The 71,252-nt window shown below is 50.3% G+C and overlaps 2 pseudogenes; one reads left to right on the top strand and one right to left on the bottom strand.

The window, feature by feature from the left end:
- Window positions 1-26,619: 26,619 nt before the first annotated feature.
- On the bottom strand, window positions 26,620-36,063 carry LOC131560232 (serine/threonine-protein kinase pim-1-like; annotated as a pseudogene).
- An 18,236-nt stretch (window positions 36,064-54,299) lies between these two features.
- LOC131560229 (thrombopoietin receptor-like) lies at window positions 54,300-56,803 on the top strand (annotated as a pseudogene).
- The last annotated feature ends 14,449 nt before the right edge of the window (window positions 56,804-71,252 follow it).

Below are 71,252 nucleotides of genomic sequence, written 5' to 3'. Positions count from 1 at the left end.
GTTTTTCCCTAGCATGTAGGGGTTGGGCCTTCCTCAAGGCCCTGACAGAGATAAGAGTTTTTACTGTTTTTCTTGTTTTCCCTTTTTGCATCTAATCTCTTTTCAACAATGTGTTGTTTCTTTTCCAGAGGAAGCGTTTAAGGTGGTCCAGTCTGGATGGGCAAGTGCTTGGGAGCAGCTGTGGCGTGGATGGGCCGTGCCCTTGGAGAAGGCTGAGGCCATGGTTTGGGAGCAGCTTTTCTTACAGCCGTGGCTGGCGTGAGGTGGTTCCCTGTGTGCTTGGCAGGGTGGGATCAGAGCTTTTGAGAGCTGGCAGCGAGCACAGGAGCATCCTGCTCTGGGCAGCTGCTGAGGGCTGGATGTGCCCTGGCTGGCTGCAGGCTGGGCACATGTCCTGCCCTCCTGCTCTGCTGCCAAAGGCAGCAGGGATGGGCAGCTCTGGGCACAGCTCTGGGCACAGCCAGCATGGCCTGGGCACCGCAGGCCTTGGCACAAGGGCACAGGAGCCCTCAGCTGACGGGCGGTTTCTGCTTTCTCTCCTCGCAGCCGGGCTCTGCGGGTGCTGAGGCTGCTCTGGGCTCTGCCAGGCCTCTGCTGGGCTCAGCCCTGGGCCCAGCTGGGCTGGCTCTGCCCTCACATTGCTCTGACAACTTTGCATCAGACGAGCCTGTTGTGAGCACAGCGCCTGAGCTTTCTGCTTTGGCAGGTGAGTGAGACTCTGCTGCAGGCCCAGAGATTGCAGCTGGGGACACACATGCAACTGGCAAGGACCCAAACTCTCCACAGTCCCGGCTGAACACCCGGATCTGTACAGGGTGTTTTGTGTGTCCCATTCTTCCTTCTTGATTGGCTGGAATTGTGCAGTTGCACTTTCTTCCTCCTCTAGAAGTGCCACGAGTGAGCCAAAGCTGGCGAGTGGGCCGTGCTCCTGAGGCAGTGCAGTCTGGAGCTGGTGGATGGAGAATTGCCCTTCTGCACTTCCAAACCAGAGCAAAAAGCCGTAAGTGAGACTTTGTGTCTCTAAGAAATGCCTGACAGTTTCAAAAGGAATGTGCAGCTCATTTGCAGGGTGAGGAGGAAGGTAATCTTCTAAAGGATTTGGGGTTTGACAGTGTTTCCATTCCCAGTCCTGCTTGGAGCTGGAAGGGCACAAAGCAATTTCCTCTTGCTTTGACCACAAATTCAAATACCAATATTGGAAACAAAGCCCAAAATATTTTAAGACGCTTTTGAGGTCACAAAGATGGATGCATGCCATCAGCTCATTTACAATGTAAATAACTGAGTTGTCTTTTTAAAAAGATCATTTACCTCTTAATGCAAAGAATGTAACTTTGCATTTATGTTTTGTTTTTTTCATTAACTGTATGTTTTTTTTTCACTAACACTTGGATTTTATTCTTATCTTTTACAATTTATCAAATTTTTTTCCTTTTCTTTCCTTTAAATAGAATACCTGTCCTATCAAAGGAATGTCCTTTGCTCCTGGTTTCCATGTGGAGCAGCTCCCTTCCTGCTGGCTGAGCTGCTCAGGCAGAGCCCGGCAGCTCCTGGCCCTGCAGGGCTGAGGCTTTTCCCCATTGCTGGGCACAGACTGATGGAGCAGCACTGCTGAACTCAGGCACACAGAGGGAGCAGCAGCAGCTGCCTTTGGCCACCTGAGGCTCCCAGGCCCAAACTCTGAGCAGCCAGGGCTGGAAGAGACTGGCAGGATCTGATCCCTGACTCTGGGCCAGGGCTGCACAAATGACCCCACAGCAGCAGCAGCAGCAGCAGCACATGGAGCTGACTTTGAGCACAGCCCCTGCCCCTCTTCCCTCCCGTGTGCAGCGGTGTCACAGCAGCCTGAGGCACCTGGGAGCCCCCAGTGCCAGCAGGGACTGGAGATGGCAGCCCTGGGCTCCTGGAGGCTGTGCAAGGAACAGAGCTGGGCACTCCCTGTCTATGGGGAGCTTCCAGATGGAAAAGGCTGCTGTACCCAGGCAGCTCCAAGGGCACAGAAAGGCGGCTCTGGAGCACTGGATCTGTGCCAGTGCCACAGTCCTGGGCAGCAGCCAGCGAGCCCTGGGGGAACAGAGGGCACAGCAAGAGGGACAGAAGCAGGCAAGGGCAGAGACTGGGGAGAGCCAGGCCTGGGAGCAGGAACAGCTGCTCCATTGCACTCTTGGAGAAAGCTCTTGGCTGGTTCAAAGCACTAAAAGGTGTGAAGGGCAGAGGAGGAGGCCACAGCAAACAAGCTCCTGTTTGCACAGCCTCCCCTCTCCGTGTCCCAGAAGGAATTGCATGGACTGTGTTCTTCTCTCCGAGTAATCTCGTTCAGCATGAGCAGCTCAGCACCAGGAGCTGAAGTAGCTGAAGCCTCAGGCCGCGAGAGCTGGGCAAGAGGGAACTTTTGGAGCAAAGTAATGCTGCTAAAATAGACCCAGCTGGATGCAGTGGATATTAGAATGGAATCACAGAATCCTTGCTTTTGGAAAAGCCCTCTGAGCTCACCCAGTACAGCCGCTCATCTAGCAGTGCCAAGCCCAGCACTAAACCACGTCCCTCAAGTGCCAAGGCCTGGACACCAGCCCTGAGTGAGACCTGGAAAGCAGGCCCTTAGCCAAAGGTGGCCTCTGGATGAACCTTCCAAGCAAAGGTTATCTTTGTATCTGCTCCCTAATGAAATGGGCATGGTTTTTAGCACTGAGATAGATGTAGCCACTCATTAGTGAAACATGGATTGACCTTTGTGTATTTAGAAGCCAGACAAGGCCATGAAATCTGACATCTGGCCTTGTTTGGGGCTGAAGGATAAAAGTCAGCTCCCTCGGTTCCTCCTTTAGCCCTGGCCAGGCTTTGGGAGGGACCCAAGAGGAGCATGAAAGCAGATGTTGCCACACTAGCAGTGCTGTCAGTTTGTTCACTCAGCACTGTCAGAGCTGGGTCCTCTCCCAGCGGGGTTGGAGCCTCACCTGGGGCTGGAGGTACCTGCAGGAATTCCCAGTGCCCAGGAGTGGCTCTGCAGCCCTTGGCTGTGACAGCTTCCCCAGCTGCTGTGTGAATCTGGGGGATGGTAAAGGCTGAGGGTAAATGCTGCTGGATCTTTCGTAATCACTGCAGGCAATCTTTGGTGGGGATGATTGGGTGCATTGCTGAGCTGCTCCTTTTGTGATTCTTTGCTGCTCTGAGCTGCAGGAAATGACACTGATTCCTTCAGCTGGAGTCTGTGGCTTTGGTGCTGACTTTGCCCACTGGTAAAACAAAACTGGCACAGTCTGGCCAGATCCCAACAAAATGTCACTTGTTCAGTGTCAATGTGAGGAATCAGTGCCATCAGAAATTGCCAGCTGGGAAGCCCTTCCCTGGAGTTCCCTGGCTCTGGAGTGGGCTGAGGTTGGATCCCCTTGTGAGCAGTGGGGCAGTTGGGTAAAAGAAGCTGCACCCCTGGATGTCTTCAAATGCATTCAAAAATTGCACATGGAAAAGGAAAAGACCTTGTGGGTTTGGGCAGACAAAGATGAATTTGTTGTGAGTACATAGGAAAAAGCACCTTCCCAAGAAACAATTATTGTTGGAATGCTCCCACATGGAGCAAGAGAAGAAGGTTTTAATCTTGAGCTGATATGCATTTGTGCAAATGAAATATCTATATACATAATAATTATATATATGTATTTATAGTATAATAAGACCTCAATATGTCTATTTATATAAATTTATTTATGTCTGTATCTATCTATATTTCTATATCACTATCTATCTATAAAATTATATAATAATGTGAAGTAATGCTGAAAGTAGTAATTTGATATCTTTGGCTGCTCAGGGATGTAACACTAAATACCCTACAGAACAGGACTGGCCAGGACCCTAATGTCAGTGGTCAACTTTTTGAGATTGTATACAATGAAAAAGGGAGAAAGGGAGAAAATTGGCTATTTTTGCAGGGGTTGCTGATACTGTGATGCAGAGTGCTTTGTCTGTTCCTGTGAAAAATAAAGTGATTTCGCCTGCAGGGTTTTTTATGTACCAGACTATGCACAAGCTGCAGGATTAAGTGCACAGGTGAAGGGGTTGTTAAAAGAGCAGTTGGAAAAATGAGGAGATGGAACCTTTGCCCATGGAGAACCCATCTCCCAGATGTGCTCCATGCTCTTCACAATGGCCCACGGGGGAAATGAAAACCCCCTGGCTGTGCACAGCTGCCCCCAATTTGCAAATCCAACCATGGGCAGTGAGACTTGGGCTGCCTGGGAAATTGTTCTGGCTGTGATGGCCCCTGGCAGGGCCAGCCCAGAGGCTGCAGGGCTGGGCCTTCATGCATTGGAATTCATTAGGAGAAATTCAAAGCCAATGAGAGCTATCAGTACTGAAACAGGAATTGAGATTCCTCCAGGACACTTTGCTTTGGTAACTGCTCCCTTGGAGCTTGGCCTTGCAAAGTGTTCCTGTCATGGCAGGAGGAATTGATGCAGAATATCCAGGAGAAATTACAGTAATTCTGTAAACAATAGTGACCAGGATTGGATTAGTCAACCCTGTGACAGGGTAGTACAATTATTGATACTGCATTTTTAGGAATGATTGTGAAAAAAGGAGATCGACCTCCAATCACCACTGTTTGTGCAAATAAAGGGCTTGGGTGCAGCAGTCCTAATAATGGAGCCAGAGTGTGGGTCCAGAGGCCAAAAGGCCTCCCAAGGCAGCTGAAGGAGCAGCTCCTAGGAAAGACAACTCTGAGTCCTGAAACCTGGGCAGGAACAAAGGGAATGTGTCCCTGCAGCCAAGGATTCTGTGTGAGAACAAGTAGATCTGCCAGGATACTGTTTTACACATCCTGCCAGACCAGATCTCCCTGTTTGCCCCAAGGGCCCCTTTGGAAAATGCTCTGATCCACGGGGCTCCATGTGAAGGCTGCTGTGAAACTGAGGGACTTGCACAGGAATTCCATCCAGGAGCCTGGGTGCCCCTCAGGGACTGGGACCCGGCCCCTTCCAGCCAGAGGGGAAAGGGCTCCCCCAGGCCTTGTTAGCCACAGACAGCATGGTAATGCTGAACAGCAAGGGGCCTGGGGGCATTATTCTGGAATTAAAAAGGTGCCTGGTCTATGGACAACAGAATTCTTGTTCCTAACTCAAATGAGATTGAGAAAAAAACAATGAAGAACGGTGTCACTAAAGTACTGCTGATGTCTGTAAGGTATACCTTGATTGTCAGCCAGAATCTTTGTCTGCCACAAACACCTCTGGTGTTTCACCAAGGGATTGGTCATCAAAATGTAATGATGGCTTATGATGGATTGCTGAGCTTACTTTGTAATTCTTTGCTAATGATGATGTGCTTTGCTGAGCTTATCCTTTTGTAAATCTTTGCAGCTGTGCATGATATAAATGAAACAATTCCTTCAGTTGGTGTCTGTGTCTTTGGTAGTGACCCCGGGCCCTGGTGAAACAGGGCCCCCTCTTGCCCAAGTGTTCCCTGGGAAGGCAAAAACCCTCCCTCCAAAATTCCCCCCTTCCTCCCTGTTCCCCCCTTCATACCCTGAGCATGATGTGCTCTGGTCTGGGCTATGCCCGGGATCAGTTGGGGTCCCCTGTCCTGGCTGTGTCCCCTGCCCAGCTCCCCCGCAGCCCCAGCCCCTCCCCTGCGTGGCTGGACGAGGGGCAGGACAGGCCTTGGCTGTGCTGCAGCTCAGCAAGAACAAAACCATCTCTGCGTGCTCAGCCCTGTGCTCAGCACCCGGCCCAGCAGTGTCTCAGTGCCAGGGGCTGTGCCCTCAGTCCCTGCCAGGGGTTTCGTGGCAACTGCCAGGCCAGGTGACCCAACGAGTGTCACTGCAATTGTACCTGGAACGGCCCAGGCACCGCTTTGTCCTGAGCGTTGCCATGGCAGCTGAGGGCAGCAACAGCTGGTGCTCTGCAAGGGCCATGGGGGAGACAGGAAGGAGCAGCAGAGCAGGGGCTGATCCATCCCCAGTGCGCTGGACAGCCCAGGGCAGCGTCCCAGAGCGTCCTCATGGAGCTGCCAACAACATCCCCATGCTGCAGCCCTGGCCTCTCCCCCAGCTCACACAGGTGACCCATCCTTGCAGGCACAGACACGGCAGCACTGGCTCAGGAGCCCCTGTTTGCATTGCACAGAGCAGGGGGACCACCCCCATGCTGTTGCTGTGGGACATGAACGTGAGGGAGCACAAATGCCATCAGCCCCTGGGGCCAGCAGGGGCTGGGGGACACCAGGGAAACCACTCAGCTTTGTCCTGGTCTCTGCACTCAGCCAGAAAGTTTGTTCCCATGAGCTGGGAGTTTCCTGTCCCACTGCAGATGCTGTTGCTCAGAGCCAGGGCTGCCTGGCAGCCACCCCCAAACTGCCCTGAGCATTTCCTTGGCTTCACCTTTGCTTTCTTTACTCTTCCTGATACAAATTTCTTCTAATTCCCTACCCCAGGGGACCCAGAACTAGACAAAGCACTAGAGGTGCTGCCCAAACAGTGCCCAGCACAGGGGAAGAATCCCTGCCCTGGTCCTGCTGGCCACGCAATTCCTGAGCCAGGCCAGGAGCCATTGGCCTTCTTGCCCACCTGGGCACACTGCTGCTTCATGTCCAGCCTGCTGTCCATCAGTCCCTGCAGGTCCCTTTCTGCCTGGCCACTCTCCAGCCACTCTGTCCCCAGCCTGTAGTGCTGCAGGTGTAGTTGTGGCCAAAGTGCAGGACCCGGCACTTGGACTTGTTAAACCTCACCTTCTTGAATCACACATCCTTGTTAAATCACACCTGGATCCAGCCTGTCCGGGGCCCTGTGCAGAGCCCTCCTACCTCCATCCTCCATCAGATCCAAACTCACACCCAGTTTGGTGTCATCTGCAGATTTGCTGATGTTGGACACAATCCCCTCATCCAGACCATTCCATGCAGACATTGAAATCCACCCTGGCTGGCTCTGACCCCTCGGCCATCCTGTGGGTGCCCTGTGATGGCACTCGCACTCAAGGTGATCTGTTCCATAACCTTGCCGGGCACCCAGGTCAGGCAGACAGGCCTGGAGTTCCCCAGCTCCTCCTTCCAGCCCTTCTTGGGGATGGGCTCACATTGGCACCTCCAGTGCTCTGGGACCTCCCTGGTGAGCCAGCACTGATGGTAAATGATGGAGAGCAGCTTGGGGAGCTCATCCACAGCTCCCTCATTGCCCTAGGATGGATCCCATCCAATCCCATACACCTGTGAGCATCTGAGTGGCTAAGCAGGTCATCAACTGCTTCCTCCTGGATTACAGGGACTGTTCTGGTCCCTGTGCCCATCTACCAGCTCAGCAGAGCACTTGTCCTGAGGACAGCCTATCCTAATATTGAAAATTGAGAGAAACAAGATGTTAAGTAGCTCTGCCTTCTCCTTATCTTTAGTTACTATATTCCCCACTGCATCCAATAAAGAGTAGAGGTTCTCCTTATCCCATGTTTTGCTATTAATTTAATTGTGGAAACATTGTCTATTTTTTTTTTCACGGAAGTGGTCAGGTTAAACTCTGATTGAGCTTTCACCTCTAAACTTTTTTTCTGCACGACTTTACAACATCCTTAAACATTTCCTAAGCTGCTTGACCTTCTGTCCAAAGTTGATGCACTTCTTGTTACCCTTGAGTTCCCACAAAATCTCCACGGCCAGCCAGGCCAGTCATTTTCCTCACTAGCTCATCTTTTGCCACACTGGGACAGGCTGCTCCTTCCTCCTTAAGATTACTTCCTTGAACTGTGTCCATCCTTCCTGGACCCCTTTGTTTTTAAGGGATGTTTTCCTTAAAAAAAATCAGTGCCTGCTTCAGTACTCCCCAAATCTGCATCCTAAATAAGCCAAAGTCTGCCCTTCCTAATTCCAGTGTAGAAGTTTTGTTGCTGCCCCTCCTTCTTTCTCAGAACATTGAAAACTTGATTATTTCATGGTCACTGTGCTCCAGGCAACCTCTGAGCCCCACATCTGCCACCAGCCCTTCTCTGTTTGTGAACAGCAGCAGACAGAGCTTTCCTTGGCAGTGGGAGTGTTACCAAAAATTCAGTAAAATAGAAAACTCCTTAACCCCAATGTAGCATTAAGAAGCAACATTCTTTATTCAGCTGGATGCATGGGGGAGAGCTCCTCCCAAAGCTATGCAGGCTGAGTAGAGGAAAGCTTCTGTTTATATTCTGTATTTTGCACACATATTCATTGATTGTCCCGGACTAAACATATGACATAATTTCCCTGAAATCATTAACATATTTCCCCTCCCCTTTTGCATGCATTCTTCTGTCCTGGGGGTCTCTCTGGTGGTCCCTGGTGCTCGTGGACCCCAATGTTCCAGAGGGCCTGGCTGAGCTTGCAGGACACTGAGGCTGCTGAACTTCCAGTTCCCTTTCTCACACAATGGGCATTGTGTGGCTTCCATAGGCCTGGAATTTTGGAGAACAAGCTCCAGGTGTCAGCTCACCTAGTGTAGACAATTTATCATCTGGTTAGATGAGGTCACAGAGTGGGCTATGACATCACAGAGTGCAGTATGTAAGGTTATTGAGCAGGTATGACATCATAGACATCATCACAGAGCAGACTGTGACACCACAGGGCAGAGATCTGACATCACAGAGTAGATGATGACATCACAGAGTTGGCTGTGATATCAGAGACCAGTTATGTGACATCAGAGAATGGGCTGTGACATCACAGAGCAGGCTGTGACATCCCAGAGGGGCTGTGTGACATTCCAGCAGGGCTATGTCAGGTCACTGGGTTGGTCACTCTGCCCCAGCTCCCCCTCACAGTTTCTCCCAACAACTCCAATGCTGTTCATGCCCTGCAGGGTCCCTGTCCCCTGGGATCCCCCCGGCCCACCTGGAGCCACAGCCTCCACCAAAGGATGTTCCACAGGATCCACCCCAGAGCCTGACATGGGGACAAGGGGCCAGGGCTGTGTGACCAGGACATCAAGGATTGGGATTATCCAGGTCACTGTGGCCTGGGTTGGGTTGCCCAGGGCAGGAAAGATGTCTGGCAGCTGGAGCAGGGTCTGGGAAGGGCCTCCAAGGTGGGGCTGGAGCCCCTGGGCTGTGAGCAGAGGCTGAGGGAGCTGGGCTGGTCCAGCCTGGAGCAGGGAAGGCTGAGGGGCTCCTCATGCCAGCCTGGCAGTGCCAGCGAGGAGGGGATGGAGAACAGAGAGCCAGGCTCTTCACCGGGGGGCCTGGGGGGAGACAAAAGCCAAAGAGGGGAGATCAGCCAGGACAGGAGGAGATGAAATGAGTCAGGCTGCTTTCAGCATTTCCTCAACACCAAGAGCAGCCTGACCTCCCTTCTCCATCCACCACTGGCAGCTTTCCAAATCAGGAGTTGTTTGAGCTATTTTGCCCCCACTCCAGGTTAAGCATCCTGATAAAGAACTTAATTATGTTTATATCTATCACAGAACCACGTTGTGAGCCCAGGGCAGGACCTGGCCCTTGGCCTTGGTGAACCTCATCCAGCTGTCCTGGGCCCATGGCTCCAGCCTGTCCAGATCCCTCTGCAGAGCTTCCTGCCCTCCAGCCACACTCCCACCCAGCTTGGGCTCACCTGTGAACTGACTGAGGGTGCCCTCGATGGCCTCATCCAGATCAGCAATAAAGAGATTTCACTGACCTGGCCCCAGTCCTGAGCCCTGGGGACGCCCCTGGATGTGATTCCATTCCTCAGCTGCTCTGAGTGCCAGGGGTTGGGTGAGGGAAATGGGGGGGGAGGGGGTAGTGACAAAGTGTGATTGATTGTCAGCCACAAAGGGTCTTGATTTTCATATCTGTTCAAACTGCATTAGGAGGTGCTGGGGATCAATATCAACTGGGGATTGCTGATATCAATCTATAAAGAAGAAAATAAACCAGGACAAAACAGTTCTCTCTGCATTGTTTTCAATATGGTATATTCACTTTGAATAGACTTCTGAAATCTGTCTAAATAACCACAGAAGAATTGAAAACTTAGATTATTCCCATAGACTTTTCTTGTTTTGGGTCTTTTGAACAAATATTTATGATCTTTTCTCAATTCCTGAAGTGAAGAGCTCAAGGAAGAAGAGGCCCTGGAGTAGGAAAATTCATCATCAGCCTCCAAGCGGCTGAGGATCCGTCCCCATCAGAGCAGCAATGAACAGAAATGGGCACAGTTTTATGGCTGCCCCAGCTTTGGCATGGGCCCTGGGCCTGGAGCAGGAGCAGCTCTTGAGGGCCCCAAGGCTGGGGCTCTTGTGCTACCCTGGGCGGATGGGATGGCAGCAGGGGCTGCAGAGCTCTCAGCGCCTCAGCCCGAGGGGAGCAGGGCAGCCAGGGAGCCTCCTTTGGCCTTGGCCAAGCACCTTCCCCCATGCTGGGGCTGAGTCCTGTGGCAGCTGCAGCTGCTGCTGTGCCCTTGCCAGGGGCTGAGGCCGTGGGGCAGTGCCCAGAGCAGCCTGGCCTGAGCAGAGCTGTGGGGCCAGAGCCGGCTGGGCTGGGCTGGGGAGAGGCCCTTGGTTCTGCCCAGAGCTCAGGGCAGCTGGCAGAGCTTGCAGGGAGCTGGGCTGGGCTCAGAGAGCTTGGCCCAAAAACCATCAGTGTCCATCTCAGCCTGGCTGAGCGTGCAGGGGCAGGACTCAGGCCAGGCCTTGTGGGGCAGGGCCAGCGCCTGTGCAAGGCATTGCAAACAGGCAAGTGGCCCAGAGGGGAGGCTGCTCTATGCCCTTGGTGACACGGACAGAGCAGGGAGGGGGCCCAGGACATTTGTCAGCACCAGCCTCTGTGCCCATGTGTTGGCAGCCCTGGCTGCTGAGTCCAGTTTTGGCCTGGGCTGAGTTTGGCTGTGGCCCAGCTCCATCCTTATGCGGGACACAGGGCCTGTTCCCGGCCATGGCCAGCCCTGGCTGCCTCTCTGCTCACCCAGAGGCCGGCAGAGGCCGGCAGAGCCCGGGGCAGGGCTGTCTGTGCAGCCCCACAGGTGCCACGGGCTCTGCAGGAGCTGGCAGAGGCTGCCCAGCAGGGAGGCCATGGGGCACAGAGCCCCAAGGCTGCTGTGGGCACCACGGCACGGGGGCCGTTCCCAGCCGCAATGCTCCTGTCCTGGGCTGGGCCTGCACAGGGGCTGGGCCACCATGGCTGGGCCAGCACAGGGCCACAAAGGGGCCACGCAGCCGCTGCCGGGGCTGACAGCAAGGCCAGGCACACACAAGCAATTGCTGAACTTGGCCTGCGCTGGCCAGGCCTGACTGTGTCAAAGGCAGAGCTCAGCTGCCCTTGGGAGCTGCAGGAACAGTCCAGAGCCCAAAGAGCCTCCATGGCTGTGCTGGAGACCAGGGCTGCAGGAGGGAAATGCAAGGCTGCTGTAGAATGGGTAGGGCATTGAATTCCAGCACACACCTCAGCTCTCTGATGATCCCGGCACCATGCTGGGCCCTGTTTCAGACTGGAGCAGGGCCAATGTTGATGGGCCAGGAGCCCTGTGGGTCTGTCAGGGACCTGCAGCTTGCAAGGTGCTCTGCTCTCCCTTAGGTGCTCTCTGAGAGATCCAGTCCCAGCTGGGCACCTCAGGGCACAAGTGGCACTGCCTGTTCATGGGCACACAGCTGATGTCTGCCTGGAAAGGGGCACAGGTTTAAATACTTGTTAGTTTCTAATATACAAACAAATCTTTATTATCTGGGTAATCTGAGTACTTTGAAATTATAGCAAAGTTTTCCCATCAAAAACAGGAATTTCCTGGAAGCATACTGATGGCAGAAGGAGAAAAAATACTGATCTTCCCCTCTGCTTGTGGCAGCAATATTTATCCTATGATTTAATCTTTCTTTTCCATCAAGTGTTTCCAGCCCTCCTGGTTAAATGGCCATGTCTAAAGACATCTCTTTTTTTAAAGCAGGTGGGTCTATGTACTTCCTGCTGCCCCCAGATTTACTCCTCTAGGTCCTCTCTGGTCATTGAAGTACCTCTCAACTGACTGATTTCATGCTTTGAGCTGCAAGAATTTGCCCAATATTTCTGTAGTTCAAATTAATGTATAATTAAACTTAATCTCATTTGTGTTTATATTTATCACAGTATTCTGTTTTCTTATGTCCTTTTTTTAGAGCTCTTCCTGTACAGAAATCCCCTGGGGATGGTGGACATGTCAGATGCTTCTGGGACATCCCAGAGAGAAGAGGGAAGAGCTGTGATGGTTCTTAAACTGTTCAAATGTTCAACTTGTGTTTGTTGGCAAGAAACCTTTCTGTGCCTCTGGATGCCACCAGTTCCTGACCACAAAGGACACAAACCTGATGAGTTGTGGTTCCCACTGCAGGGGCTGCACTTGGACCTTGGCTCTGCACAGGAGAGCTCTTCATCCCCTTTCTCTCTTTTCCTCCCTCTGGGCATGGACTTCAGTGTGTAACTCGTGTGTGCAAAGAGCAAATCTGGGCAGAATTGGGGCAGGGAGGGTTTGGTGGGACCTTGGGATCTGTGCTGGGCACAGAAGGTGTGTTCCATTGCTCTGAGACTGCCTGCTGTGGAAAATGGATTGAATATCCAGCAGAGGAATGACTTTTGTATTTGATGGAGCTGTGCCTTCCCTTGGCTTTGTTGGCTGACAAGAAATGAACATCCCTCTTTTTCTTGGGCATCTCCTTCTCCAAGGAAAGCAGGTGGGAGTTGGAGCCAAGGAGCTGAAAGCTGCAGGTGCAGCCTGGGCTGGAGGGAGCTCAGATTTGCACAAGGCTGCTCTGAGTGCCAGGGCTTGGATGGGGGAAATGGTGGGGTGGGGGTATGGACAGAGTCTGATTGATTGTCAGCCATGAAGGGTCTTGATTTTCATCTTTATTCAAATTGCATGAGGAGGTACTTGGATTCAATGTCAATTGGAGACTACACATATTGATTTATGAACAGGAAAAAAACTGAAGAAGGACCTAAAAAAAGTTTTCTCATTATTTTTGTAAATAGAATATATTCTGTTTGAACACACTACTGAAATTGGTCAAGTTAACCACAGATTATTTGAAAACTGAAATCAAATTATTCCCAGAGGCTTGGCTTGTTAAGTTGTTCTGAATGTGAATGAGCCCTGTGACACTGAATTCCTGCACTGAAGAGCTGAAGGCTGAACAAGCCTCTGGAACAGGAAAATTCAGCAGCAGCCTCCAAGTTGCTGAGGATGTCAGCAGCCCCCACTGAGGCCATCCCTGCCCAGAGACCATGGGGGAATGGGCAGACAAGGAGAGCATCCCTGGGGCTGGGGCAGCACAACTCAGAGGCACCAGCGGCTCCAGCTGGGAAATGGAGTGCAGAATGTGTCTGGGAAAGCCCTGCCAGGGCTGTGCCCAGCAGGAGAGACAAGCCCTGACTCCCATCCACTAAAAAACTTTCTCAATGAGAGATTTAAAAGAAATTGCAATTGTTTGTTTCCTCTGACTTGGACACAGTGCAGAAATTCTGACAAGAGATCATCAAGAGCTCAAAAGAACAAGATAGCTTTTACTAGTTATATTAGAAAATTATGGAAACTTGGCAAATGGTTTAATATGACATTTAATGAAAAAAGCCCCCACTTATCAAAGCTTTAAATTGGACCATTCACCTTCACAAACTCTAAGCCTGTGCAGTTTTAAGTTACTCAAGATTTGCAAGAGAAGACAAATGGAAGAAATATACACAGAAAGAGAAAAACAAAAAACATATACAGAAGCACCCACACAGCTACCAAGTCCTGGATTCCAGGAGTGTTCAGATGTAAATTCCAAGTGGAGGTAGGGTCAAGATGTGTGCTTGCCTTGTGGTCAGCTTGGTTTCCCTGGGCCCTTCCCCCAGGTGGGACTTGGGCTCATTTGGTCCCTCAGGAGCTGGGTTGGGGGCTGCAGAGGTGGCTGTGGAGCATTGCCTGTGCTGTGCCAGGGACTGGCAGCCACTGCTGGGCTGGGAGAGAGGCTTTGGGGCGATTGGGGTTTCAAGGGCACAGCAGCATTGGAGTTCCAGGGCAGGGCAAGGCTGGACCTGCCCCTTCCTCCCCTGTGCAAAAATGTTTTGAGCAAACAATCTCCTCCAGTCTCTCACAACAGGGAATGTTGGAGGTGAAATCCAAATTCTGTCCATGGGTGCCTGGAGGAGAAGGACAGTTCTATTCCGCAGGAAGGAAAACACAGGGCTCCAGTGTTTGGAAGGCAGCCGAGAGCCTCACAAGGCCAAGGCCTGGCAGACTTGTCAATAAGGGCAGATTTTGTCTGGGAGCATTTTTGAACTGAAGGAATTTTGTAGGTGGAAGGCCAGTCTTGGCCATGGGCACCTGGAGAAGCAGGACAGTTCTTTCCACAGGAAGGAAAGCATAGAGCCTTCCCCAGTATTTTGGGGACAGATGGAAAGTGACCCTCATGAAACCACTGGCAGCTAGACTTGTCCTGGCAATATTCCTACTGGAACAATCTCTGGATATAGGGAAATTTGGAGGTGAAATCCCAATTCTGGCCATGGGTGCCTGGCAGAAAAGAACAGTTCTTTTCCATTGGGAAGGAAAGCACGGAGTACCAGTGTTTCAGAAGCAGATGACAAGAGAGTCTTAATGTTCCAAGGTCAGCTGGACCAGTCAGGTGGCCCCTGGGAGGCCAAACCAGCAAGACCTGTTCCATCTTCCCTTGGTTTTGTGGGGCCCCATGGTGTCACAATGGTGCCTTGGATCCATGAGGCCCCACAGTGCCATAATGGTGTTACATGGCTTTGCAAGGGTTCCTCAGGGGTGAAGAGATAGACGAGAATCTTGGCTTCATGATCAGAAGTCTGGATTTATTAATTCATTATATATAATACATTATGACTATACTGAAAGGAATTGAGAGAAAAGTTCAGAAGCTGCTAAGCTAAGAAAAGAATAGGAATAGCAATAAACAAGAGAGCTCTCTGTGAACCTGTCCCAGAGAGCTTGGTCCTGATTGGCCCTTAATTGCAAACATGGAACATGGGCCAATCATAGGTGCACCTGCTACATTCCACAGCAGCAGATAACAATTGTTTACATTCTTCTTCTGGGGCCTCAGCTTCCCAGAAGAGGAAAAATCCCAAAGAAAGGATTTTTATGAAAAAATATCAGTGACATATTGGTGTCTTGTTTCCATGGGGCCCAGCAGTGTCACAATGTCCCCTCGGCTCCACAAGGCCCTGAAGTCTCACAATGGTCCCACTGTTTCCACGAGGCCTTGCAGTGTCACAGTGGTCTCCATGGTTCCCCAGGCCCCACAATGTCACGTGACTCCTCTGTTCCATGAGCCCTGCAATGTCACAATGGACCTTAGGACCCTGAGGGTTTGCCGTGTCACAATGGTCTCCTTTGGCTCCACAGTGTCACAATGGACCATTGATGACATGAGGGCCTGCAATGTCACACTGGACCTTTGGTTCCAGGCAGCCCTGCAATGTCACAAAGGCCTCTTGGTTTCACGAGGCCTTAAAGTATCACAATAGTCCTCTTGGTTCTGTGGGGACCTCCAGGGTCCCAGTGGTCTCACTGGTTCCATGAGGCCTCACAGTGACACAATGCTTTGGTTATTCCATGGGGCCTTGTAGTGTCACAATGGTCTCCATGATTCCATGGTGCCCCTCAGTGTCACAATGGTCTCCTTCATTCCATGAGGCTGTGAAGTGTCCTAATGGTCTCTCCACGGTTCCATGAGGCCCTGCAATGTCACAGTTTGGACTCTTGGCTCCATGGAGTCTTGCAGTGTCACAATGGCCCCTTGGTTCCATGACACCCCAAAGTGTCATAATGGTCTCCACAGTTTGAGGACTCCTGGCAGTGTCACAATGGAACCTTGGTTTGATGGCGCCTCTCAGTGTCACAATGAACCCTACATTTCATGGAGTCACACAGTGTCAGGACAGTCCCCTTGGTTCCATGAGGCTCAGCAATGTCACAGTGGTCTCCATGATTGCATGAGGTCCCACAGTGTCACAGTGGTCCCTTGGTCTCACAAGGTCCCACAGTGTCACAGTCGTCCTTTGGTCTCACAGGCCCCCACAGTGTCATAATGATCCCTTGGTCTCACAGGGCCCCACATTGTCACAATTGTCCCTTGGTTCCATGGCCCTGTGCTGCTGCATTCCCCCCTCCCCTTCTCAGGCCACCCTGCCAGCTGAGAAATGCTCCTTGGGGCTCAGCCTTGGTCAACAGCCCCTGGGCTCAGCTCCTCTGCAGCTCATCACAAACACTGTCTGCTCCAGGCACTGCTGCTGCCCAACCAGCTCCTGGTTCCTTTAGGAGCAGCCCTGGGAACTGTTTTTTTCCCTCAGTGGCACAACATCCCTGTTCTCACACTGCCAAAGAAAGCTGTTGGTGCCAAGTGTGGCCAGGATGAACCATTGCTGGGACTGAAGCCCCTCTCTTGGGGCCCTGCAAACAGCGCTCCAAGAGGAGCCCTTGGAGCTCTCCTGGGCCAGTGACTCCCTCTGAGTGGGGCCTCTCCCAGCCGGGAACTCTCCTGTTTGCTGCACTCAGGGATCCCCAACAACCACAGAGCCTGGGCCGATTCCCCCACTCCTCCAGGCTCAACTCTTCACCCGCTGGGGAGATGCCAAAGGATCCACAAGGAGCATTGCCTGCCCTCAGGGGAATTGCTCACAGGTGCCTTGCACTGACACTTTGTGTGCACACAGGACTGCCTGTGCTGGGGAAATGTGGCAGAAATGCTGCTCTCTGAGGGGTTGGAGTGCCTGGGATAACTGAGTCAGTCAGGCCTGTAGGGAAGGTTAAATCACAAGGCCTAAATGAAGTTAAATGCTGCTGAGAGGTTTTCTTTTGCTAAGCGGTTACCTTTAGTATAAGTTATATGTTAAGTTCAGTATTGTTAAGTGTTATTCCTCTGTTAATATGCAAAATCATAGGTTTAAGTTAGGTTACATGCTGTTATACTCTGCTCTTTTGCTAAACTGTGAGGTTTAAAGTATCAGTTAAGGTTAATGTATTAGTAAAGTCCTGTTAAGTTTGAGCTCTGTTAAGCTTTCAGGCCATGTTCCTTTTATCCTTGCCCTTGCTGTCCTTGTGTCACACACACACACACACACACAGGGACAGTTCTCGGGTAATTTCTGGTTTGATTGCCTAAATTCTGTTTGGTTTTGTTGTTCCTTTGTTTCCTTGGTGTGCCTGAAGTGCCCAGTCAGGAGAAGAGTGACTCTTGCCAAGGAACTTTGCGCTGCTGTTCCTTTATATTAAATCTGGTTTTGGCTGATCCCTTACTGGGGATTTTTTCAGTGCTCTCAAGCCCTCATTCATGATGGTGAAGGAGCCCTGGCCCAGGCTCTGGCCCTGGGGGACACGGGGACGCTGCCGGGGGGTCCCTGTCCCCCTGTGCCACCCCCAGGGCCCTGGCACCCCATCCCCATGTCAGGCTCTGGGGTCGATCTCGTGGAACATCCTCTGGGGGAGGCTGCGGGGCCGGGAGCGGGGGGACCCGGGGGACAGGGGACCCCGCTGTGCACGAGCAGGGTTGGACTGCTCTGGGGGGAACTGTGAGGGGGGCCGGGGCAGAGTGACCTCCCCAGTGCCCTCACACAGCCCCCGTGATGTCACACAGCATCCTGTGATGTCACACAGCCCCTGTGATGTCACACTGACCCTGTGATATCACACTGACCCTGTGATGTCACAGAGCCAACTCCATGTCACCCTGTGATTTCATACAGCAGTGCTCTGACGTCGCAGAAGACTGATGTCACAAAGTCACCCTGTGATGTCACAATCTGTTCTGTGATGTCACAGCCTGCTCTATGATGTTACACAGCCACCAGGTGATGTCACAACCCACTCTCTGATGCCTCAGAGCCACCCTCTGTGATGGCTGACACTGCTCTATGGCCTCACACCCTGCTCTGTGATGTCACAGCCAGGTCTGTGATGTCTCAGCCAGCTCTGGGATGTCACAGAACCTTCAAGAACCCTCAAGAACTCAGTTCTATTGAAACACTGAAGTTTCTTGTACTTTGAAGAGATCCCTGTTAGGGACACGACAGAGAAAGTGTCCCCAGGCCCCAGGAAGAGCAGAGAGCTGCAGGCACTGATGGCAGCTGGGGACAATGAGAAGCCAGTTCTTGGTGCCCTGGGGCACAGCAGGGTCTGTGCCACCAAGGGCTGTGAGGAGACACCTTGTCCTGAGGCCCTGGGGCCTCCTGGCACAGCCCCAGCCAGGCTGGGCACTGTCAGCCCCTTGTCCTGCCCTCAGCTTCCCCCCTAGCCCACATCCCAGTGGCCTCAAGGATCTGCTGGAAGGAGTCCCTGGGGAGCCTTGCTCAGGAATGGTCCTGGGGGCTCCTGAATGCTCCCAGGGACTGCAGGTTTTTCAAAGGACTTTGGGTTTTGCTTTTGCCTTGGAGTCTCTGAGAGCTTTGTGCAGTCATGGCCTCCAATTATGTGTTGCAATTAGTCCTTAGAGAGGCTTTGTCAGTAACACCACTCAGTGGGGCTCATAAATGCTTCAAGGTACTTCAGTTCTTTTAAGGTACTTGGTGTTTCCCTTGGGATAGACTCTGGGAGATATTTGTCCAATCATGGCCCCAATTATCTGCGTTAATTAGTCCCTGGAGAGCTTTGTACTGACACGAAATGGGGCTCATTAATGCTTTGAGACACTCAAGGTGTTGAAGGTACTTTAGATTTTTCTTTCCACACTCTCTGAGAGGTTTTTGTGCCATCCTGGCCACAAATTCTCTCCTCCAAGGAGTCCATGAGGAGCCTGTGTTGGAGAGGGACCTCAGAGGGAGCCATGAATGCCTGGAGACACTTGGGGTGTTTCCTCTGCCTTTGATTCCTGGCAAGGTTTGTGCAATCTCCTCCCAGGCCCTGAGGTTCAAGGGCTCACTCCAAATGCACAGTGAGGCTCATGAGGATCAAGCAAGTCCTGACAAACCCTGGCTCTGCCTTGATTTCCCTCTGCTCCAGTGTAGTTCATTAGGAGGTTTTCCTTTGACAGTTATGGAGAAATAGTTCAAAGAGCTTCCAGGAAATATGTAGTCCTATTTTAAAGGGTGTCTTTTTATTGCTGTTCTTATTACACAAGAGGTGATTGCAGCATTCAGTGACTGATATTGATCCAGGGACTCTCCTAAGGAGCCCTGGCCTGCTCAGAGAAGTGGTGCCTTGAGCTCTGAGCCAGTGTGGACAACCTTGCTCCATATTCCCCAAGCCCATCGTCTCTCTCCTCACTCACCTGGAACCTGCTTTGCTTGGAGAAGTGGCTGCACACAGCCAAAGACGGATTTTCCTTCTTTGATTTTTGAAGCAATCTAAAACTCCTGAGTTTCCCCATTGCAAACAGACATCCTCCTCAAGTGTGTGCCAAGCCCAAGCTGCCACCAGGAGCACTCCAGACCTGCCCTGGGCCAGCTGTGAGGGTAGATCATCATCCCAACATGCAGTGGTGCCATTGCAAGGGACTGTTGCCATGGACACTGCAAGGACCCCACTGCTGGGTTTGGGTGCCATGGCAACCCCCATCAGTTCAGGTTTCCTTGGAAACCAGCCCAAGGAGCCATTTCTGCAGCCAGGTTCCATGGCCACTTGCCTGCAGAGCTGTTGCAGCCCTTGGCTGCCATGGCAACCCTCAGGACAAAGCGCTGCCAGGGCTGTTCCAGGTACAATTGCAGTGACACTCCTTGGTGCCACCAGGTGCCATGGCAACGGCCAGGGGGACTGGTCCTTGGTTTGGTGCCATGGCAACCAATGCCCAGAACCGTTGTGATGGTTGGTGGCTATGGAAAGCTGCCCTGGGCCCTTGCTCAGGGCTGGTGTCAGTGCCCAGAGCCAGAGGGGATCCCTTGCTGGGGGCTGTGCCAGGGCCACCTGCCCTGCGCCACGCTGGCCGCTCTGGCACCAGGAACCAGCAGCCACCGGCACTGCCAGGGCCAAAGGCCAGGTCAGCCAGACAGAAAGGGGCAGGGCTGGGCACTGTTTCCATGGCAACCGGCACTGGGGGGGACACCTGGGTCACCTGGCCTGGCAGTTGCCATGGAAACCCCTGTCAGGGACTGAGGGCACAGCCCCTGGCACTGAGACACTGCTGGGCCGGGTGCTGAGCACAGGGCTGAGCACGCAGAGATGGTTTTGCTCTTGCTGAGCTGCAGCACAGCCAAGGCCTGTCCTGCCCCTCGTCCAGCCACGCTGGGGAGGGGCTGGGGCTGCGGGGGAGCTGGGCAGGGGACACAGCCAGGACAGGGGACCCCAACTGATCCCGGGCATACCCCAGACCAGAGCACATCATGCTCAGGGTATGAAGGGGGGAACAGGGAGGAAGGGGGGAATTTTGGAGGGAGGGTTTTTGCCTTCCCAGGGAACACTTGGGCAAGAGGGGGCCCTGTTTCACCAGGGCCCGGGGTCACTACCAAAGACACAGACACCAACTGAAGGAATTGTGTCATTTATATCATGCACAGCTGCAAAGAATTACAAAAGGATAAGCTCAGCAAAGCACATCATCATTAGCAAAGAATTACAAAAGGATAAGCTCAGCAATCCATCATAACTCATCATTACATTTTGATGACCAATCCCTTGGTGAAACACCAGAGGTGTTTGTGGCAGACAAAGATTCTGGCTGACAATCAAGGTATACCTTACAGACATCAGCAGTACTTTAGTGACACTGTTCTTCATTGTTTTTTTCTCAATCTCATTTGAGTTAGGAACAAGAATTCTGTTGTCCATGGAGCTGGCACCTTTTTAATTCCAGAATAATGCCCCCAGGCCCTTTGCTGTTCAGCTTTACCATGCTGTCTGTGGCTAACAAGGCTTTGGGGGGCCCTTTCCCCTCTGGCTGGAAGGGGCCGGGTCCCAGTCCCTGAGGGGCACCCAGGCTCCTGGATGGAATTCCTGTGCAAGTCCCTCAGTTTCACAGCAGCCTTCACATGGAGCCCCGTGGATCAGAGCATTTTCCAAAGGGGCCCTTGGGGCAAACAGGGAGATTTGGTCTGGCAGGATGTGTAAAACAATATCCTGTCAGATCTACTTGTTCTCACACAGAATCCCTGGCTGCAGGGGCACATTCCCATTGTTCCTTCCCAGGGTTCAGGACTCAGAGTTGTCTTTCCTAGCAGCTGCTCCTTCAGCTGCCTCGGGAGGGCCATTTGGCCTCCGGACCCACACTCTGGCTCCATTATCAGGGCTGCTGGATCCAAACCCTTTATCTCCACAAACGGTGGTGACTGGAGGTGGATCTCCTTTTTGCAAAATCGTCCTAAAAATTGCAAGATCAGTAATTGTGCTACCCTGTCATGGGGTTGAATAATCCAATCCTGGTCACTATTGTTTAACAGAATTACTGTAATTTCTCCTTAATATTCTGCATCAATTCCTCCTGCCATGACAGGAACACTTTGCAAGGCCAAGCTCGAAGGGAGCAGTTACCAAAGCAAAGTGTCCTGGAGGAATCCGAATTCCTGTTTTGGTATTGATAGCTCTCATTTGCTTTGAACTTCTCATTAATTCCAATGCATGAAGGCCCAGCCCTGCAGCCTCTGGGCTGGCCCTGCCAGGGGCAATCACAGCCAGAACAATTTCCCAGGCAGCCCAAGTCTCACTGCCCATGGCTGGATTTGCAAATTGGGGGCAGCCGTGCACAGCCAGGGCGTTTCCATTTCCCCCGTGGACCACTGCGAAGGGCATGGAGCACATCTGGGAGATGGGTTCTCCATGGGCAAAGGTTCCATCTCCTCATTTTTCCAACTGCTCTTTTAACAACCTGTTCAACCAGTCCTGCAGCTTGTGCATACTGTGGTACATGAAAAACCCTGCAGGCTTAATCACTGTATTTTTCACAGGAACAGACAAAGCACTCTGCTTCACAGTATCAGCAAACCCTGTAAAAATAGCCAATTTCTTCCCTTCCTCCTTTTTCATTGTATACAATCTCACAAAGTTGGCCACTGACATTAAGGTCCTGGCTAATCCTGTTCTGTAGGGTACTCAGTGTTACATCCCTCAGCACCCAAAGCTACCAAATTAGCATTGTCAGCACTACTTCACATTATGATAATTTTATATGTAGACAGTGATAAAGAAATATAGATATAGATTGATATGGACATATATAAAAGATAAATATATATATTAAGGTCTTATTATCCTATAAATATATATATATATATAGTTATTTATTATATTATTATTTCACTTGCACAAATGCATCTGAGCTCCAGATTAGAACCTTCTTCTGTTGCTCTATGTGGGAGCATTCCAACAATCATTGTTCCTTCTGAAGGTGCTGTTTCCAATGTACTCTTAACAAATTCATCTTTGTCTGCCTAAACCCACAAGGTCTTTTCCTTTTCCATTTGCAATTTTTGGGTGCATTTGAAGCCATCCAGGGGTGCAGCTTCTTTTACCCAACTGCCCCACTGCTCACAAGGGGCTCCGACCTCAGCCCACTCCAGAGCCAGGGAACTCCAGGGAAGGGCTTCCCAGCTGGCAATTTCTGATGGCACTGATTCCTCACATTGACACTGAACAAGTGACATTTTGTTGGGATCTGGCCAGACTGTGCCAGTTTTGTTTTACCAGTGGGCAGGGTCAGCACCAAAGCCACAGACTCCAGCTGAAGGAATCAGTGTCATTTCCTGCAGTTCAGAGCAGCAAAGAATCACAAAAGGAGCAGCTCAGCAATGCACCCAACCATCCCCACCAAAGACTGCCTGCAGTGATTAACAAAGATCCAGCAGCATTTACCCTCAGCCTTTACCATCCCCCAGACCCACACAGCAGCTGGGGAAGCTGTCACAGCCAAGGGCTGTAAAGCCACTCCTGGGCACTGGGAATTCCTGCAGGTGCCTCCAGCCCCAGGTGAGGCTCCAACCCCGCTGGGAGAGGGCCCAGCTCTGACAGTGCTGAATGAACAAACTGACAGCACTGCTCGTATGGCAACATCTGCTTTCATACTCCTCTTAGGTGCCTCCCAAAGCCCGGCCAGGGCTCAAGGAGGAACCAAGGGAGCTGACTTTGACCATACAGCCCCAAACAAGGCCAGATGTCAGATTTCATGGCCTTGTCTGGCTTCTAAATAAACAAAGGTCAATACATGTTTCACTGAGGAGTGGCTACATCTATCACAGTGCTAATGACCATGCATATTTCATCAGGGAGCAGATACAAAGATAACCTTTGCTTGGAAGTTTCATCCAGAGGCCACCTTTGGCTCAGGGCCTGCTGTCCAGGCCTCACTCAGGGCTGGTGTCCAGGCCTTGGCACTTCAGGGACGTGGTTTAGTGCTGGGCTTGGCACTGCTGGGTGACCGGCTGCACTTGGTGAGCTCAGAGGGCTTTTCCAACAGAAAGGATTCTGTGATTCCATGATTCTATCCACTGCGTTCAGCTGGGGCTATTTTAGCAGCATTCCTTTGCTCCAAAAGTTCCCTCTTGCCCAGCTCCTGTGGCCTGAGGCTTCAGCTCCTTCAGCTCCTGGTGCTGAGCTGCTCATGCTGAACGAGACGGCTCGGAGAGAAGAACACAGTCCGTGCAATTCCTTCTGGGACACGGAGAGGGGAGGCTGTGCAAACAGGAGCATTGTTTGCTGTGGCCTCCTCCTCTGCCCTTCACACCTTTCACTGCTTTGAACCAGCCAAGAGCTTTCTCCAAGAGTGCAATGGAGCAGCTGTTCCTGCTCCCAGAGACTCTCTCCAGTCTCTGCCCTTGCCTGGTTCTGTCCCTCTTGCTGTGCCCTCTGTTCCCCCAGGGCTTGCTGGCTGCTGCCCAGGACTGTGGCACTGGCACAGATCCAGTGCTCCAGAGCCTCCTTTCTGTGCCCTTGGAGCTGCCTGGGCACAGCAGCCTTTTCCATCTGGAAGCTCCCCATGGACAGGGAGTGCCCAGCTCCGTTCCTTGCACAGCCTCCAGGAGCCCAGGGCTGCCATGTCCAGTCCCTGCTGGCCCTGGGGGCTCCCAGGTGCCTCAGGCTGCTGTGACACCGCTGCACACGGGAGGGAAGAGGGGCAGGGGCTGTGCTCAAAGTCAGCTCCATCTGCTGCTGCTGCTGCTGTGGGGTCATTTGTGCAGCCCTGTCTGCCCAGAGTCAGGGATCAGATCCTGCCAGTCTCTTCCAGCCCTGGCTGCTCAGAGTTTGGGCCTTGGAGCCTCAGGTGGCCAAAGGCAGCTGCTGCTGGTCCCTCTGTGTGCCCATGTTCATCAGTGCTGCTCTATCAGTCTGTGCCCAGCAACGGGGAAAAGCCTCAGCCCTGCAGGGCCAGGAGCTGCCGGGCTCTGCCTGAGCAGCTCAGCCAGCAGGAAGGGAGCTGCTCCACACGGGAATCAGGAGCAAAGGACATTCCTTTGATAGGACAGGTTTTCTATTTAAAGGAAAGGAAAGGAAAAAGGAAAAAAAATTGATAAATCATAAAAGATAAGAATAAAATCCAAGTGTTAGTGAAAAAAACCCCATAGAATTAATGAAAAAAAACAAAACATAAATGCCAAGTTACATTCTTTGCATTAAGAGGTAAATGATCATTTTAAAAAGACAACTCAGTTATTTACATTGTAAATGCGCTGATGGCATGCATCCATCTTTGTGACCTCAAAAGCCTCTTAAAATATGTTGGGCTTTGTTTCCAATATTGGTATTTGAATTTGTGGTCAAAGCAAGAGGAAATTGCTTTGTGCCCTCCCAGCTCCAAGCAGGACTGGGAATGGAAACACTGTCAAACCCCAAATCCTTTAGAAGATTACCTTCCTTCTCACCCTGCAAATGAGCTGCACATTCCTTTTGAAACTGTCAGGGATTTCTTAGACACACAAAGTCTCACTTACGGCTTTTTGCTCTTGTTTGGCAGTGCAGAAGGGCAATTCTCCATCCATTAGCTCCAGACTGCACTGCCTCAGGAGCATGGCCCACTCGCCAGCTTTGGCCCACTCGTGGCACTTCTAGAGGAGGAAGAAAGTGCAATTGCACAATTCCAGCCAATCAAAAAGGAAGAATGGGACGCACAAAACACCCTGTACAGATCCGGGTGTTCAGCTGGGACTGTGGAGAGTTTGGGTCCTTGCCAGTTGGATGTGTGTCCCCAGCTGCAATCTCTGGGCCTGCAGCAGAGTCTCACTCACCTGCCAAAGCAGAAAGCTCAGGCGCTGTGCTCGCAACAGGCTCGTCTGATGCAAAGCTGTCGGAGCAATGTGAGGGCAGAGCCAGCCCAGCTGGGCCCAGGGCTGAGCCCAGCAGAGCCCTGGCAGAGCCCAGAGCAGCCTCAGCACCCACAGAGCCCAGCTGCAAGGAGAGGAAGCAGAGAGTGCCCGTCAGCTGAGGGCTCCTGTGCCCTTGTGCCAAGGCCTGCGGTGCCCAGGCCATGCTGGCTGTGCCCAGAGCTGTGCCCAGAGCTGCCCATCCCTGCTGCCTTTGGCACAGAGCAGGAGGGCAGCACATGTGCCCACCCTGCAGCCAGCCAGGGCACATCCAGCCCTCAGCAGCTGCCCAGAGCAGGATGCTCCTTTGCCCGCTGCCAGCTCCCAAAAGCTCTGATCCCACCCTGCCAAGCACACAGGGACCCACCTCACACCAGCCACGGCTGGAAGAAAAGCTGCTCCCAAACCATGGCCTCAGCCTTCTCCAAGGGCACAGCCCATCCACGCCACAGCTGCTCCCCAGCACTTCCCCATCCACACTGGACCACCTGGAATGATTCCTCTGGAAAAACAAACAACACATTATTGAAAAGAGATTAGAGACAAAAAGAGAAAACAAGAAAAACAGTAAAAACTCTTATCTCTGTCAGGGCCTTGAGGAAGGCCAAACCCCCACATGCTAGGGAAAAACCCAGCAATGGGTGAGGGAAGCCCACACTTTCTCTCTTCCCCCCTGCACTGCCCTCCAAAATCACGGTGACCCCAAAGCAAACAAGGGCAGTGGAGAAGCCCAAGTCCTTCCTTTCCTGTACAGCAAAGCAGCTGTGCACAGGTTCTGGAGTCCCATCTCTGCTCCCACCATGGGGGTTGGTTTGTGTCAGGCTGGCTGCCCCAGCCCCAGCCACAGCTAGGGGCATGGTGGGTGCTGGGGGCTGTTGGCAGGGCCAGGAGCCCACTCCCATTTCATACCCACCCCAGCCCATCCTCCCAGCCCTGCCAAAAGCAGCTGGGTAGCCACTGAAGAATGAGTTGCATCTGCCCCAGCAAAGGGGAAGCCTTTGGTTCCCAGCCAGGCTGGGCAATGCCCAAACCGGAGAGCATCCCCCTGCATGTGGACTCATCTGCAAATTCACTGTGGAGCCTGGCTTTGAAGAAGGTGCCAGAATCAAACTCCATCATCTTCAGCTGGCCAGGCTGAGGAAGAGCTTGTCATCCTTGGTGTCATCCTCACTCTCTCCAGCAGCAGCATCCCCACCCGGTACAGCTTCTCCAGGGGCTCCTTCTCCTTCCCTGGGGGCAGACCAGGCTCTCAGGGCTCTGCCCAGGGCCCCAGCTGTCAGGGAACCAGGACAAGAAAACCAGCTTGGATGGAAGCCACCAGGGCTGGGCAGAGCAGCTCAGCTCCAGCACAAGGGCTGTGTGTTCCCATCCCATGACCCCGGTGCAGTGACACAGGCAGCACAAAAAGGGCTGGGTTCCTTTGCTTCTGATTGCCAAGGCATGTGTGGAGCTGGAACTTACCAGGGTCCTGGATCAAAGTGTGCCTGTGGCTCTCTCCCTTCTTCTAGGGCAGATGAATATCCTGCATCCAAGGATGACAGAACAGGTCTTCTAATGAGGGCCTTTCCAAGTCCAGCATGGATAAACACCGCCTGATCAGATCTTGGCACTCTGGGCAGAGAAACCAGAAACCACCAGTTAGTTAGAGAAGGCTCCTATCGGCTTTGCCCCACCATTCCAATGCCCAGGCCATGCTGGATGTGCTCAAAGCTCGGCCTGAACTTTCCCATCAACTCTCTGTTTTGGAGGAGAGCAGGACATGTGCCACCTCCTCAGCAGCTGCCAGTGCAGGATGCTCACAAGTCCACTGCTGTCTCCCAGCACTGGGATTCCCCCCATGCCCAGAGATGAGGATCCACCTTGAGAGAGCCGTTGTGGCAGTGAGAGCTGATGGTCCCAGCTGATGTTCTGGCAACTCCTGAAAGGGTGCTCCCCGCAGACCATCTGGTGCAGCAGGATGCCCAGGGACCAGATGGTAGCTGGCTTGCCATAGTACCAGCCAAAGTGGGTCCATTCCGGGGGGCTGTATGACTGTGTTCCTATGGAATACAGATGGAGTTCATCAGGGGGATGCTGCTGCTCCCAGAGCCTGGCCCCAGCATCCCTGGGCATGTGGGGGCTGCCTCAGAGGCACACAGGGTGAGCATTGCCCTCTCATCAGCACCTGGGACTTGTGTACAGACTTGGGGTTGGAAAAGAAACCTCTAGTATTTCAAGGGGGCAGTGGAAGCCCTGGCAAGGCCTGACCATAACAAGGAAGAACCCACCCAGTGCTGGGAAAAACCATGCTCTCATCCTCCCTGCCTGCATTGCCCCAAAAAACATTAGGAACCCCAACAGACCAGGTGAGTGGAGCAGTCCAAGCCCTTTCTCACCTGCACACCAAACCGGCTGGGCACAGGTTCCGGTCCCCCCTCTCTGCTACCCCCACCCACGGGTGTTTTTGTTGGGCTGGCTGCCCCAGCACCAGTTCTGGGCAGAGTGGGGGGCAAAGGCTGCCTGCAGGGCTGGAAGATGGCTACCCACTCAGCCCTGAGTTTCAAAAGAAACTCAGCTGAAGACTCAGTGCCATGAAGGGCCGCAAAAGAGAGAATCCCTGCTGCCACAGCCAGCTTGGGCTGGGAGATGTTGGGCCATGAGATGCTGGGCCCAGGAGCCCTGCGTGGGCTCACCTGCAAAGTGAGTGTAGACTGTGTCTAGCAGGTAGGTGCCACAGCCAAAGTCAATTAGTTTGGCCTGCCCAGTGTCCAGGTCAACCAGGATGTTCTCTGGCTTGATGTCCCTGTGCAGGACCCCGCAGCTGGTGCAGTGCCGCACGGCCTCCAGCACCTGGCGGAACAGCTCCCGCGCCTCCTCCTCGGGCAGGAACCGCCGTGCCCCAATGAAACGATTCAGGTCCTGACACCGCTTTGGCCGCTCCAGCACCATCAAGATGTCCTTGGGGAGCTCGAGCCACTCCAGCAGCTGGACCACACCAGGGAAGCCAGTGGACACCTTGGCCAGCAGCACAATCTCCAGGGGTGCGCTGGTGCCGTCGGGCTGCGGGAGGAGCACGATGCCGTCAGTGGGGCTGATGCCATGCCGGGGCTCGTGAAGCCCTCAGCCAGCCCGGGATGCTCTGCGCCCTGCGCTGGCCCCACGCCCGCTCTCCCTCGGGGCGTCCTGGCAGCTCCCACCCTGCCAGGCCTCGGCTCATCCCCGGCCGGCAGCCCCGGCTGCTGGCCCGCTCACTCACCAGCTCACCCCAGTGCAGGACGCGGTTCCGTGGAACCCTTTTGATGGCCACCTGCAAGTCAAGGGGAGCAGCGGGCTCAGCTCGCCGCCTGCCCTGCCCAGCCCCATCCTCTGCCCTTCTCCTCTTCCTCCGCCGGGGCGCCGTCCGAGAGCCGCGTGGCCGCGAATACGCTGCCGAAGCCGCCGCGCCCCAGCAGCGAACCCAGCCTGTACTGCTCCTTCAGGCCCTGCTGCGTTTTCCCTGCGGGCGGGACGCGGCTGTCAGCGCTCGGCCCGGGGCCAGCAACGGCCCCCGAGCGCCCCTCACCCGCCCCGGGTCGGCCATGCCCCGGCGTTCGCTCTTCGGAACGCGGCACAGGAGGCTCGGGGCCGGCGGCCGCGCTGCCGAGAGGCGGAGCTCGGGCCGGGGAAACCGCAGCGGAGGCGGCGGGAGCGGCCGCGCCGCGTGTGTCCTCCGCAAGCCCCGGGAGAAGCCGGGGCCGAGGCCGGGGCCGGGGTCGGGACGGGACCCTGCGTCACGTCCGGGGCCGGGCTCGGGCCAGGCGGAGCCGAAGGGCGGCGATGCCGCCCCCGCACCAGGCACTGATGCCCGCCCAGCAGCGCCACCGCCAGTACGGCCAGAGCCGGGCGGAGGCGAGACCGCGGCGGGACGGCCGGGGCCGGGCTCGGGTCAGCCCCGCCCGGGGCCGGGGGCGGGCCGGGGGCATGGCCCAGCCAGGCAGGGTAAATAGAGGCTGGGAGAGGAGAGGAGAGGGACGCCGGGCAAGGGACCCCGAGAGAAAGGTGCCCGACCGCGGGAAAGGGAGAGAGAGAGAAAGAAAGAGAAAGAGTGTTGGAGAATATCTGCTTTTGCTGCCGCCGCTGCTGCTGCCGCCGCTGCCGCCGCTGCAACTGAAGCACCGGGGCCGTTCGTCCCCATGTCCGTTCCCCGCTCGCCCCACGAGCCCCACGTTCGAGCCCCGCGCGCCCCGGGGAAAGCCCCTCCGTCTGCCCAAACACGGGAACTTTGCAGCCTTGAGCCCGGATGCAGAGCCCTGACTCCTGCGCACTGGCACAGCGATCCCCTCGCTCGCTGCTGTGCATTGTCCTTGCTGAGGGTCAAACACTGTTGGGCCACCTTCCCTTGGGGTAGGATTCCTACCTGACCCAAGCACCACACTTACATCTCCAGTGTTGCTTTCCAGTAAAAACAGGAGAAGGAAAACTGTGTGTGGCTCATGGTATTTTAAAGTGTCTAAAAATCCCTAAGTCACCAATCTTAGAGGTGAGGTGCATCTGGAATTACTGGATGGAGAGGTAGTGCAACATGGAAAAGGGGAGCATAGAAATTAACAGAGGAAAACATCTTGGATTGTTTCCTTCATTTTCATTTCCCTTCTGGAATGCTGTTTCAGTTTTCCAGGAATTTTCTCCTGTCTGCTCTTCCCAAGAATCTCTCATGGAGAACAAGGTCAAGCTTCTGTCACAAGATTTGCCACCAGGAAATTATGTCACTGGTGAAATTTTCATGATGACTGTTTGTGCTGGTTTAGGGCAAATTTTGGGAGGAAATCTCCAAAAGGGGTCCATCTAGAAAGCAAGTTCAAGCAGTCCCTCCCCCTACTAGTTCAGGAAAAGACTTTCCTGGAGAAAAGTGAAAAAAAGCCCAGTTTATTTAACAAGTAAAGTATTCGCAAGCATGAAAAATGAACAACATTAAATAAAACCTCTGACAGTGCTGAAGAGATGGCAAATTCAGAAAGTCCTTTTTGTGGGTTGTAGTTGGCTCACTCGGTCTCTTCTAAGTCCCTCTGGTGCTGGAATGCAGCGTCCCAGAGCTCGGGGGGCCACAGGTGTGAGCTGCCAGTGTTTGTCTGGGTTTTCAGTCCAGAGCAGGTTTAAACAGTTCCAAGAAAAAGGAAAGTCACAGTCCAAGGAACTTTTCTTCCTAAGCTAGCTAAAACCACATTGCTAGACGTGGGCTGTGAAGGCACCGGGAAATTTCCAAATCTGGGCACTGGCAGTCCCAGAAAACACCAGATCTGGATGGTGCTGGTGTCAGAACCTGCAGATTTCCAAATTTTGGCTTTCTGTGCCAGCAAATCACTGGACTTGGGCTGTGCCAGCACCAGGAAGTTTTCAGATCGGGGCACTGGTGCTGCCAGCAGATGTGGGTGGTGTCATTGCCAGCGACAGAAATCTGCCAGATTTGGGCTCTGCTGGCACTGGGAAATTTCCAAATCTGGGTTCTGGTTACATGAAACACAAGATGTGGGTGGTGCCAGACCCAGTAGCAGGAAGCTGCCACAGGTTTTGGATTTCTGTGCCAGCAAATTGCTGCACTTGGGCTGTGCCAAAATAGGGAAATTTCCAGATCTGGGCACTGGCAGTGCCAGCAAACAGCCCATTTCAGGCTCCAGGAAGGACTGGATCTGGATGCCTTCCTCTTTTATTTCCTTCTTTCCTTCCTTCTTTCTTGGGATCCTGCTGCCAGCAAACTCCAGATTGGGCGGTGCTGGCAAGGGGAAATTGCCAGGTTTTAGCTTTCTTGGCCAGCAAATTGCTGGACATGGGTGGTGCCAGAAGAGGGAAATTGCCAGATGTGGGCACTGGCAGTGCAAGCGCACATGAGATCTGGGTGGGGAATGTGCCACCACCAGGAAATTGCCAAATGTGAACTTTCAGTGCCAGCATATTGCTGGAATTATGCTGTGCAGGTGTTTTGCGGAGAAAAGAAGAAACCTCACAACTTCATAAAAGTTGTAAAGCCCGGTATGCTTTTATTATGACGCGCTCTGGATGCAAGCCTCCCCAAAAAGGCAAGCGTACCCCTGAAGACTTTAGGTCTCCTTTTATCCCCCTTCCAAATGCATATTCATACAGTTTCACAATAGGTTCATACATATTCATTCCGCGTGACATTTAGCACCAGTTCTTCTTTATCAAAGGAATTTCTAGGCCGGGGCAAATTGACCTCGTGGTCTTTTCTGTTTTTCTTTCTCTGTCTCCTTGCTGTCTCGGCATGCGAGCTTTTCCTTCAGCTTTGGCCTCACAGACTTTTCACCTTTCTTAGACACTTCACCTAATTCAGAATGGATCTTTACTCTGTCTCATTCCCCCCTTTCCTAGAAAATAAGTAAATTCTTTTACTTAATGAAAACCCTCACGACAATAAGTGTCTTTTAGTGCTTCACCATGTACGTTTGACAAAGATGTTAGTACAGCTATTCGTTGTAGCATTCTCCAGTTCCAAATTAACAATATAATAGATAATCCTAAGCTTATCCCAACTAATATTAGTAAAACTACAATGGGGTGGTACAACTTATTAAAGATTCCATTTGCAGTTGGTGACCACCCAAAGATCACATCGCACCAGTGATGATCCATACTTTGTTTTATTCTTTGTAGAACTCTGGTTATCTCCTTTGTATCATGTTGGACTGTAATTAAGGTTTTCTTTCCACTTTCTTGGATTTCTTTGAAGCCTTCCAATAGGTCTTGGTGCTTAATTAATTGTTTCACTAATGTAAGGTTCATCTCAATAGGGGTAGGTGGTAGTCTGATACAGTGTGTAATTGGCTTTAATCAGCTGGTGGGATGTTACTGGTACCAAATACAAAAAATCACACCCAATAATCTTAACAAAATTACAAATACAGAAATTAGAATGGTTTCTACTAGACAGAATAACATCATTGCTATCAATTTGTACAGCAGCACAAGCAATTCTCAAGCCTACACCCTTTTCCAGTATATACGAGCACAGTTTTCTGGTCAGTAGTGACTGGATGAATTTCAAAGTGGCAAATACACTGTTCAGTGTCCAAACACACATCTTGGGCATTAACAGTATTGCTTTCACAAATGAATCCCATCTGTTCTCTAGTAATGCAGGATTCTAAGTTTACTGTCTGCCACTTTTCATTCATCTTTTGTGCCCACACTCTTTATTCTGAAGGATATTGTTTTTTCATGGTTTAATCCTAGGGCAATGGTGGGATGGATAACATAAACAGTGGCATTACATATGGTAAGCACAAAGGCAGTGGCCACATTAGAAACAGGATCATAGGTGAAATTCACCATAGTCCACCAGGATTGAAACTTCCTTTCAAAATCAATTGCATTGTCCCACACAATTTCAGCTGGAAAATTACCTTCACCCCTTTCCCATATGATCAGAGCTGCTGTTGCTTGCATCTATAACTGTGCTTGTTTACAACTGAAAGCTAAGACACATTATCTTGAACTGTACTAAGTGCTTCTACTATCAACTTGTGGTCTTGGTCCCCGGCCTTTTCATACTTCCTTACTTTGGCAGTACTTTTGAAATCTGTCACTGGCTAGTTCCTAATGCCAACAGAGATTACTATAAAGGCTGCTTCAATTTTGTTAGGCTACCTGCTGCAGTGACCAGTTTATTAATCAGTATTTCTGAATCAATTCCATTTAAAACTTCTAATCTTGTCTCTAATATGCCAGTTAGATGTTTGTTATGGGGAACAGGAACTGCTTTCTGTTCATGACTATCCCTCCCTGCCAGAGGGACGTGTTGGGCTCACACTGCAAATTCAGACACACTTCACAAGTGTATCTGACAGAGGTTTAGGTCATACTTGAGGCAGATGTTTGTTCTGAAATGTAGAGACGTCAGGGAATCTAACCTCTCCTTCCCCCTCCAAAGCACCTGATTTCCCAGATGTGTGGCAAGCAGGAATGTCTCTCCTGGTCTACAGAACCTCACCCACCTTGCCCCTAGCTAAGATCAAGCTGTGGACTGTGTTCAGGGCAGAAGATAACAGTATTTGTCAAACAGATAAGAATAAAACTGGCTGGAACATATGGGATTTGGGTAGAAAGATTTCAGGTCCAAGCCTCAAGTAAATACTGAAGGGGAAATCCATTGCAGTGCCTCAGAAGAAACTGGGATCAGGTTTCTGCTACTTGAAACACTCAGCACAAAAGTGATGCTCAAAATCCTACAGCCTGCTGCTGAGCTCTGAGGGAGGGGTCTCTCTCTCTACCTCTTTTAAGCAGAATCCAACCGCCTCAGACTGGGACAATCACTGATCCAAATCTCAGTAGGAAAAGGGATAGCTATAAATAAAGGAAATCACCTTCCTTGCTTGGGTTAATTCACCACCTGCAGTTCAGCACCCTTTACCAGCCATTGCCGGGGTGTTCGGCCAACTAGCTTGGAAAATGACCTAAGGAAACTGATTAGGTTATCACAGACTTCCTGGTGTTCATATACACCAGGGGAGATTCAGACACTAATTACATCTGGTCTCTCCTAAGCTACCCTATTGATGACCTGGCACCCTACTTTGATTTCTTCTCCTCTGATTCCTTGAAGTGTCCACAGTTCCTGTTCCTGCCATTCTTGCTCCTCACATACCTGATTCTCATGGATTACTACAGTAGATATGTTTAAATCTTTTATCTCAGAAGGTTTTCCCATGGATCCAGTATACTGATTAAATGCCAGGGACCAAGGCCATTAAGCATTGCTTTGGGTAGAGGTACTCTCTAGTTCTAAAACTTCAGTTATAATTCCGTACAAAACAATTCTGTAAACTAAAGTATGAACTACTCCCGACCGCAATATACTCATTTTGCCCGAGTACGTTTTAGTCTCAGTTCATTGTCTGCTGGTGTCACTCCTGAAGGGGCTTCTGGGCCTTCTTCACCCGAGAGTGATGGATCCAGGCATTCTGCTCCTTGATTTTGATTGTAGTGAAGGTAGTGAGAAGTACTTGAAGTGGTCTGTCCCACTGTGGTTCCGAAGTCTTCTCTGTAAGAGACTTAACATATACATCATCCCCAGGCTGTCTAACTCCCTGCTCCGAGTTCCAGCCACATGTTTCTCAATTACTCTGAGCTGTTTGCTTAATGCCACCATGTAGGTGGACATTCTGGACATTCCCTTTGTATTCTATATGGTCTTCTATAAGGCATTCCAAATGGACTCAGCATTCCTTTAGCTCAGGGTTTAGTTTGAATTTGCAATAGTGCTAGTGGAAGAACTTGGGCTAGGGTAGATTAACTTCTTGCCCCAGTCTTATGATTTGCTGCCTAATCAAATGATTCATTCTCTCCCCCTGGCCGCTTGATTGGGGGTGGTATGGGGTGTGAAGTGTTCCTAATCTATGCCCAGATGGCTACTAATCTGTTGCACTATTTTGGAAAGGAAATGTGATTCTTTATCTGAGGATATCATGGCTGGAACTCTGAAGCGTGGTATTATTTCTTGTAAAAATAATCTGGTCACCTCTTGAGCTTTGACAGCTCTGGTGGGGAATGTTTCTGGCCACCCTGAAAAAGTATCTATTAATCCCAGTAAATACTGATACCCCCCTTTCCTTGGGAGTTCTGAAAAGTTAATTTGCCACTGCTGTACAGGCCCATGGCCTCTCCCAGTCTGACCGAGCTTTGGCCCGGGGGGGTGTTTTGAGGTTAGTCTGGAGGCAAGGACCACATTATCAGCTCACCTGAGTTATAGTGGCATATAAATTCCTGACAACGATACAACGATTGTTTCAATCAGATGTGTGTTCTAGAAAGCCTGTGGAAATTACTACTTCAAAGTCAACACTTCATTTCAATGCACTCTGTATCACTGGCAGCCTTGGTCATTTTGAGAAAGGAGCCACACTCTATAAAAGGCTTTTAAGTAGTTAGGCCCTAGTGTGTTTTCTAGTGCCCTTCCTTCACTAGTAACCACGAAAATGGGAAGGGATTACTAGCTCTTTTTCGTTGTAGCTCACCCCTTGCAGTTGTACGCGTCTTTTGATTAGTATTATTGTATTATGGCTTACCTTCGAGGAAAATCTCTACCTCACCCTTTGCTGCTTTCTTTGCCTCTCCATCCGCCAGCTCATTTCTTTCCTCCAATTTGAAGCTCACTCTCTGGTGTGCCTTAATATGCTTTTCCAGGTAGCTGAACTGCTTCCAACAGCTGGATTGTCTCTTCTTTCCCTGTGAGGTCAGCAATCCCCTCTCCTTCCAGATGTGCATGTATGACTCCAAATGCATATCTCGAGTCTGTGTAGATGGTTATTCTCCTCCCTTTTGCCCTTTCCAGAGCACAGGTCAGGGCAATTACCTCAGCCTTCTGCGCGGAGGTCCCTGTTGGTAAGGGTCCAGACTCTATTACCTCTCTGTAGGTTGTCACTGCATACCCAGCATGTCGCTTCTCATTGGCAATGTAGCTGCTCCCGTCAGTGAACCAGGTCTCTGCATCGTCCAGAGGAGTGTCCTTTAAGTCTGGGCTACTGGAGTAGGTAGCTTCAATGGTCTCTAGGCAATCATGGTGTACTGCTTCTCCTTGATTTCTGCTGAGAAAGGAAGCTGGGTTGACAATATTAGTCACCACGATCTCTACATCATCTTGCTCTACCATGATGGCCTGGTATTTCAGAAACCTCTGCGGTGAGAGCCAGTGGCCACCCTTTACTTCCAGTACTGCGGACACTGTGTGGGACACTAGCACAGTCATTTTTGTCCCAGGGTAAACTTGCATGCCTCTTGAATATTCAGCACAACTGCTGCTACAGCTGTGAGGCAACCTGGCCAGCCCTTGGCTGTTGCATCTAGTTGCTTAGAGAAGTAAGCAACTGCCCTTCACTATGGGCCCAAGTCCTGAGCCAATATTTCCTGGGCAATTCCTTGCGTGGAAAAATAGAAAGAATGGTTTACTTACATCTGGAATTTTCAGAGCTGGAGCCGACATGAGGGCACTCTCTAGCTGGCAAAAGGCCCATGTGGTGTCTTTTGTCCACTGGAGATCTCAGTTTCCATTGGCAATAAGAGCATAGAGGGGTCTGACGAGCAGTCCATAATTATAAACCCACAGCTGGCACCACCCTGCCATGCCTAAGAAGATTCGGAGTTCTTTCATTGTCTGGGGTTTCAGGGTTTGCCATATGGCTTCCCTGCCTTAAAGTCTGCTGCTCCGCACTCAATTCTTACCCCAGGTAGATTACCTTCTGTTTCACTACGTGTGCCTTTTTCTTTGAGACTCTGCGTCCTTGGAGTCCGAGGAAATTCAAAAGGCTTACCGTCCAGGCTTCTCCTGCTTCCCTCGTCTGAGTAGCTACTAGAAGATCGTCCACGTACTGAACAGCCTCTTTTCCTCTTGTGGAGCTTCCCGGGACTCTGGGTCTTTGCAAGCTGTTCTCCAATTGGAGTGGGGAATTTTGAAGCCTTCAGGCACACGGACTATGTGAGCTTGTGTTTGAATGCAAAAATTTTCTGGCTGGCTTCGTGGATAGGGAGGCAAAAGAAGGCATCTCTTAGGCCTAAAACAGTGAACCAGGTTAGCTCAGGTGTTAAACAAGTTAGTAAGGTATAGGGATTTGCTACCACAGGGTATAAATTCTGTGTCATCCTATTAACAGCCCTTAATCCAGTTCTATCAGTTATTGGGCTGATTCCTTCCTTATCTTCCTTTTGAGGGTACTACTCAGTTCTCACTAGTTGTGTTCTTTCCTTAAGCTTGATGCTCATGGGGGAGCATCTTTCAGTCTCCCTGGTACAGCAGAGGCCCATACCCTTGAAAACACTTATTTACTTATTCTAATATCTCCTTTCTAATGTCTTTCTTAATTTCAGTGTCTGTTAATGTTAAGCCTAACATCTTTATATCATTTGCCTCCAGAGTAACCTTTCTCATTTGAGAATGATTAGCAAATTGAGCGAATTGTACAAAAGCTTTTAGGTACACATAGTATACATGTTACTTTAAAGGTTTGCACAAGTATGCCTTCTCAGACTGGCCAGTTGTTCATTCCCCACACTACAACATAAACATTCTCCACAGGTACTAAAGCTTTATTTAAAACTGAATATATGACCCTTGTGTCGACAAAAATTCTTCCCTTTTGGGGAGGTCATCTTTACCCTTCCTCCCTTACCTTGGGAGGAGCCTTTAGCAAAACATATGTACTCATTTTGTGAACTGTGATTGCTTTGCATTTCAGCATGATAATCTTTGCCTGATTTCATACGTTGCTATCTTATGCTGCATGCTGAACAACATGTTTGATTTGCTTTCTCTTTGCTTTGTTTTCCTTTGTCAAGGGCCAAGACCAGAGGGCGGTCTGATCTTACAGTCTCTTCACCATTCTGGGTTATTTCTTAAAACAAAAAGACATTTCAGCATACAAAAACCCCATCCCACTTATCTTCCTATTTTAAAACAGTAGTAACTGCAATGAAGTATTATAAATCTTTTTATTTCCTGAGCTGCTCCTACTGGCAGCCTTCTCCCAGTGAGCCCCTCCCAAAAGGGGCTAATTTAGGAACCTCTTTGCTCTGGTCAGTTCTCATTACCTCTTTCTCCCTGCCCTATCTCGCTTCCACTCAAACCTCTTTTCACAGACCTTCACAGTAGTTTCTCAGTTTTCCTCCTACACACACACAGCTCCAGGTGGCAGGTATCAGATGTGATTCCCACACACAAGCTCTAAGACCTTGGGTTCTCAATCCGCTTGATCAGAAACCTCTAATTTGCACTCGGGGCATGTGCCCTGACGCTTATTAGAACTAGCGTTTCTCACAAACACCGTGCTGCAATAACACCTGCACATCCAGCTTTTGCCCACAGGTCATTCCCGTGTTCCCTGGGGAGACAGGGCAGCCAGAGCTGTCCCTGTGCCCAGGGGACAGCCACTGTCACCTCATGCAGCGTGCCAGCCTCTTGATACACCAAAGGCTCCCTGAAATTGCCTGCAAAGGCAGGCTATTCTGTTTGTTACAGAGAACTTTAAATCCCTACAGATTGTTTCCAGTCCAGACTTACTGCAGTACAAGCTGAAGTCTCATAAATCTCATAAGTCTCATTAACTAATTCATCTCATTCATCTCTTCTATATAAACTCTGTTTTAAAAAATATCAGTCTTTTCTAGTTCTCCTCTTGCACAATATAATTAAGCACTGTGTCTCCTTACACTTGTTTTACTGCTTTGCAAAAAGGCTGTGCTAGTCACAGCAAAAACTCTGATATACCCACAGACACAGACACACGCACCCCCCCCCCCCCGCCCTTTATCTCAAATTCACTAGAGCCAAGGCTTGAATTGCTGTGAGGGGGAGAATTCTTGGAATTCCTTTAACTCGCTTTATCGTAGTTAAACATAAATCACTGTACTATAATTCTCCTGTGTAAAATGCTGCTCTTGTTGCAACAAAATCTTAAAATCTCCACAAACACTACTATACAATCTGAGAATCAAATTACCACAATGCAGCAGAAGAAAATCACCACACAAAATCACTGGGAAAGGGCATATTTCTCAAAGTGCTCACTTTTCTCAACACAACACAGCATACCATAATTCGACATTTACTCACATCAATTTTTCCTGGACACAATCAAAATAACAGCACACAGTCTAGAGATCAAGTCCAAACATCCAAGGCAAAGGAACTCTCTGAGCTCATACTCACGGTTAAAATGTACCAAATCTACACAAATCACTACATTTAAACACGATAAATACCATCACTGACATTCCTCCACTCGCTTCTCCGCGGGGCACTTCTCTCCCTACCCCCACAGCCTGCTGCAGCTGGCGCCTCAGGCCTCACTCGGCTGCTTCAAACACGGGTAGTATTGACCCCCCCCTGCACTGTAGATTTTCTCTCTTTTATACACCATACACTTATCACTTGCACGATTACAAACACAGTGCACTGACCACACAATGCACACATTAACTATACAGCAACACAGTGTCTGGACATCACACACACACACAAACAAAACACACACGGGCTCAGCAGTTCTGCTCTATCAGAACGATGAACCCCCAACACACACATACACAGGTTCACCCGGCTCACCCTAGAGCCACTAGCGGTTCCGCTCTATCAGAACGATGAACCCCGTCTCAAATACAGCTGCTCCATCAGCTGAACCCAGACGTCTCTGGGTTGTTTACTCCCTTGCTCTCCTTTCCCTCCCCCGGGGGCCCCTCAGTACATACCATATATTCCTCTGCAGGCCAGCAGGTCGTTGTCTGTCTCCGCAGGTGGCAAGCGAGACGAGCGGAGCCCCACCAGGAAAAAAATCCTAGGGCGCGCCTTGGAGGTCTGTCTATCCCCCCTGCCCCTGCGGGGACAGAGAACTCCTGGCTGGCTCGCCATAATGTTTTGCAGAGAAAAGAAGAAACCTCACAACTTCATAAAAGTTGTAAAGCCCGGTATGCTTTTATTATGACGCGCTCTGGATGCAAGCCTCCCCAAAAAGGCAAGCGTACCCCTGAAGACTTTAGGTCTCCTTTTATCCCCCTTCCAAATGCATATTCATACAGTTTCACAATAGGTTCATACATATTCATTCCGCGTGACATTTAGCACCAGTTCTTCTTTATCAAAGGAATTTCTAGGCCGGGGCAAATTGACCTCGTGGTCTTTTCTGTTTTTCTTTCTCTGTCTCCTTGCTGTCTCGGCATGCGAGCTTTTCCTTCAGCTTTGGCCTCACAGACTTTTCACCTTTCTTAGACACTTCACCTAATTCAGAATGGATCTTTACTCTGTCTCATAGGAACCTGAAAAATTCTGAATCTGGACACTGTGGTGTCAGCAAACACAAGATTGGGTAGCTGTAGGTACCAGGAATTTGCAAGGTTTTGGTTTTCTTTGCCAGAAAATTACTAGACTTGGGCTGAGCTGGCACTGGGAAATTCCCGCATCTGGGCACTGGTGGTGCCAGCAAACACTGGATCTTGGCATTGCCAATGACGGTAGAAGGGAATTGCCAGATTGTGGCTTTCTTGACCAGAAAATTGCTGGACTTGGCTCTGCCAGAACAGGGAAATAGCCAGATATGAGCACTGGCTGTGGCAGCAAACACCAGGTCTGAGCACCTGTACTGGCATCAGGAGACTGCCAAATTTTGGCTTTCTGTGCCAGCATATTGCTGGACTTGGGCTGTGCCAGCATTGGGAAATTTCCAGATCTGGGACTTTGTGCAGCAAACACCAGACCTGGGTGGTGCTGGTGGCAGCACTGGGAAGCTGCTGGGTTCTGGCTTTCTTTGCCAGAAAATTGCTTCATTTAGGTTTTGCTGGCAGTGAGAAATTTCCAGATGCAAATTTTCTGTGCAAGCAAACTGCTGGAATTAGGCTGTGCAGGCATCTGAAACATTCCCAGTCTGGGTACTGGTGGTATCAGCAAACCCGAGATCGGGTTGCTGTAGGTACCAGGTCTTTGCTTGGTTTTGACTTTCTTTGCCAGCAAATTGCTGCACTTGGGCTGTACCAGAATAGGGAAATATCAAGATCTGGGAACTGGCAGTGCCAGCAAACACCACATTTCAGGAAGGATTGGATCTGGACCCATTCCCTCCCTACCTCCCTCCCTCAACAAGGTGCCAGAGGGGCTGGACAGCAGCCAGGCAGAAAGAGACCTGCAGGGACTGATGGACAGCAGGCTGGACATGAGCCAGCAGTGTGCCCAGGTGGCCAAGAAGGCCAATGGCTCCTGGCCTGGATCAGGAATGGTGTGGCCAGCAGGAGCAGAGCAGGGAGTCTTCTCCTGTGCTGGGCACTGGTTGGGCAGCACCTCGAGTGCTGTGTCCAGTTCTGGGGCCCAATTTAGGAAGGACATGGAGGGGCTGGAGCGTGTCCAGAGAAGGACAACAAGGCTGGTGATGGATCTGGAACACAAGAGCTGTGAGGAGTTGCTGAGGAAGCTGAGGTTGTTTATCCTGGAGAAGAGGAGGCTCAGGGGAGACAAGGCAGTGTCAGGGCACAGGTTGGACTTGATGATCTCCATGGCCTGTTCCACCCTTGCTGATTCTGTGACTGTCTGGAACCACCCTTGGAGCAGTTGCAGGAGGAGCCCTGGGCCTCCTCTTCAGAAACTCTAGCAGCCCAGGTCCTTCAGCTTCTCCTGCCAGCCCCAAAGCCCATCCTGCCCATCCTGCAGAGCCTCTGCAGCTCCTCCTCACTGCCCAGAACAGGGAGCCCCAGAGCCAGACACAGCAGCCCAGATGTGCCCCCCTGGCCTGGGGTGCCTCTGGCAAGGGAGCAGCACCAGGCACTGCAGGAGCCTGCAGACAATTGATCTGAAGGCCAAAGCTCCTTAGCTCCTTCTGAAAGAGCAGGAACAGTTCCTCATTCCAGAGTGGTGGAATGTTGGGCACCGCAGCTCCAGGTGAGGACTGGACACAAGTTTGCTCCCACTGAGTGCTGTGATGGGTTCTGCAGGAACTCTGGGCTCCTGGGCTTGCCAGGCACAATGAGGAGAGAAGGAGCCAAGTGCACTGATGTGGGAAATGGATTTGTAGAAAGCTTTTAGGGCCTAGTAGAAGGCCCACAGAGTATGCATCTGTATATAAACCTTGAGACAAGAAATGCTAACTTAAAAATGCCATGGAATAGGACAGATATTGTTGAGAGAGAAATGAAGCTGGAAAAAACTTCCAAAAGATGGCCTTGCAAATAAGATTTTGGAAAAACAGAGCTATGAAAGATGCATTGTAGTGGGACCCCTGAGGGGCAGTTTTAAATAATTGGCTTTAAGGCACCTACAACGTGGCATGGCAAAAGGCTGATAGACCAAGAAACGCTTATAATGTATTATAATTAGGAATTAGTTGGCTTCTGATTGTGATGTCGTGAATTATAACATCTGTATTGTCTCACCCTTCTCATGAGACTGAAAATGGAATAAAAGTTCTTGAAACACCTCTCAGTTTCCCCATCTCTAGGTCAAGAAAAGAGTATTATCCAACACGCTGACACACCTTTGCCTCAAGCATAACCCAGCCTGGACCAAACACACTGAAAGGTTTCCGCTTTGGATCATGTCTCGAAACATCAGGTCTGCTGTTTGACAACTCATGTTGGGTTGGTGTCAAGGAGTTTCCCTCAGAAATACTGGGTTTTTCTTCCTCTGTGCCTTCCACCTCAGCAGCCTTGGGGATGCTCCTATGTGAAGCCATCTGTCTCACACAGTTTCAGACAACTTCCAACAGGATATTGTGCAATAAGTTGTCTCCTCTAAAGTGTGCCAACAATCCCTTTCCAGCAATAGGAAATTATTACTAATGGATGGAAGTGGCAAACCCCCAACAGTTTATTATCAAACAGAATCCCCCCATGACACGCGTTCCAAGAAGGCGCTGGGGTCTCTCTCGGAAGAACAGGAGCTGTCACGGAGCAGTTCCAGCAGCTGATGGAAGCTCGGGGACTCATCCGGTGTCAGCTTTCTCCCACGGCAGAGCTCCATGGAGCGGGCAGGGCAGTGAAGCAGCTGGGCTGGAGCCCCTCGCTGCCTTGTCTCCCCGGCGTGGCTCAGCTCACAGACTCTCGGGCTGGGAGCGGGGCCGCTCCGCTCCTGCCGGCACCGTGTCCCTGGGCTTGGAGAAACAGTTTCCTGCCAGGAGAGCCCTGCACACTGCTCCACAGATCTTTCATAAAGGCCCAAACCAACTCCAAACACTCTGTCTGCAGCAGCTTTTCACAAAGGGCTGCAGCAATCCGGGACAGCTGCAAGTGAGTGTTGGAAGGCTCTTGTCTTGTTCCTGACAGCAGAATTCTTGATGATCTGATGCAGTTTTATTCAGATGTAACATGAGAGCTGATTTTTTTTGTTAAAATATTTCATGATGAGTAACAAGCCGTGGGAGCATGAGGTACAGGACTGACATGCCAAAGCATGAGCATATCCTCCTAAGTGGCCAGTTTAATTGCCCATTTTATTACTCTTGTATTTACTCCACACTAATAAGGAAAACCAAGCTTTGCTTGGAGGCAAAACAGGCATGGGATACACTACAGTCCCTCGCAGGCTCAGCAGGGCTGGCAGTGACACAGCAGGCAGTCTGCTTCATTGTGAACCACTACAGACCTACATCCCAATCTGGTTTAAGTAGCATGGTATTATTAAGAGTCCCTTTTCTGCATGAGACATAAAAAAGAGATTCCAAATGATCTTCATGCAAGCATGCAGTAAAGAACTGCTCCTGCTATCCTAACAAAGCGTTTGCTCTGGCAATTACACTCTTCACATTCATCTTTTGATGCAGACACTTCAGGTTTTTCCCTCACACCCCTGCAAGGCTGGCAGTCGCTGTTTCCCAGTTCCTGTTCTTCCCTAGAGATGGTGCAGTGGCTGCTTTGAAACAAAAAGCCCTGAGATGTGGACAGCTTGAAGGAGCATGAAATGCTCATTAAGTGCTCATATTGGTAATACCCAGGCCTGCACTGCCCAGTCCTCTGCAGCAGCAGCAGCAGGACCATGCATCATTCCTGTTGGTGGATGTTCATGTTTCTGGTGTGCAAGAGCAATGACTTTGAGGAGGGACAAAAATGCCCCTCTTCAAACACTGGCTGTGCAAGGAGATGTGAAGTTTCACAGCCTTTTCCAGGATATTTTAGAAAGATCTAAGAGAATATTGTGGCATGGAGTAGGTCCCTAATTTTGTCTCCAGAGAAGTCCCCAAAGGGCACATTCACTCTGCTGCTGATGGCAACCCCATAAGCTCATGGACCAGTTTTCCCTGCAACGTGCCACCCTTCCTGGGCTTTGCTAGGCTGAGACTAGACCCAGAGCTAAGCAAACACATGCAGCCAGGTGACATTGTGTAACATCAGAAGCTGGCAACCATGAGGACTTTGCTGCCAAAAGGTTACAGTTTGCACTGGGCCCAGAAGTGTTTTTCCCTAAGGCAAAGCAAATTGAAATGTGAAGTTTAAAAGCTTCAAACGACTATGAAAGGAAACTGCAGAATAATTTCTGGAAGGGCAGCATTGTCAATGATCATGCAGCCCACCAAGAGCTGGAGCTGAATCCAGAATTGCTTCTTCCAGCTGTGTAGGAATTCATTCCACTGGCAAGCACTGGTCCCTGGGAACAAATGATCCCCTAGCTCTGGGCTGAATGGCACCCAGGCTGCAGTGCAGATTTGAGGAACCCTTGTCACTTGTTATTGGCCTCCCAGTGCACTCATCCTTCTGCAAACAAGGTGCAAACAACACAGCTGGAGTGCTGTCCCGGGTAAATATACATACAGGTGACTTTGCCAAAGCAGTGCATCATTTCCCAGTGAAATACATGACCTCTTCTTACCTATGGAATTGTGATTGAAGACACCTGTGAGCCAGATCTGTGGGAGATTGCAAAGGAGCAAAGCTTTGGGATTTGGGCATACTTCTCTTGGTTTCTTTGCTCAGGCCTTTAGTGAGCACAGAACACACCTAGGTAGGAAACCTTTGACTAGACAGGATCTTTTGGATCCATTGTCCCCCAAACATGTCAATGTGTGGCCCTGTTACAATGACAAGTTTAAAACAGCAGCACAAATGACACAAAGAAGACATGGCCAAAGAGGAAGAGGAGAGGCCCAATGAGGAAAGGAAGTGGTGAGACACTGGCACATTGAGTGAGCTGCACTCCCATAATCTCTAGGCTAGCAGGTCCTGGTCTCACATTCTCCTCTTGGTTTTTTCAATTTTGTTTATTTATTTACTTTTTTTCATCATCAAAATGAAATATATAGAATAGTTCCCCTTTGAACATAGAAGACAAAGAAGAAAAGTGGAAAATAGGCAGCTAATGCCTCTAATGTTGAGCCTTGCCGGTGGCTGCTCTGCAGAAGCTCTGATGGGTCAGTGTCCCTTCATGCCAACAGCAAAGCTGTTCACTTGGGAAGTCAGACGGGGCCCAAGCAAACTCCAAACCCCCTTTGCCCCTGAACTGTAGCAGAGCTGTAGCCCAGGACTTGCCCTTCAGACAAGCAGCACAGAGCCAAGGGCTCCTGGGACTGTTGGGAAATGCTGATCCCATTCCAGCCTGTTGGGGATGGTGCATAAGGACTGCACCTGCACAGCCTCTGGTGGGTGTCAGCTGCAGTGTTCCACAGACAAGAGCAGCTGTCAAGGTACTCAGCGCTCTCTTGTGCAGGAGAGACAGAGACGAAGCTGAGGAGAGTCCCTGCCAGGGCTCAGCCTTACCCAAATGAGCAATGGATTCACCCAGTGCTTTCACAGCTGCCCCACGAACCCTGGGATCCTTTGAGTTCAGGTTCTTTGTTATTCCTTCCACCAAACCAATGATCATCGGGTTCAAGGCATCTTTCAGGGCTCCTGTGATTTCAGCCAGCACGTCCAGCACCCTCTGCTTCACTTTCTTGTGGCTGTCAGATATTCTCAGGACAAAATAATCAAAAATCTGTGAAGAGAACAAGCAATGTGAAAGCTGGATTCAAATGCCCCTGTTTGAAGAGCGGCTGTAGCAGTCAGCAATGTCAAAGATGAAAGTGATCCTTTCTGTCAGGTCAGCACTCGCTTGCACAATTTCACTGTTTTCATGTGGGCCACTCACTGGAATGGTGGCACAACCTCATGCTGGTTGAAAGATTTTCTTCTGATTTTAAGAGGTTTGGCTGGGGACAGAATAGTTCCTACGGTATTTCTCTCCATCTATAAATCATTAAATCAATTCCATTTATTAATGCTAAAGAGTACCTTTGCTTTGAATGGAAGCAGATGTTTACAATGCCTGGTTTTCTATACAGTTGCCTCAAGTACTGAGGGCAATTATGATTTTGCCAAAACTATGGCTGGAAGAGATCTAAGTTTTATTTTGTTTGTCTCAGAACCAGTGTCTAGAGAAGTGCAGGGCCCTGATCAACTCTTCCAGGATCCAGACCATTTCTCTAAGTAACAGGTGGACTTCTGAAATGTAATGTGCTGTACAGCTCTCATTAGAGCAGGTTCAGTCCCTTGACAGCCTCATTATCAGGCACCTTTTCCTGGAAAAGGGGAAAAAGCAGCTACTGGGAGGAGAAGGCAGAGATGAGTACTTAGCTGTTTTCCTCCTTTTCCAAAAAGAAAAACAGACCCCCAAGAAGGGTGAGCACTGTCTTTACCAAGAGGAATAGGAACAAGGATGGAAATGAGTAGCCAGAGCTGTGACAAGATGGAGTGTATAGAAGTATTCTTAAAAAAAACCAACTGAATTTAAACCAACCCAGCCTGATACTTCTCTTCCCTATGCAAACCCATTTTTGGTCTACAGAACAATTGCCATGCTTTCAGGGGCTGGATTCCCTTCCCTTAACACAGCTGGGAGTAGGAGAGAGCAGCATTTACACCAGCAGAAAATTCTGCCATCATCTGATGAACAGAATCAATAGGCACCTGCCAGACAAATACAGCTGGACTGAAATAACTTGTCCTGAAGCCTGGACCTGAATTACATTTGTCTGGGTGAGAGGGACCAGCGTGTCCCAAACAGCCAGGACAGAGTGCCAAGACACACTGAATTAACTTTGCTGCTACAGGTTTAGGAAAGGAGCTAAAGGAAAGGAGCAGTGAAGATACCCTACATACTTGGGCAATGTTAGTGGAGATGAGCTGGGGGCTGGTTTTGCACAGGTCTAGGAGGAGTTCCACTCCTTCCATCCTTGTCTGAAACCCCTTGGCTTCCAGGAGATGGTGAAGCTTCTGGAGCAGCTCCGTTTCTTCCACAGCTGGAGGTGACGTGACCTGGGCTTGTGCACGGGGTAGGAGGTGTCCATCAGAGGGAGATTTCACCCTGGGAAATAAAACAAAATGAGGACGTGGTGGTGATAATTATCATAGCATGGCATCCCCATAGTGGAAATAATTAGCATTGACTCCATGATTCCAGAAGGCTGATCAATCACTCTATTTTACTATACTATACTATACTATACTATACTATACTATACTATACTATACTATACTATACTATACTGAAACTCATTGCCCTCACAGACAGTCTGATACAGACAAACCAGATTGGTCAATTGAATCCAAAACACCATCACCAGTGGCCAGTTAAGAAATCGCCCTTTGGTAAACAAATCTCCATAACACATTCCACATTTTCACAACAACAGGTGCAGCAAGTGAAGATAAGAATTGTTTCTCATTCTTTTCTCTGATCTTCTCACAGCCTTCCCCAGGACAATGCCTGGCAAAGTTGTGCCTGCTGCTCTCTATGGAGAGAGCTGTAGCCACAGACAATACCTTCAAATAATTGTCAGCAAAACATCTTGAGCAGCTTTCCTAATTATGTGATTTCTAGCTGGAAAGTCATGAGGGTCTGAAGAACAATGTGCACCTCATGACAATCATTACAGGAGACAATCTGCAAGAAACATTCTTGCCAGTGCTCAGGAAAACCAAGGATGAGATGCATCTGATCTATCTTCAGATGGCTGCCAGGGCACACAGGTCACTTTGCTTTGTGGAGAAAGAGAGACACTACTTCCAAGTTTAAATGCCTCCTCATATGGGACATGTGTGTCTTAGAATAAGGAAACTCATCACTCTGGAGAAGTGTCTCTACAACCAGGCATGACAATCTGGAAAAGCAGCTCAGATGCATCTGAACAGATGAACAGGGCCATATTTGAAGGATTCAGAAAATCAGTAACAGAGATAAAAACAGAAGCCAGACATCCCAGAACTACACTCACATTTCATTTGCTTCCCTGGAGATCAGATGCACAGCTTAACACCCCCACTGGGAACAATTCTCCTGATCAACCTGTCTCTTCCATGAGCACAGGAAGATGCCAGCTCTGCTACTGAGGCATGTGGTCACTTTCCTGCCACTGCTGAGCAGGACAGAGCTAAATAAATCCCCTCTGCTATCAGAGGAGGACAGGTACAAGCAGCTCTGCAGCTGCCATGAAGAGACAGCAAAGAGGAAATTCCTGTCTTAAATGCTGATTGCAGCACAGGGGGAAATAAACCAAACATGCTGTCCATCAAGCAAATTACATGGACGACAGGAATATCAAGGCAAAAAGTCCACATTCAGACACCTGTTGACTGAAGTTGTTCAGAAATTGCCTTGCTCCTTACTACTCAAACTTGGTACTGTTTGAGGGTAAGAAAACCATGACTCAACCAGGCCAAAGCACACGGATGAGAACTGCATCTTTGTGGAAGGGCATCTTGCTTCCAGACTGAGATTTCTCATCAAAACACCCATCTGAAAAAGACTCCACTCAGGTGAAAAAAAAGCCCTGTTTGAATTTACTTGTCCCAAATCAGGCAGCAGAAACTTGGCCCTCTCCCAGCCTCCACAACACTGCCCTTGCCACTGCACTGGATCGTCTGAGCTGCCACCAATGGGTGTCTGTTTGTCTCTCCATTTTTGTGGAAATCCCTCCAGAGAAGTTGTGTTCAGCACAATGCACAAGTAGACATTTTTTATCCTAGAGCATTTGTAGGGAAAGGAAACAATCTGTGACATTGGTCATCTCTGCCAGACAGTTTTTCCTGAGGAAGAGGCATGTAAAGCTTGCCATGTGCTTTGTCACATCTGACAAAAGTGCTCAGTACCATTTGCCAGCAGACAATGTGGCCTGGGGCTCCTCTGAGCCATCGTTCCTCTCCTTCACCGGCTCCTTGACAGATGGGCCTTCAGCCTTCTGGTTTTCCATCCCCTACAAAGACACAGAGAAACCCCATCAATCTTTAGAGTATAAAACAGGAAATTCCCTGTTGAAAACACAAGTTAGAACCAGGATCACTGCTACCAAGGCTTAGGGAAACGTTTCCTAACTTACAGATGGAAACAGACCAGAGATTCAGTGATGCCAGCTCTTTGTTTTCAATAGCCCAAGGCAGGTTACGGGTGCTACCAGACTCAGCAGCAGTCTAAAATCCCAAATTCCTTGGTCTTGAGCATAAATGGGAATAATGCAAACTGGTAGGCAACAAGTGTTTGTAAAGCAATCAACAGAATAAATTGGACTCTTTTGGGGGTTGGTCCATTGTGTTGGAAGTCGATTTGGTTCAACATTAACTCTCCCTGTGCCTGCACAAAGGCAGGCTCCCTTCTATAATGTCGATTAAAAAAAATAAAATCCTCCCCCAAACAAACAAAGGATTTTCCACTGGATGCTGCTGAATTCACCAAGCTTCTTCCAGCCCCACATGGCTGGACAGCAGGGCAGTATTCCCAAAAGACAGTCATAGTAGTACCTAGGATTGACTTGGACATCTTTTGTAAATTTGGAAATTTTCTTGGCACTACTACTTCCAGTGTTCTTTGCAAAGACTCTGTTACCTTCAGAAGCACAATTCTCACTTAATTGCTTTACAGGGGGCAGAGTAGGGAGAGCATGGTGGGGGCTTACGCTTAAATGTAAACCCATTTTCTCCTCTTTCCCTTTCCTCTTTGTGACCAATATTGAAAATATTCAAAACCCCTCTTCTTCCCTAATAATATCAGTTCCTTTGTGCTCTGCAGATGAACAGGCTGAGGATTAACAGCTCATTCCCAGGAGCAAAATGATTCAGCAGAAGATGAATGAGCTAAAGATAGATTGGGTATGTTTGATCTCATATCAGCAGTGGCAATACTTGCACAAAGGAGACATTTCTCCTGCCAAGCACTTACTTTCTTCTTAATTCTTGTCAGAATATCTTCCAGGTCACGGGTGGAAAGAGATTGTTCCAAAAGCATTTTAAATTGTTGATGATTGAGCAACATCTTCACCATCTCCTGTCCATAATGCCTAAGGAAGGAAGGAATGAAGGCAGGAAGGAAGGGAAAGAAAAGTGAGCAAACACAGGAAGAGTGTTAACAGAAGAGGCTGATACCTTAAACTCATCAGGTGCAATCCCTGCATGAGAAGGCATTGCCTACTCAGCAAAGAGGGAGATTTACCTCACTTGACACTGCACAGTGCTGTCAGCTGAACACAAGAGACAAGAGGAGAATGTGGGGCAACAGAAAAATACCATTTCACTCTGAAACTGGGGGTGTGCTTCTGTGGCATCAAAGCATCCCAGGGAACAAGCAAAACACATCTGCTTTGTTGTCAGAGCCTGTTAGCAGTGTCTTGCTGCCATTGCACAATAATTTGCCTTTCTTTAACTGGCAGGGAAGCCCGGACAAAACACCTCATGCATCCTATTGATTATTCTATACTAAGTGTATGCATTGGGACAGCTAGTTGCTCTGGTGTTCTTGGCAGCTATTCATGGCAATTTCATCATCAAAGGAAGGGGATTTTGGTGGTTTGGGTTGATTTTGCCACTAGGAAACCACAGTTTTCTTCAAGAGGAAATGTGGAGCTCACTGGGCCACAGATAACAGCATTCTAGAAATCTGCAGAACAGGTTTAGAAAGACTGAATATGTTGGCTAAAGAGCCCTCAAATATTTCTAGGAAACTCTGAAGTTAGTGAGAAATGGATGTTTGGGATCCTTCAGTGATGAACATTACCCAATACTTCGGCTTTGTGCACCTAAGGCCAAACAAAACTGTTGGACTGGCTGATCTTAGCTCTGTTGATCTCAGTAAAGAATCCTTCAAGCCACAGGAAAAAGTTGGCAACGCTCCTTTTTGCTGGCCAGCCTCAGGTTTCCCAGTACAGCCATTTGCCCAGGCAGCCCAGAGCAGTGGTCACAGTGCCAAGGCTGACAGAGCTCAAGAAGAGTTTGGACAATGCTCTCAAGCACATGGAGTGACTCTTGGGGTCACTGCACATGGCCAGGAGATGGACTCGATGACCCTGATGGTCCCTTCCATCTCAGCATATTCCATGACTCTGTGACCATTATTCACACCGTGAGGTAACTTCATATTCCCTTTAGTTTCCACTCTTGTGTGGTTTACCCTTTACAGCCAGACACAAAACGGTTTTCCTGTTTTGGGAGGTGAATGAAATGAAGATCATTACTTGTGTCCTTGTGGCAGTCCTGAGCAAGCTTCCCTGCCACGTGTGGCAGCCTCTCAGCCCTGGGGGTGCCTGCGAGCTGGGTGACTCCAATTCTCTCCACCAGGGACAGGAGGAGTTGGGCCGCACACTCGCGCACCGGGGCGGGGCGGCTGCTGGGGAGGAGAGAGCAAACCCTGGGCACAGGGACAAGGAGCAGCGGCAGCGCCGGCCTTGGCCAGAGCTGCTCCCTGCCCTTGCTGGGGGAAGGAGCCTGGGCTCTCCCTGCGCCTTCAGACATCTGCACAAGGCTCTGACTTCAGCTAAACACAAAGGTAGCATTGCACACTAGGCCTGCCTGCACGGAAGAGGGAGGAATTCAGTCTCCCTGCTGTTATGTTTGCCCAATTATCCCATCATAAAAAAAGCCCAAACAATATTAAAAGTAGTAACAATTTTAATTGAATAGTTAAAATGAAAAATATAAAATTGGATACAATATAATTCGATTAAAATAAGGGATAATTTGGTTCCAATAATAGCTCATAAGCTAAAGATACCACAGGGTACGGAGGGCAGAGTTCAATGACCCTTGCCACTTCACGTACAAGCTTGCCAAGTGAAAGTCACCCCTTATATGCCATATGTCAATGCCATCTGCTCCCATTTTCGGTTCGTCACTTTTCTGTCTCCGCCTTCATTACCACCTTTACCACGCATGCGCCACCACTCGGTTTGGTGGTCGCACAAGTCTTTGGGGGTCGTCGCTGATGAAGGTTCTCTAGTCTTCTTCATTGTCCTTTAATTCACCTTTGGGTTACACATGCATATCAAGCCAGTACAATGTAAGCCAAGACTAACATATCACGGCATCTACATATCAAGGCAATAAATCTCTTATAATTAGCATTTTCTGGGACCCAACCAGGTTCTTGCTCATTTTTAGCAACTGTATCTTCAGCTTCTTTCCTGTGGTCCTTGAGAACATCTGCTGGGAAGAGGGGGTGGAGCCCCTCCTCTCCCTCTCTTCTTTGGCATTACAACGTTTAACTGTTTTATTATTCTCAAATATTAATTACAGTATCAATATTGATTACTGTTTCAATTTTTATCAGCACGAATCATACCTATTTATCACACTGCTCTGTCTGATACTCAATTTCTTTCACAGTATTTACTCTGAGAAAGATTAAAGAAATAGATTACATATGAATAATTTAGAAATTAAGGACCATTCATGCTGACCCATCAGAAGGTACCCAGTACACAGAGCTGCAGCAGGACTGAGGCTCTTTCCACCCATTTATCCCAAAATCTGCAGACCTTTGGAAAACAACAAATGCAGGGAAAACACGTGGTGGGCTGTGAAGTTGCAGAATATCCAGCAATGCAGCCTGTTTCTTCTGTGGGGCTTGGCAACGGATCCATCTGAATGTTTGACCCTATTGCAAAGCTGAGGAAAGGGTGGCAGGCAGTTTAGCCAGGCTGTCCTGTTCTAGAGAGTGTCTCTTGGGAACTATCAGGCCCAGCACCAACATTTAAGGCAGCATTTGCTCCAACTGTCCCATGGCTGTCAGCCTGTGGAGGTGCCTGTAAAGTGATTCATCATCTCAAGGCTAACATGAAACATCAGTTTGAATAGAAAGCAGAGCTCCAAGGCCAGGACAGTCATAGCAGACTCCTTTGGCAGGAGCTGCACCTGCTGTGCAGGCTGTGCCACACCCAGCAGATTGTCCCCCATGTGCTCCATGCCCCAGCAAGGACCCTCCTCATTTCGCAAGTTAGTGGCATCATGAGGAGACATGGTTTTCCCAGGGCCTCTGTGGTTAGCACTGTGAAATACCAAACACTGCTCATAGCTGCAATTGCAATTGTCCCTCTGCCCACAAAAGCACAAGGCTCTATCCTTGGCCTTTGCAGGCACTTTCACTTCCCCATCAGTCACCACATCTAGGAAAATCTGACAGACTGGGATAACTCCAGGAAGCAGCAGGAAGCTGAGTCAGAGGAGCTTTAGTTTGGATATCACGAAAAAGGGTTGGGCACTGGAACAGGCTCCCCAGGGCAGTGGTCACAGCACCAAGCCTGACAGGGTTGAAGGAGCATTTGGACAACAATCTCAGGCACTTGGTGTGACCCTTGGGCTGTTCTGGGCAAGGCCAGGAGCTGGACTCCATGGTCCTGATGGGCCCCTTCAAACTCCCCATATTCTACACTTCTGTGATTCTGAGAAATAATGGGCTGCAGGAGGGCAGAAATAGGTGACAAGAGGAGAGAAGTGAGGTTAGTTGGAGAATCAAGTCACTGAGTTCATAGAAGATGCAGGATACAGGACCCTTCCCTCCAACCATTCCCATTCTCTGTCTCATCCCTTCTCCCTCCCACACACACAAAGGTGAAGAATATCACTAAAAGAAGAAGAACCTACTTGAATCCCATGTCCATGAGAGCAGTCATTGCTCGTGCAGGAGTTCCATTCTCCACCAGGATCCCCAGGGTCTGACTGGCTGCTTTCTGAACAAATTCTGGGGAGCTGGACACCATCTGGAGAAGGACCCGAGCAACCTCATCCACCTCAGAGTCCATGTCCTTCTTCAAGGTCACAGAGAGCTCTCCCAGAGTGACAATGGCAGAGCAGGACACCTTGGAACGGAGGTTGGTCACATGGGGAAGCCATGAGGGGAAACATAAGAATCACCTTGAAAAGAAAACCAGTTGCCTTCAGGAGAAGTCCCAGGAAATGACAACATATCCCACTGTGTCCAGGGGAATGTACAAGTACAGGAAGAGCTGGAGAGCACAAGCACAGAAAGGCACTTACTCTGGCACCAATTTCTGGCCTCAGACCTGCTCACTGTGGGCCTAAAATAAAAATTTCATTCAGTGTTCTACTTAACACTTCTAAAATGTCCACAGCTTTCATTTTAGGCCCTTTTACTAGAAAATTAAAGCAAGGGCTGCTTTCAAATCATCAAGGCACACGTCATAAAGATAAAAGAGTCAGGTGCTCCTGTTCCAAAAAGCAACACCAGCAGTTGAAGCACTCAGCCAGGAAACAGAAAACACAGGCTCAGGTCTACAGAATAATTTGCAGTCTTGAATTACAGCTTGGGCAGAAACTGGGACTCTGGGAAATAACATCATTAGTGTCTCAGTTTCTGCATTTGCACTCAAAGATGAGTGTCAGACACCCGACCTGCCAGTAAATACAGCTGCATGTGCCCACAGATCCTACAGATAGCTGACAGAAATTAGAAATCTCAGGTCTAAAACCAGAAATGAAGGCAGACCCTGAGCACACATGGAGATGAACAAGCACATACCTACTCTACACACCGTGTATGAAGTATGGGGGACAATTCAGAACAATGTTCTCACCTCGCTGGTAACTGCCAAGCAAACCTCACGGAGGCTTCAAAGCAGGACCTCTGAATGGGACCCAGTCAGGTGTTGGATGGTGAAGAGTCCCTTCTCGTTCAGCTCCCTGAAAGGCAGAAGATTGATTTTTCTCTCCACCAAGGCAGCACCCTCTGAAATGAGCAGCACTGGGACAGGTACATAGAGGTGTCAGGGATGGGCAGGGGCGTTTGGAGCCTGCAGTTGCTCCTCAGCTTGGCCCCTCTCCTGCAGAGGCTGGTCCAGGCCAACACTTGGGTGGTGCTCCGGGGCCTGGAGCCAGGGGTGAGGTACCACATCTGTACCAGCTGCGCAGCAAGCCCGACGGTACCTCCATGGACGGCGTCTGGGGGCCCTGGTCGCAGGCTCTGGCTGCAGAGACCCCCCACTCCTCCGGTGAGCAGCCATCCCCTCTGCAGGGGTGCTGGCAGCAACAGCAGGGAGGCACCCACGCCTGGGGCTGCAGGGCTGGGGGTCCTGTTGTAGCAAGGTGTGACTCCCAAGTTTTGGAGGGCCAAGGGGAAGCAGCCCCTCCCTGTCCTGGCTCTCCCTGCCCAGGAGACATCGGGCTGTGCTGCAGAACCCCTGACCTGCGGCACGTGCGCTGCAAGTGGAGCTGGGACCCTGCAGAGCCCCACAGCTCCCACCAGCTCCTCTACCGGCCACCTCCGAGCGGGGCTGGCACAAGGTAAGGGGCATGGCAGGCAGGCGGCACCCATGCAGGCACATCCCAGAGACCACTGGTCCTGCTGTGTCCCAATATCCCACACTGGGGCCCTTGCCCATGCCCTGCTCTGTCCTGCCCTTCCACCACCAATCTCATACCCCCTCACCACATTGCACCTCCAACTACAAGCAGCAGTAGCTTTCCTGGGGAAGAGCAGGAGGAATGCTGGCTGTGGGTATGCTTTGGTGAGACTGACTGGCTCCCCACTCCTCCCACAGGGAAGATGCATGGCAACAGTGCGAGGAGGTAAGCAGGGGGGCACAGGGCACCTATGCCTGCACCTTCCAGCCCAAGGCTGGCAGTGCCATCTGTGTCCTGGTGAATGTCACCAGGACCCACATGCTGCCCACACTCAGCTACTTCAAGGAGCCCTTTTGGCTGCACCAGGCTGGTGAGTGCCAGTGCCACCGCAGCCCCTGCTTGGCTCACAGGGGACACAGTGTCCCATGTCCCGTTTCACAGGAGCGACAAATGCCTATCCCCAACACCAGCAGTGCTCACAGATGCCCCACAGCTTGTGCAGGCAACAGCGTCACAGGGCCGGCTGAGCCTGCAGTGGCTGCCGCCCCTGGAGCTGCCTGCAGAGCAGCTGGACTACCAGGTCCGCTATGCCATGGAGAACAGCCATGACTGGAAGGCAAGGCCTGCCCAGGAAACCCCGAGCAGCGCTGCCCCCCTCCGCTGCTGACACACGGCAGGCGCGGGGTCGGGCCAAGCGGGACCCGCCCCTTGGTGCCAGCCCACAGCAGCCCTGCCTCCAGCTCGGCTCTGCCCCGCAGGTCCTGCAGGTTCCGCGAGCAGCGAGGAAAGAGGTCCTGGACCTGCGGCCAGGCTCCCGCTACCCCGCGCAGGTGCGGGCCCAGCCCAGCGGGCCGTGGTACCGGGGCAGCTGGAGCGCCGGGCCCAAACCCGTTGTGGTCGATGCCATGGCTGATGCGGGTAAGGGGCAGGGCTGGAGGCTGCGGCCGCAGGAGGCACACGGCTGACGGCAAGAGGCGGACAGTGCTGGAAATGGGGAGGGGGGCACGGGGCAGGGGGCTGCGAGGGGCTCAGAGATGGTGGCTCTGGGAAAGGCTACAGTTCCGGCATTCCTCCTCTGATGCAGGCTGGCTCATCCCCAGTGTTACGGTGGTGCCGCTGCTCTTCTCAGCAGCGCTCCTGGGGCTGCGCTGCACCTTCCCCTCCCTCTACAGGTAAGGGCTGTGCCGGGGGCAGGCGGGGGGGTCCAGCACCAAGCCTGGGCACCTTGCATGGGGCATTAGGGCACCTCAAGTCTGAGGGTCAATTCGATGCCCCTTCCTGCGTACCCAGCAACATGAAGTAGAAACTCTGGCCGTCCGTTCCTGAGCTGCACCGTGCTCTGGGCAGCTTCCTCCAGGAAAGCAGCAAGCATGGCCAGGTGAGTGGGTGGGCAGAGCGGCTCAGCTGCTCCCAGGGGCAGCTTGAAGGGCAGCCCCTACCCCGTCCACTCCATGTCCCCCCAGGCCAGCGCCTTCGACAAGCAGCTGCCGGAGGAGGCCACCCTGCCTTGCCTGCTGGAGGTGCTGCCCGGCCCGCGGCGTGAGGCGGGCCCGCCGCCAGAGCACGCTGGGGGCTGCCTGTCTAGCACCGACATCGCCAACCAGTCCTACCTGCTTATGGGTGGCTGGGAGCCGCAGGCAGCCACGACCGCCCCCATCCCGCCATAAACTCCTGTTCCCCCCAAGCCCCCGCCTGGTCCCTCCTGCGCCGCCGCGCCCCCAGCCCGGATCGCCCCGCCTTAACAAGAACGCCCCGCTCTGGTCCCGCCCCCGTTCCTGCCGCCTCACTTCACGCGCGGAGCGCTCCGCCCCGTCCCGCGGCTCAGCCAATTGCTTTGCATCGTGCCGCCGTCACCGGGCAGTGCACGGCCGGTGGGTGTGAAGCGGCCAAGCGCGGCCCCGTCCGCCCGTCATTTGAAATGCTGCGGGGCGGGCGAGCGGCGGCGGCGCCGTGGAGGTGAGCGTGCCACAGGGCCGGAGAGGCGGCCTGGAGGTGCAGTCCCGAGCGGGGAGGCTGTGGTGAGGCAGGCAGGGGAAGGGAGAATGTCGCTTATTGGAGGGAGCCCCAAAGAGCAGCTGGAAGAGGTGCCGGCTGATCAAGGAGCCCCGAGGAGCGGAGGGAGGGCGTATCGGCTGACGGAGTGTCCCGAGGAGCAGCTGGGGAGAGTGGGGGTGTGCGTTGGCGGGGAGGAGCGGCCGGAGCGCTTGCACGGTCCGGTGGTGGGGAGGCCGGCGGGGCTGTCGGAGTAGGCTCAGCCCGGCCGGTGGGCACGGCTAACCCCGCCCGCCCACAGGACCACGGCGCAGTTCCTGTTGGAGGCGGACCTGCACGGGCTGCTGAAGCTGGACACGCTGATCCCGAACGTGCCGCCTGCGCGATGGCAGCACAAGGCCAAGGAGAGCGGCCCCGGGCCCAGCCCCGTTGGCGTGTCGCCCGTGAAGCCGGCCAATCGCTCCCACAGCTCCAGCAAGACGCCGTCCATGACAGCTGGTGAGCGCTGGCCACCGACGGCAGAGGTTGAGTGGGGGAGCCTTGCCCAGGCTGCTTGTCCGTAGCCATGGGGCTCTGGGCTCCCTGCCACGCTGCCCTACCGGCTGCTGCTCAGGCAGGAGGAGGTGGGCTGTGCTCCTGACAGCCCCCACCTCCTTGCCAGCATGAGGGGAAGAGCTCTGAGCACTGGGGCTGGCGAGCTGCTGTTCGCCCAGCTGAGCCTTGCTGGCACAGCTGTATGCTAGGACGAGTGTGGGCGGGACTGTCAGCTGACAGCTTTACATCCTGTCAGCGTTTTTGTATCTTCCCCTTATCTCTGGACTCTGGAATTGTTACACTAGACCCAAGGAGTTGCACCACACTGTCCCTAACCAACTTGGTGGCAGGGAGGAAAATATAAGTTAGTTGTGACTGTGTGGCATGAGACCTCAGAGTCCTACTGGTCTGGTGGGTGTGATGTGGAAGAGTGTTGGGTTTGCTCCCGTGAAAGCTCTAATACAGGCTGTTAAATAGCTGTAAGACAATATTTTCATATGTGAATGCAGGTAAATCTGGATCCAAAATTCAAAGCTATGCCACAAAGGCCGGGGGGGATCGCTACATTCCCAACCGCAGCACTATGCAGATGGAGATGGCAAATTTCCTCCTAACCAAAGAGAATGACCCTGCTGAGGATTCCCCTACCAAGAAGGTGAGCATGTTGCTAAGTTACAATTGCTTCAACAACCGCTACTCCTTCCTGCCCCTTTACAGAGCAGTGAACAATAGGTTCTATCAAGTGGGCACACGGGACTGACAAGTCCCAGCCATCACTACTTGCAGCTCTGGGCTTCAGGAGCCTAGGATGAGACTGAAGCTGTAGAGACTGCCATGCACTCTAAGCCTATGCTGCTTCTGGTAGCAAAATTTAACTTTTGACTAATGAGGCTTTAAAATGTAGCAGGCAACACAAACACAAAGCTGTGAGCCTATGCAAAGTGAAACTACTGGTGGTAGCTGTTCTAGGACAATGTCTGCACAGGGAACACTTCTGGAATGTTTTACACTGTCTTCTGAAATCTGTTTGTTAAGCATTTGGTCGCTTTGTGGCTGTGGCTTTTCCCACTGACAATGACACTGAATTTGCCATTGTGTGAAAATGTGAGCAGGACGATGTATGAAAGTGTGAGGAAAAACTGCTTTGACCTGCCTCTGTGTGACTGACCCTTGCAGCACAGGCAAACATCTTCAGATTCTAAGAGAAGGGGACTTAGGTGTCTGTTTAAATTGCAGTGTGGGAATTGTTTTCAATGCATTGCACTGAGGGTGATTTGTCTCTGTAGCAGCAACAGAAAGCCTGGGCAGTGAATCTGAATGGTTTTGATGTAGAAGAGGCAAAAATCCTCCACCTCAGAGGAAAACCACAGAATGCTCCAGAAGGTATGATACAGGCTCTGTGTGAGCTGAATCAGCAGGAGAGATCAGGTCAGGGGAACAGCAACACAGAGGCTCTGTGTGTGGTCACAGGAGAAATCAACTGGTTTCTGAGAGCTGTACAGGCTGGAGTCTCCTTTCTTAAGGTTCCTGAGGTCGAGGGAGGGCATAACAGTTACAGTGAATTTATTTAGGAGAGTTGCTATGACTGCCAGTTGGTCACCTGTTACAGGGCTTGCAAGGGTCTTCAGGGTGGAGAGAGAGACGAGAATCTTGACCTCCTGTTCAGAAGGTTTGATTTATTATTTTATGATATATATTACATTATTACTATACTAAAAGAAATAGAAGGAAAGTTCCCAGAAGCTAGCTAAGCTAAGAATAGAAAAAGAATGAATAAACAAAGGGCTGTGTCTCAGAAGAGAGTGAGACCCAGCTCTGCCTTGAGTGGTCAGTAAATCCAAACATCCACCCGAGACCAATCACACATCCACCTGTTGCATTCCCCAGCAGCAGATAACCATTGTTTACCTTTGGTTGCTGAGGCCACAGCTTCTCAGAAGGGGGAAAAATCCTAAAGAAAGGATTTTTATGAAAAGATGTGGGTGACATTTCACCTATACTGCAGGTTCCAAACCTTCCTGAAGTCTGCAAGAGCATCAAACCCTCTACTGTGCACTTTCTAGCTTAAACTGCAACTAAATATAATGGGATTCAAAAACCCAAGTGTTTGTCAAATTTGTTTCCATGAATGAGGAAATTGTAGCTCACCCCTGTTCAGCAGTTCATACTGCCCGTGATTTTAGTGCACTGCAGGCTTGTGAGTGTTTCTCTTAGGACTTTATTTTCACTCCAAGGGATTCCTAGTTGGGTAAGCAGCACTCAGCTGGGAGGAAACTAACTCAGGTTAACAAACCTGTTCCCCTGCACACAGGCTGTCAGAATAACCTGAAAGTGCTTTACAGTCAGAAAATGGCACCTGGATCCAGCAGGAAGAATAGCAGAAATATTCCCTCAAAGCCAGAACGGGTCTTGGATGCACCAGAGATGTTCAACGACTACTGTAAGTAGGCTACAGGGTTGAGTGCTGGGCATCCAGAACATTCTGCACTGGATTGCTGTTCCTAGGACAGTGTAACTGGGCTGTCTGTATTATTTGGTGTACCCAGGCTAGCACAGACCCCTTCTGGAGTGTCCCTGTGTGGCCTTAGCGGGACAGTGGTCTAGGGCACAGTGTAGATGCCTTGGAGCAGGGTACCTGGCCCCAGCAGCTGGGCATAGTGACACTCAGAAGGCTGCCCCTCACCTGTACGTGTGTGTGTGCACATGTGCACCCACACCTGCTGCAGCAGCACGGGTGAAGGGCAGGGCTCTCTAGCCATCATGGTGTGACCTGCATTGTTCTTTCAAATTGTAGAACTGAATCTCATAGACTGGAGCTCCCAGAACTTCCTGGCAGTGGCTCTGGACAACACTGCTACACAGCGCTCTCATACCAGGACCTCAGTGCTGCCTCACCTGAGGATTTAGAGCTGCCTCCCGGCCTTTCCAGGCTAAGTGCAGGTGCTCAGGACTCTGAGGTTTCCTAGCTTCTTGGGAGAAGGTGTTTGCTTCATCTGGAATTCTTGGGGTTTCCTCGGAGGAGCCAGGCACAGGCAAATTTCATCTCCACTGTGAGCTCTTCATTCTGCTTGTTCCCATGAAGCTCAAATGCCAACCTGAGCTCATCGTTCCTCTGAATCCTGTAGACCATCACAGCCCTTCCATGGCCTCTCCAGAGAGGAGCAGCTGCACATCTTCAGAGCAGCAGTTGCTGGCCCGCATCCCATCAGGGAGGGAAAGAGTTTCTACCCTTGCTTTCCAAGCAGGCTCTGGTTAATGACCCTTTAAAGTGTTTTCCTGCAGTGCTCTATCATGGGTAGATCTCAAGTGAGAATCAGGTAGAAAGGGTCAAGTCGCCTAGGAAGGGGGACCTTGAAAACAGAAAGATTCTCTGCCTGCTTTTCCTGTCCTTGCTGCAGATTTGGAGGGTGTTCTGGGCATTTTGCAGACAGCCTCTCTGTAGGGGTACAAAGGCAAGGTGGAAGATATTGCCTATCAAGTGGTCAGTGTTAGGTGCACTCTCCTCTTTCTTTGAATGAAGCCAAACTAGGACTCTGACAGGATATTGCAGATGTTTAAGACTGTCTGCCCTGCAAATCAAGCCGTGCCATTTGGCGCTGGCAGGGGCTATGTAGAAATCACGAGCGGACCGGGGCTGCTGAGGAACGCACCTCGAGCTGTTTGTTTTCCAGCATCAGTCTCATTACATGGTTATGACAATGGGAAGATGTCAGCAGCTCACATCCCAGGCAGCAGACAAAGAACCTAATGTTAAAACTTACTTGAAAAGTTTTTTGACCAATCACACAAAGCAAAAGCATATTGACAGTAGTTCTATCCAATCACTCTAAGCACAAGTACCTTTGGTTAAAACAGTGCTTGTTTATTTCAAAGACAATACCTACTAGTAAGCCTTAAAACACAGTGCACTGAGCTCCATTATTAAGCTTCAACCTTCCCAATATCTTGCTAGATAAACTTTTCTGTAGCTTGGAGATTTATTCTAGACCAGCGTTAATACACAGACCATTGTTCTATTTGTCCTTGCTTTTCTGCAGTTTAAATAATTTTTCTGCTGAGCTATCTCACGGCTGCTGCTTGGCTCTAATCACAGTTCTGCTGTATCTGAGACCTGCCTTTTGCAGCTTTCCCAAAACTCTCTAATTTTGTGGATTCCCTCAGAGGACTCAGTGTCAGAGCCTCTGGAGAAGCATGGAGGGCAGGGCTCAGGCAGGCTGTGCCAGCGCAGGATTTGAACTCAAGGCACCAGGAAGCACCAAGGCTGCAGACAGGAACTCAAGCCTTCTCATCTCCCTCCCTGCCAGAGGCAGGCTCAGAGCAGCCATCTCACACCTCTCTAAACCAGTGGGGGCTCTGTCCTTACCAGGCTCCTCGGGCTCCTGGGGATTGTTCCCACAGCTCTCGGTGCCAGGCAAAGCTCCCTCTGCTGCAGCTCTGTCCACAGGCTCCCCTCCTGAGGACTCAGGGGCAACATTAATATTCCCCGTGAAAGGGAAACAGAAAGGAAGAAACCCTTCTCACCACTTACACAAAACACCTGGTCCAACAACTCCATGGCTCACACGCTTAATCCCTTGTTCCTAACAAGAACTCTGGGCGCCAAAGCCCTTCAACAGTCAGAAAAAATTGACTTCTCAAACACAGTCCAAAAGCTGTCAAAGCTGACAGTGACAGTGTTGAACATGGGGGTGACACTGAACACATGGAATGGCTGCTAAGGAAATCAATTGCTGCTCTGTTCTGTAAGGTTGCATGTCTGACAGCACTAACATCAGTCCTCATGTCACTAATTGCAATGGAAGTAGCACTGTCTCCTTTCTTCAGCCAACACCCCAATCGGTGTAATGGTTTCAATGCCTCACCCAAGGCAAGTTGATGTAGAAATAAATTCAATGTACCTCATTTTGCAGGGCCCTAGGGTCTGAAATTGCTATTACAGTTTTCTTGATAATGATGGGCAAATCTTTTTTTCTGTGTTTTCTCTTGATGGCTTTTTTAACGATAGGTGCTATCACAGTGAGTTGTCTGATGCTACATGGGCCACTTTAATTTTTGAGGGAATGTCCTGCCAGGCTCTATCTCCACAAATGAGCCAATATTCTGTTGCTAATTGATGTGGGGACTCATCTAGGTCATCTACTCGTCAGCAGTTTCACCCTTAGGGGGCACTGGGGTACTACAATTGCACCACAAACTGGAGTATGTGTCCTCAGGATGATGGGGAGTAACATTCAACTGTGGATCTCCCTGGTACTGAAACTCAGCACAAAATTCCATCACCAATGAACCAAGAATCCCAATTCTTGAGGTTCAGAAGGTGCTTTAAGAAAATCATGGGCCCAGTGATGTCAGCTGGTTATGGGATTGGTCTTGTTGGCAGCCTCACACCAATATTTGTCATGATTGGGTATTGGCTGCTCCTTGGCTGGCACAGGCACACCGGCCAGACGGGTTGCAAAGGATTTGTCTGGGCTGAAATGGGTCAAACACATGGTGACTGAGCCTGCTGACTTGGCTAAAGCAAGGCAAACATTCATTTTTGGTTGATCTACAGGCATGTATGCATGCAAAAGCAAGCAAGCAAAACCAACAAGTGCCAGTATATCATTTGATCAAGCTCCATGTTCCTGGTCAGCTGTTTTTTGGCAAAAGCTTCCCCATCTATTTCAGTTCTCAAGCAAATCTTTTAGCGCTTGTTCAGGGACTGGCCAACTACAGGGCACTAAACTGTCCCTCTAACCTTCAATTTTTACAAATTTGGATATCTTAGAATTCTTTAGAACACAATGGACACCATGCTTTTGCTGAAAGAGCTCTACGATACAAACCATTTTCCCAGTCCAAAAATCAACATCAAACTCCAGAATTGTAGCTTTCACAGGTTGAACGGGGAACGCCTGGCATGCACCGTAGCTTCTTGTGCAGCTCACATCTGCGTGCTCATTTCCCTGCTGGTGGAATTGTCGGTGCGCTCTTGTGTATGAGACAGTTTCACATCCTTCACCAGGACCCACTTAGGTCCGGCACCTGTGCAAATACAAGCATACCCTTTGTCCCAAGTGATTAGTGAAAATGGTCCTTCAGTTTGTCCTAACTCAAGGTTTCTGATCAAAACTGAAGGATTTTCTTTCAATTTTTCCTGTGTGCTGTTTGAAAAGTGCCTAAAAATTGGAGGATTAGTTCCTGCAAATGAGCTACTAAAAACATAAAGACATATAAAGCTTTGCTCAACCTCATCAGGGGTGTTGCTTGGGCCACTCCCCGTTTTCTTGATGTAGAATGGTTTTAGAGTGTGTTGCGTCCTTTCAACAATTGCCTGACCTATGTAGGAATAGGGAATTCCAAAATGTGGCGAACACCCCAGTCCATCAAAAATGTGGCCAATTTTTGAGCTGTGTATATGGGACCATTTGTCAGTATTCATCTTGTGGGGGATCAGTTTGGCAAGCTCTGGGCCCAGTGACACTGACAAGGACAAAAGCAAAAGACGAGAGGCGCTCTCTCTTCCCGGGACCAAGTCCCACAGCTTTAATGGAGAAAAGCTCCAGGAGAGAAAGGGAGTGTCCAGGAAAGGAAAGAGGATGTCCAGGGGAGGAAAGAGAGTGTCCTCCTCGTGGCAGGAGACTGTAAATGCTCGGAGAGGGGGGCAGTAGAAAGGAACTGCCATAGTTCAGCATAATAAATCACCACACTGTAGTTTTCTGCATAAATTGCTGCACTTGTTGCAAACAAAATCCTGAAATCTCCCCAAACACAACCGTGCAGTCCCAAATGACCACAATGTGGGAGAAAAACCACTCAACCCCCCTGTATACCCAAGCACCAGGTGTCACAGGGAGTACCAATCCCTGCAACTAGAAAGTCCACACACACAGGCTTACCGGGAAGGGAATATCTCTTTATGAGGGGACAGAGAGCTCACTCTTCTCAACACAACACACACCATACACCACATCGGCATCCACCCACATCATCTTCCTCAAACATTCACACACTGAAAATACAACCACAATTACAACACACAGGAAAAACAGCAGCAATAAAACAGGATTTGCTCAATTCACCCCCAGAATTACTAGCAGGTCCTTATTGACACAGCAAATCCTTTCTGCCATCAGCCAGACCCAAGCCCAAACTGTACAGGTGTACGTTGTGCACAGGACATCTCTGTGTGACTTGTGAACAGCCCTTCCCCTGCATACGCCTTACGGGTTACTTTATACAGAGTTAAACGTTCCTTTCTCCACAGTGCCAGCAGTCTTGTCTGTCCCCCACGAGGAGCAGCCGAGAGCGGAGGTGCCTCCAGGAAAGGAATGTCCTGGCAGCGCCCAGAGACGTCCAGAGCCCGGATGTTCTCACTGGAGCAGGGAAGCGTTCCTGCTGCGGTCACCAAATGAGGTGTGGAATAGAACTCCCCACAGTTAAAGGTAGGAGGTGGTGTGTTTATTACAGCCAGGCACAGGAGGAGTTGTCTCCTAAAGACATGTGTGAAGAATCACTGGCTCTCTCTCTCATCTCTACTCATCTAAAATATCTTACACATTCATATAAATCCCAAAAAACCTAACACTTATTCATTAGATAACACTGCTTACCCTCCTTTGAATTAAAATGTATTATAATTGAGTCCAAAGTTCCTTCACATTTCTTCAGTCTTTCACTTCAAATGGGTTGGTGGGTTTTAAAGTGGGGAATGGTGTCCTTCTGATGAAGGCCAAGATGTCTTCCTCAATTTGACCTCTTTCCTTATGATCTGTTGGCAGGCTTTCACACCCCTTGGCTATAGTTGTAGTTTTGGGGCCCAGGTGCAGGCTACGGTCCTCTTCTTTGTCACAAAGAAATCCGCATCCCATCCCGCTTCTTTAAACATAGTAAAGACAGGCAAGTGATATATTACCCTAGCCTTAACTACCTTATCTGATAAAAATTAATTATCCCTTATTATTTCTACTCTTCTTGCTATACTCTTTCCCCCTAACTAAATCTTGCTAAAATTTTAACTCTTCCAGTTCTTTTAAATCCTGGATTCATGGCCTCATCTCACACACCAGCCATGTGTGAGCTGATGCTGTAACTGGGAAATTCTACTCCTGAGCAGGAGATCCCAGGCCTGGTTCTGAGCTGGAAGGGTGAGAAGGATGAGATGCACAGCGTTTTGCTCCTGTGGATGTCCTGAAAGTGCACTGCCTACCTGCTCCTGCTGCCCAGCACCACGCTCCACCTCCTTCTCCCGCTCAGCAGATTTTTAGGAATCCAGGGCTTGGTATGTACTATTTACTACTGCAGCAAATAGAATGAATTTGCTTTGCAAGCCCAGTTTTGTCCTGGGTTATTTTCTGCATGGGTCTCCTCCTGAACCTGGGACAATGACCAGTAGGGCCCTACAGGACACTCCTATTCTCTTGTCAGTAAATTCGGAGAAGTGATTTAGGTATCAAGAAGTCAATAGGTATCAATCAGTAAATCAAATAATTTGGGGGAATATTTAGCCTGTGAGTTTCAGCAAAGTATTGAATATGTCTTAAATCCATGGATACAAACTAGTAAGTGAGATTGCTGGGTGTGCACGTGTTAGGGAAGTGATTCCCCACACACCCAGTGCTGAGATCAAGGATTGCCTCTCTTCTAACCCTGAGCTGGCAGCAGGAATTGGGCCCTGCTTGGTAACGTTCATTTTGAAGACTTCTGTTGAGCAGGTAAGAATGGCCAAAATGAAATCTTTTCCAGCTGTTTCCCTTTGGTTTACCAGTTTGAGGGTTAATATTCTGTGCTGCAGGTGTCCTGGGTGTGTGCAGAGCAGTGCAGCCCCAGAAACCCCTTGGCTTGCCCACAGGTTGTCATGCCTTGCTGCCAGGTGTGCCCAGCTGTGGCAGGAGAAGGAGCCCGCAGCGCAGTGGGCACCGTGCCCTGCCCAGCCGGGGCTCTCTGGCACAGAGCAGCAGCAGCGCCAGCGCCGTTCAACCCGCTCCTGCCTTGGCTTCCCCTGGCACACAGAAGCTTCTGGAAATCAGCACCGCCAGCGGCGTTCCCAGCTGGGAGCAGCTGCTGCTGGCGGGCAGATGCTGCCAGTTCCACTGCTGCCAAAGGGGAAGACAGGCAGAGATGTACCCGCACCGGAGCCCTGGGCATGTCCAATAAAAGTGCAAATATGTGGGGAGATTTGTTAGGAAACATTTCAGCTGTGATGCCAACAGTGGCTTCTCTCCTGGTTCTGTGTGTTCTGGACAAGTAATGCAATGGTTGGGTCTGACAATTAAGAAGCAGATGTTATGTGGATGTTCAAATGAGTAGTGATTATATTGTAATATATCCTCCCATAGTCCTCTTTCCCGTCCCCCTTGTAACAGCCTGGGTAGTCAGGGCATTTGGGGAGGGCTGGCTTGTGACCAGCAGGCAGGGTGTAACAACACCTGACCTCCAGTCGGGATGCAGGAAAGTAATCTCCACCAATGGACAGCAGAGAAAGAGTTGACTGACAAAACTTTTGGAGGGGCTGAGGGTATAAAAGGCAGAGCATCCTTTTTGTAGATGAGAACGTGGCTGCTAATCACAGAGACTCCCAATGCTGCAACTTTTCCTTATTCAGTCCTTTGTTAAGGTTTACTAAACCTTTAAAATTTTAAAAGTGAGAGTCTTTTCTCACACGTGCAATGCTGTGGGCCATTTTCTTGGTCTGATTTCCTTTGCTTGTTTCCCATCTGAGTGCTCAGTTGGGGTACAGGCTGTAGGTGCTTGGGGCACTCCTGGAGTTCCTCTTGGATCCCCTGAACAACAGGGTTTGGCCCATGAGGGGAATTTTTGGTGCTTTGTGACAGATGAGAACTTCCCAGGCTCTTTTGTGTTTTCTGTAGGGAAGGTTGGTTATTGCTTTGCATAAACTCACAGACCAACACAGAGCTGTCCCTTTGTGATGTCAGGGCATGGTTGCCCCGTCGTCATAGTGGCATCAGAAGGTTGCCTTGGTGCACGGAAGGCCTGAGTGTCAGAGCAGCCCTAGACCTTGCTCAGATCAGGAGAACCTTCCTGGTCAAAGCATCTTTCAGTAGGCAGATGCCCACTGACAAGAGGCTTGTTTTTTTAGCGTTTAGAAAAATTGCAGAAATGCCAATAATTAACCATCTGGCCACTGCAGCTTTTGCTGCATATGGCATTACTTATTCCATTTATTATTTCACGAATTTCGCACGTAAGTAGAGGCTTCCCTTCTGCTTAGGTTAGGGTGTATCCTAACCTGGCTTTTGTATGTCTTCCTGCTCTTTCTTGGGGGCTGAGTTTCTGATTTTGAAAGAGAAAGAGCATTAGGATGCCAGTGGTTTGCTAAAGCTCCTGTCAAGAGGTTCAGCTAAAAGGGGGTGTCTGTAGCCACAGGGGCAGCATTTGCAGGGGAACCTGCAGGGCTTCCGTTCCCTCCCCGGGAGAGTCTGTGGCAGGAGAGTCTGTCATTTCCTCAGGTTGCTGGGACAAGCAAGACACCTTTGAAAATGTAGACTGGCAGAGCTTCTTGGAAGGCCTTCTAAAAACTCTTCAGTTGTTCCCAGGATTCAGAGAAAGCTTATTTTTATTTTAAATTTTGTCATGAAAGGATTTGACTGTCTAACTTAATAACCTTTTACTGTGTGCCAAAATAGTTATTACCTTTAAAAGAAAATGCAAACTCTAAAGCAGTGAGTGTCTGCTCCTGAACACTAGCAGTGCTGCTGTGCTCTTCCACAATAGAACTGTCACAGCTGAGGGGAATTTTGGGAAGCTTTTCTGGGCAACTATTTCCTGCAAGTTAATGAGAATTAGTGCATGTAACTGATTGGGGGAAAAAAAGAGTACCTGAAGGAGAGGATTTCAGAAGCTGTTTTATGTGTTTGGTAGAAGAGGAGCATTGAGTGTTGAAGAACAATTTGCATTTTCTTGATCATATTTGTATTCATTTACTAGCTAAACAGGCCAAAGTGTTGGCACAACCATGAATATTGTCTTGATCTCTTGCTGGCTGTGTGAATGAAATGCGTCTCCTGGAGGGATGTTGTGAAACAGGAAATCATCTCTGTTTGGGTTGACTTGTTCTGTGGGATTCAGCAGCCCAGGCAGTTTTCTGACAGCATCTGGTTCATTTTCCCTTCCCACTACAGGTCACCTGAAGCGTGTATTCAGCAGCGCTGAAGATCCTGAGGTGAGTGAGAAAGGAACATTTCATGTTCCTGGTGTTTAAGAATTGTAGAGGAAGATGTGAGCTTGGCCAGTAGCAGTAGACTGAAGAGGGCCAGCTAGGAAGGCCGAAAGAAAAGCCATATTCATGCCTGAAACAAAAGTAACAAAGGCAGCGATAGATATTTTTAAATTTCCTTCTCCGAGTTTGAAGAACTTAAAACCTAGTTTTGAAAAGAGAACGATGCTTGCACACAGCAGATAGGGAAAATTTAATTAAGAGCAATTTTATTTACAGTTGAATTAGATCATTTTAATTTAAACAGAGTGACTTAGAATCCTATTCCTATCAAACTTTATGATATCCACTTGGAACATGAGGTGGTAGCACAGGAAGGCCATCTTGCAATGGTGCCTGCAGTATCTGAAGTGCAATGGGCACCTTTGTGGCTGGGGAGCTGCGTGGGCCCAAAGGACGCAGGGCTGGCGGCCGTGAGCAGCTGGAGATGAGGCAGCGTGGGGCCAGGGGGCCAAGAAGGCCAAGGGCACGGTGGCTGTGCCAGCAGCAGTGGGGCAGCAGGAGCAGGGCAGGGAGCGTGGCCCTGTGCTGGGCAGCGCTGCGGCCACAGCTGGAGTGCTGTGTGCAGCTGTGGGCCCTGGGAAGCAGAAAGTCATGGAGGGGCTGCAGCGTGGGCACAGAGGGACAGGGGAGCTGGGCAAGGGGTGCAGCACAAGGCCAGGGAGGAGGGGCTGAGGGAGCTTTAGCCTGGACAATGGGGGCTCTTGAGGGACCTTCAGGCAGACTGCCATTGATCCCTGCCTTGGATCCATAGAGCCAATGCTCAGCACGAGGGCTGTTTCCCTGCCAAACATCCCTTCACTGCATCCAAGTGCTTTAGACACTGGTGTGGGTAACACTTTCATATTTTGTTGATTTGTTTGTTTGCTAGAAGGAGAAGCCTTGTGCAATTTCTCCTTCTCCAGAGAGCAAGGGAGCTTTTTTCTTAGTCTTTCCTACCCTTTTACAGCACTGGCAGAAATTCTGCTAGAATTTTAGTTTTCAAGGGGGCAGTTCTGGATAATGCAGTATTTTTGCACAAGAACACATAGTTTGGGGCAGGGATGTTGGTGCAGAATGAGCTGCTCTGGTGCCAGACCAGCCAGTAGGGCTTGCCCATCCTTTTCAAGTTAACGGCTCCCGTGTCTTTTGGCTGTCCAGGGAATCAGTGTGTGTTGTGTTTGGGAACTGAGTAGGAAATCAATGCCCTTGCATTCCAGCTGGTGCTCAGAGATTAGAGGAGCTGGGAGGGGCTGGGCTGCATTTCTGATTCCAGCCACTTTAGCACCATCAGTGTGGTCGAGTCCAAGCGAAGAACTTGCCCGAGCACAGATGCACAAAGAGTGCAGTTCCCAGTGCAATTCTCTGGGTCTGGTTGCATTCCATAAAGACCTACATGCTCCAGATTCCCCAAGAGTGTGGGTTACTGAAGCAACAGGAGAGCAAGTTCAGGATGGCTGCTGGTTGGGGCACTGCTGCCGAGTGCTGATGTGTGTAGCGACAGAAAGGACAGGATTGATTCAGGGTGACCCCGACGTGGCAAAAAATGTGCTTTCACTCTATGATTTAGAAGTTTAAACAAATGCTTTATTAAGCTATGTTATATTACACTAGTACTATATTAAAACTATACTAAAGAGATATTATACTAAAAACATACTAAAGAAATACTCGTGACTGTCTCCAAACAGCCTTTTATCTAATTATCTAATCAGTCTAAACAACTATCACTAAAATCCAATTAACAAATCACTTTCAGTAAACAATCACTATAACACATTATTCATGTACTAAAAAACAAGAACAGCAAGTAGAGATAATAATTGCTTTCTCTCCTTCTATGAGTTTCTCACTACCTTCCCTTAAAAAAAACCTAGGAGAGAGAATTATATCTCTCTCCATTCAAAGAATGTAAATACTACAGCACAGTAAAGAGAGATGATAAAAGTGAGATCTGTCTATCTATCTATTTTAATCTTCCTGACTCTGCTCTAAACCAGTGGAAGATGCAAAGCTCACCTAAAGGCATCCCTTCACGAGAGAAGTAGAGACAAGTTCCATTGACTGATCCTGAGCAGGCAGAGATGTTTCCCCCTCCAGAGATGGTTGTTTTTTCCCCTCATGTTTTCCTACTCCAGCCTTTTCTGACCTGAAGCCTTCATTTGTCCTTTAAATTTTTGCATGTCTTAAGGGAGTGGAACTATCCCATGCTGTAGCTGGGGTCTGGTGACTGTGGTCATACATGCCATGCCATACATGACACATGGTTTCCTTCACTGGCATCCCCAGGGCTGTGTAAGTGCATTCGTTAATGGGGCCTTATGAGAAACTCTGTTACTGCTGGTCAGAATTCTCCGTTGACAAAAGAGGGAGAAGAAACACCTTGGTCCTCC

The sequence above is a fragment of the Ammospiza caudacuta genome, chromosome 7 (genome assembly GCF_027887145.1).
Source record: "Ammospiza caudacuta isolate bAmmCau1 chromosome 7, bAmmCau1.pri, whole genome shotgun sequence".
Taxonomy (NCBI): Eukaryota; Metazoa; Chordata; class Aves; order Passeriformes; family Passerellidae; genus Ammospiza; species Ammospiza caudacuta.
Note: the sequence above shows the minus strand (reverse complement) of the source record. Positions and strands in the feature narration are given on the sequence as shown.